The 72,089-nt window shown below is 37.9% G+C and overlaps 1 pseudogene; it reads left to right on the plus strand.

Annotated features, from left to right (window-relative positions):
- The first annotated feature begins 39,172 nt into the window (after positions 1–39,172).
- Positions 39,173–52,797, plus strand: LOC109445560 (regulator of nonsense transcripts 1-like; annotated as a pseudogene).
- The last annotated feature ends 19,292 nt before the right edge of the window (positions 52,798–72,089 follow it).

The following is a 72,089-nucleotide window of genomic DNA, read 5'->3' on the forward strand; positions in this document are numbered from 1 at the left end:
AATATAATTCAGGGTATTTCTCAGAAATTTTGCTATGGTTTCCATTGAAGGGCAAAAAGAAGCTGCTTTCCGAGAGGTGATCATTTCTGGCATTATTGTCAATACTGCTGAAAAGGGTTCCACAAAAATTTGCTTTGAGAGAATATATACTTGTTTGCCTCAATTGAGAGATATTCATAACTGTCTGCCTTTTTCTTTCCTTCCTTCCTTCCTTCCTTCCTTCCTTCCTTCCTTCCTTCCTTCCTTCCTTCCTCACTCAATCATTCATCATGCATTTTTTTCACTTATGAAACACCAGGTGGGTGGCTATTATGTGCCAGGCATTGAGTTATGATAAAAAAAAATGACTAGAGTGTGCTCAATGTCCTCAGTAAGTACACAGGAAAGCAAAGAGGGGTGGGTACTAAAAACAAGTAAATGCAATAAAGCCTGAGTACTCAACGTGTGGCTCACCTGGGAGCTTGTTGAACATGTAGATGGCAGGTACCACCCCAGACCTACTGAATCACAATCTGCATTTAACAAAAGTGCATCTATCTGACACTGAAGTGTGAGAAGCCCTGCAATAAACTATTGTCATAAATGTGTAACCAGCCAGCATCATTATGGGGCACAAAGGTAGCAGAGGTCACGTCTCTGGGGTGTGAGTAGGATTTTTGGAAATGCTTCATAGGGGGTGATGCTTGAGCTAGGTCTTATGACATGTATTGATGTTTGCCAAGGAGACAAGAAGAAAAGGTAACGTAGGGAGAAGGGAAGCATGAGCTGTGACCTCGCTAGAAGCCTGAAACAACTCAGGGCTCTTGGGAACCACAGGAAAGTGAGGGTGGGTGAGGGAAATCCCAAGATAACACTGGAACACATGTGTGGATAAGTCTAGCCAACCACTAGGTCAGTTAAGGAACTGGGAGTCTATTCTATGGGCCAGTGGTTTAGTCCTGGCTGCAAATTAGAATCACTTTAGGAACTTAAAAAATACAGGTACCTAGGCTTCACCCTCAGAGATTCTAATTTAATGGGTCTGGGGTGAGACTTTTTAAAAAATTCCTGAGATAACTCAGATAAGCAGAGTGGGTTGAGATCACTGTTTAAGGCATTGGGAAGCCTTTGACAGGTTTTAAGTAGAAGAGAGTAGGGGCATCTGATCCCTTTGTTAGTGTCCAAAAATCAATTTAACAGACAGTTCAGTCACATAGGAGAGATGGTGTGGGTGTAAGCTGGGGGAACCTAATGACACAAGGTAGATGACGTAACTGCAGGTAGTGGGCAGGGGTCATTCAACAAGGAGCCATGGGGCCAGGGGCAACCTGGACAGCACATGCCCACCCGAATGCATTTGCATCCAATTTGTAAACTAAATTTGCCTATGAGCTGCATCTAGCCAGAGGATCACCAGTTTACAATCCCTGGCATAAGCAGGCTGTAAGGAAATTAAAATGTTAAGGAGGCAGTATCAGTGGGCTTTGAAATAAATTTGGTGTAGCACTGAGAGAAAGAAAATAAGTTACATGAATTCTGCTGCCATTCACAAAAATAGAGACCAAAATAAGAAGGGAAAGGTCTGGGAGAGAGAGAAAATTTCAGTGTATGTTATATTGTTTGAGGAGCTTGTGGGATATACAAGTAAAAATTTGAAATAATTAAATATCCTTTTTGTGTTTTGTTTGATATTTGGAGTTGGGATTAGGTTAAGAAATTGTCAGCATGTTGGCCGAAGGCAGAAGAATAGCTGAAAATATACTGAAGGAGCAGGTACACTGAACAGAGTGAAATACCAGCATTTCAGGGACTGACATATGAGGTGTGATCAAACAATATGGTGAATGTTTAAATAAAAAAAAATATTACAGTAAGACACATTGCCATTAATCCCCCTCAAAATACTCTCCTTTGCTTCGAACACACTTATCCCACCATCCTTGTCACTTTCTGAAGCAGTTCTGTGAGTCCTCTTTTGTGAGTATCTTTACTTCATCCTCCATCATGACAACACTCCGTGTCACACATCACTTCTGGTGTGTGACAGCAATTTCTGTCAAATAAAAACATTACAGTGCATCCTCACCCACCTTATTCACCAGATCTGGCACCATGTGACTTCTGGCTCTTCCCCAAAGTCAAAATGACCATGAAAGGAGAACATTTTGAATCAATTCAGGACATCGAGGCAGCGCAACTAAAGACACTCATGAAAGAGGACTTCCAGAACTGCTTCAGAAAGTGGCAAGAACGATGGAATAAGTGTGTTTGAAGTGAGGGGGATTAATGGTAATGTGTCTTCTACTGTAATATGTATATATATTAAATGTAAACATTCACCTCATAGGAAGGTCCATGGGTTGAAAAGCAGTGGAAGGCTATGATGGAAGATGGGCCAAAGAGGAAAAAGGAAAAAGGGTCCACTTTATTCACTTTTGCAAGTGTTTTCTTTGTTATATGCTTCTTAATATTGTTCTTAATGTGAAGATATAGACGAATTAGTTGATTATAATATCATCTGATTTGGAATACTCTAAGACCCATAGAATCTTACAGTAGGGAAGACCAGAGATTAATCTACCTTAAACTTTTCCAATCCACCCCCATACTGTCCCTAACAAGGATATCACATTCTGATTCAACATTACTGATGAGATGTTGCTTCCTTACAAGAGCTCTTTCCTATATTATGCAATAGTTACTGAACACTAACTCACATACTATACTCGACTCTGAGAATAGCAAACCTGATTCATTTCAACATTATTTAATAATTCCATGTACTGAGCACTGGGGATATAGACAGTAATAAAACTGGGTTCGAGGTCCTTAAAACAGATATAACCTAACAGTGAAGACAGATCTATCACCAGGTGCCTTCACTACAATGTGTCAAGGGTAGCCAATGTACGGTGTGATGAGAGTTGCATAGCCTTACCTGGCCTGACTTCACCTGTATCCAATGTACTTGTGTGATGAGAGTTGCATGGCCTTACCTAGCCAACTTCACCTGACCTCACCTTACCTGGCCTAGGGTTCTGGGAGTGGTAAACAGCAAGCTTTCTGGAAGACATTATACCTGAGTGAGGCGATGAAGGGGAGTAGGAATTAGGCAAAGAAATGAGGTAAGGGACTTCCAGGCAGTGGGAATGACAATGTGAAACTGCCTCTCTTGGGGGCTGTGTGTGGAATGACAGGCAGTTTGTATAACTGGGAGGCCCATTTGTTTGGCCAAGAGACTGGAGGACCATTTGGTATGCCAGCCTCAGAAGCTGGGATTATAAAGTGCCTTGATCTCAGCAACCTTTGTCCACACAAAAGCTAATGCAGAAACCCACTAAGTAAAACAAATATGGAGCTTTCGAGTAATCGCAATCCATACTTGTATTTTATAATTTGCATTATAGTTCAGTGCTGAGGTGTCTGTGGAAGATGAACTTGAAGGGACAAGAACAGAAGCAGGGAAACCAGTTAGGAGGCTGCTGACATTTCCTTGGAGACAAATGACGAAGTACTTAACTAGAATGGTTATCATAAGAAGGAAAAGGGAGAGAGGAGGTGGCCAAATTAAAAAAAATAATAATAAAAAATGAGGAGGACTTTCTGGCTGATTGGAGAGAGGACCTGAGGAACAAGGAGGAGTCCAAAAGGACTTCCAACTTTGACTCAAGCGAATAGATATAATGTGAAACACTGCTACATTCTGCCCTAGAGAAGCTTCTAAGTCAAGTCAGCTCGATCGACATGCATAGAAATAACACAAGCAGGGTACCACAGGCGAGGGAGACAAAAGTGAGGAAGAGAATTATTTTCCTCCACGGAAAAAATAGAAATACTCTTTCATTTTCTCAGAGGGCCTGAATAAAAGCAAAAAAAAAAAAAAAAAAAAAAAAAATCTCTGACACAGAGCTCTGTAGTGTTGTTTCACAATTATGCAGTTATCAAACTCTACACTCTAATGAAGAGGGTGAAATAGGTTCAAATACTGAGACTGTTGGCTTGAAACTGTCATATGAAAACTTTCATTTTGATTAATATAATTGAAGTGTTAAATGTGTAACTGCTAAATTGCAATCAAATCAGTAAAATGTTATTCATTTTTTTGATGAATCTGTCAGAAGTTCTATGGGTATTCTGCCAACAGTGAGTTGGATTTGCATGGCTTCACTGCAGATATTATTCTTTCACAAACGGGTAAACTGAGACATTGAAAGTTCAATCCCTTGATGAAGCAGAGTCAATAGTTGACTGGCAAACAGATCACCAGTCTCCCTAATAAACCAAACTGATGTTGTCCCTCGTGACTCCTTTGCAACATGGGACAGATTTAATTAAGGATCTAAATCAACGTATTGAGAGGCACCTAGGTAGGTAATGAAAAATTCACCAACTTCATTCGATCCTGATTCACTGCACAGATACCAACTCAAAAAATCTTGAGACTCTCTGTGGGATTCATTCTGCAGAGTATAAAACATGGTTTCCAGCACAGCAAATCAATTAGTAAATAATTCATGCACACGTCTCTATTTTTCTAAGCTAGACATGTCAGTATTAGTTGTCCTCACCCCCTTCTCCAATTGCTGCTGCTGTAACTGCTCCTCTTCCTTCTCCCTATCCCGTCCCCATCTTCACCTCATCGTCAATCTCCTTGGCATCCAGTCTTTGAATGTCCTCACACTACAATATTTGAAGACAAGGGGAAATACTTTGACCTCTCGGAGAAAAAAGCATTTACAGAATTATTCAATAATAAACATCAATAAGTAGTCATTGGGTTTCTCCTACATGTCAGGAAGAGCCTTTGTGTGTCCCTGCCTTTGTGGAGCTTACAATCTAGTGAGGGTAAAAAACAATCACAGTAAATGTAATATGCGCTATGAAAGGGGAAGTGCAGGGTCCTAGGACTTATAGCTAACCCAGTCCATGGGGAGGGGAGTGAGTGTGCAGGGAGGGCAGGTGAAAGAGACAGGTTTCCTTCAATTATCTGTGGAGCAAGTGACATAAAAGAGACTCATCAGTTACAAATACACATGGCAGTGGATTCCAACCCTGGCTGCACACTAGAAACTCCTGAAGAACTTGTAGATTTCAAAATGTCCAGGTCCCATACCATTTACCTCAGAATCCCTGGGGGTAGTGCTCAGGCATGAGGATTCTTCAAAAGGTACGACTCTACCTTGCAACCAAGGTTGAGAGCTACAGCAGATCAATACCCAGAGATCAATGCAGAAGGAAATAAGAAGTTCTAAATGAAGTAATGTCACTCAGTCACTCTTGATATTCATTTTCCTCTTCAAAATGCTGCTAGAGTTCTCTAAAATGTCTAAATTCTTCAGATATTTAAAATACACACAGATACACACCAGAACCAAAAGAGAGACAGAGACAGAGAAACATAAGCCAATGATTCCACCCTATGTTGAGCAACATAATAAAGTGCACAAAGAATAGAATATTGTTTTATTGCTACACTGCATCTTTTCTTCACTACTCACAGAAATGTTTTACTCCATTGTGGTAACCACTTTATATTTCTAATGGAAGAGAGTAATAATACCATCAAACCTGAAGATTTTCTGTACAAATTTGATGACACCCATAAGAGAGGTCTGGGGTTGTGTTTTGCAATAATATTTTTTAAAAAATTAAAGCCTCTTCCCAACAGAACCACAGTTTGAGGTATAAGTAAAATTATTGAGGAGTTCGTTTGTTCCATCGGGTGACAGAAAAAAGAAACATCTAAAGAGCACCTAGTATGTGACAGAAACTGTAAAGGATAATTTTTAAAAATACATTATTTAAGTCAGTCCTCAAAACTCTATGAAGTATATATTATTATCCCCATTTACAGATAAAGAAACCAAGGAAGAGAATGGAGTGAGTTGTCCTGTGCCACATAGGAAATTGGTCACAAGGCTGCTCGTTAACCAAAGCCCACGCTGTTTACGTTGGTCCTAATGAGCATGAACGTGTGCCCTTCTAGTGGAAATAGTTACAACACCCTATTTCCGTGGTAAGTCAGGTGGAATTTAGATTAAATTACAACCTTCACAAAAAACAATTGTGCTTCTTTTTAGTCAAGTAACTTTTCCAGACGTTACTATAACTTTTAACTGATAGCTCCTTAAATACAATGCAACAAATGTCTAAAACTTGACAACTGTCATCTTTAAGTTATGGGGTTCTGAGGAGAAGAAACACTGTGTTAATCTATTAGATTCTCCAAACCCCAAAGAAATCTAATAAAACAGAACTGAATGTCTGTGTCACATGAAAGAACACTGGAACACCAAATTTTAATTCATAATTTTTAAAGCTGTTTCCAGGGACTAACATTAAATCATCAAACAGTTTAGACAGCTAAAGATTACAGGGCTGGAAAATGCTCAGACAATGTGGAGTGCTGGTAATTATTAGATATCTAGTTGTAAGGGAAAAGAAAACAAATTGCCCAGTCTATTTAAGGAAACACCTGTTACCTAAGTCTTCAAATTGATTTTGATATATATATATATATATATATATATATATATCACTATGCTTTGTTCTCTAAGAGCAACTTGTAAAACTTATGGCTCACTTCTAGTAAATATAAGATTTCTTGGCACATAATTTGTGTCCCGATTTCGTGCCTGTGTGCATTTTTCCTTAACCTATTTTTTCTTATTTCAAATTAACTTTATTTTTATGGAGTGTTTGTATCTTTTCTGTTACAAGGGGAACATATAGAATAAAATAATTTTTACATAGAATATCTACTTGGGTGCCATAGTAAATAAGATACTGTTACCAACTGTTGGGTAATTGTTTTCTAACTAATCAATCTTCGAAAGAAAAATTATTTGCTATTAATGACATATTCTAATGTCTATGGAGACATCAAATAGAATCTCCCTATTACATCACCCCAAAATAAGAAAAGATGAAATAGTGCCATTTGTGACAACATAGATGGATCTTAAGCTTATTATGCTAAGCGAAATAAGTGAGACAGAAAAAGTCAAGAACCATATGATTTCACTGATATGTGGACTATAAAACTGAAAGCAACAAATGAACAAGAGAAACAAATAAAGAAACAAAAACTCATAGACACAGACAATAGTTTAGTGGTTCCCAAAGGGTAAGGGGGCGGGGGGAAGAGGGTGGTAGATGAGGGTAAACGGGATCAAATATATGGTGATAGAAGGAGAACTGACTCCGGGTAGTGAATACACAGTGTGATATATAGATGATATAATACAGAATTGTACACTTGAAACCTATGTAACATTAGTGACCATTGTCACCCTGATAAACTTTAATCAAAAAATAATTATAAAATAAAATAGAATCCCCTAAAAAAAAAAAATGTGTGGCTTTCAGTGGGAAAAACACAGAAGTTTCTTGCTCATAGTTCTTGAAAGAGGGGAGGGGAGAGAGGCAGAGAGGAATAACTTTCTTTTTTGGAAATCCATCCCTGTGACTGGCACAAAAAGACGGCCTTCTTCTGTCTCCTTCTCTTGGGTCTTCCTCCTACTCCCCAAAGACTTACAATGCCAGGTCTGGGCCCCACAGAAAGGAGGCATAAAGCAGGCAGTTTAGGCCTATCTTCAGTTAAATAATTATCAGTCAGAATTCTTGGTCACAAATTCACAAACTTAAAAGATCTGGTTATCTTAAAAGCAAAGGGATTTATTGAGAAAGTGTCAGGAGTTTACAGAGTAGATGGGAAGGGAGAAGTAGGCTTGGAAAATGGCAGGAACTAAGGCAGCTGTGGAGAATGAAGAGGCAGGAGGCACTGAAATGATTTTTTCAACAAGAATAGTTTGGCCAGGACAGACAGACTTTGGACCTGGTAGAATGGCTGCAAGATCACTGTTTAAAACTGGACACTGTCCCCACTGGACACTGATGCTACTGCTTGGATGAATTCAAAGCAGCCCACTACATTGTTTTTATCATTCACTCAAAACAGAAAGGCAGGAAGATCCAGATGGTTGACCAGTCATGTACTCACTTTCCAGTTGCCTCATGTGGGAGAAATGGGGAGCCCCTCCCCCAAGACTGGACTCTTACCTGTAAACACTGTGGTGCAGCATACAGCCAGGGTTTCCTGCATTGTGCTCTATCAGGTGGTTAGTATTTTAAATATTACCCCAGAATTCTAGCTCCCTTTTGCTGGGGCAGAGTTCTGGATTCAATTAAAACTCACACATTATGACATTCTCTCAAATAGGAAGACGGTGGGCAGTCAGAAGTTGACAAATATCACTGCAAGACTTGAATGAGATAAGCCAAACAGTCCTGTTAGCTCATATATAATCCAGCCTAACTCAGCAGGATAGACTACACACACGCACACACACACATGAGATCTGGCAATTAACATTAGATATTAGAGGGGTTATTCATTATAAATTTGTACCAACTGGGCAAATAGTTAACCAAGGTTACTATTTGGAAGTGCTGAAAAGGCTGCATGAAAATGATAGACGACCTGAACTTTCCTCCAACAATTAATTCATGGCTCTTCCATTACGACAATACACCAGTTCACACAGCGCTGTCTGTGAGGGAGTTTTTATCTAGTAAACAAATAACTGTATTGGAACACTCTCCCTACTCACCTGATCTGGCCCCCAATGACTTCTTTCTTTACCCAAAGATCAAGGAAATATTGAAAGGAAGACATTTTAATGACATTCAGGACATCAAGGTAATATAATGACAGCTCTGATGGCCATTCCAGAAAAAGAATTCCAAAATTGCTTTCAAGAGTGGACTAGGTGCTGGCATCGGTGCATAGCTTCCCAAGGGGAGTACTTTGAAGGTGACCATAGTGATATTCAGCAATGAGGTATGTAGCACTTTTCTTAGGATGAGTTCGCAAACTTAATTGTCATACCTCGTATACATGTATGTATATATGTGTACATATGTACAGAGGGTGCCAAAAAAAATGTATACACATTTTAAGAAAGGAAAACAGTATTAAAATGGTAATGCTCAATATATACCAATAACAAAAGATAAATACAAGTCACATTTGACTTCTGCAGTTACAAGAGGTGCTCAAAGTGGTTACCATCAGCGTCCAGACACTTCTGATTATGGTGAACTGCTGTTTAAGTAACATTGACCAAAGTGTTCACTTGTATACATTTTTTGGCACCCCCAGTATATGTATGCATAAATAACTGGGGGTAGCTGATCTAATTTGGGGAATAAAAATGCACCTCTCCTAGACAGGAATGGAGGATTTAGAGGGCGGTTGGCTAAGATTTAATCGAATGCTTAACAGTAATTTCAAAAGCTTTGACAGGGTCCTTATGTATTTGAAGGAGGGGTCATTCATGGGTAGATGGCTTAGCAGTGGGGCCCTTTCTTATGCTTGGAAAACCTTTAGTGGAACAATTTGAAAATTTGGGAAGGAAAGAAAAGAAACAATATTGCTCCCCATAATTAATTATGCAAAATCCTGACTCCAATATGTGGAGAATCACTTTATCCATTGAAAGCGTTCAGGTTGCAGTGACTCTGAGAATTAACATTTGTCTTTGGGGGCTCTAACTGTGTGTGTGTGTGTGTGTGTGTGTGTGTGTGTGTGTGTGTGTGTATGTGTATAATTCAATTGTCCTAACACTTGCTGATATGACAGTAGCAGAGATATCTAAGCAAAAGCACAGGCCTCTAGCAGAGATCTCTCCAGAAGAACTGTCATTTCCCAAGGTGTCTTCAACAAATGTATTCTTAACAAAAGGTTCCCATACAGGGGTGCTACTGGCAGATGTTTTCAGGAAACAGGAGTATCTGCAGTAAAATCTTTCCTAGTAGCGGTGCTCTAGCAGTGCCATCGTGGTACACCCTATGAATTAATCAAAAGCTATTCATGACTCCCTCTTCCTTTGCCTTCCTCTACTGAGCATGCTCAAGGATTGACATAAATACCTTCCCCAGACCCCTGACAGCTAGGGGTGGCCATGAGTCACAGTCTTGACCAATAAGTACCTGCATGAGCCTTGGGGTGGATGTTCCTTATCAAAGAAAAAGGAAATCAATTCATTGCTGCATGATACAACTTTTCCTCTCACCCTTTCTCTTTCTTCCTGCCTGGAACAAGGACTCAATGCCTGTAAGTATAGCAGCCATGTTCCATCTAGGAGGACGAAAGTCACAAGCTGAGAATGAAAGAGTACAAAGTTAGAAGCCTAGGAGATTGCACCATTGGGCCACCGACCCACTCCTGGACTACTTACTCTCTCCCATGTCGTGTTGCATGAAGCCTCTCAACCCTGACATGCTTAAGCTTCTGAGTAGGGGATTTTGTTACTTGCAGCATTGCAATCCTAGTTGTGCAGTGTCTCTAGCAGGGATTTTTCTAATATGGGTGACTCCTATGACAGTAATGTCCCTGTCAGTGCTCAATAGCATTGTCTTGATAGATTCCAGGATCCTGGTCTTACCATGATAATGACCCTTGAACTCATGCATTTAGTAAATGCTGTGGTATGGACTATAAGAATCTTCTGTGATACTTATGTTATTTGTGTTTTTCTTTTACTTTTCTGCCTAACCACTTGAATTTGTGTTGTAAATAGAATCTCAAGTTCATTACCATTCACTGTTCACTGCTGTTGTTATGTTTTTGTTCTCATTACTATGTTATTTTATTTTGTTTTACTTGCCTTGGGTTGAGCTGCCCCCAATTGTGAACTTGAAAATAAGGAGTGAGAAAGTAAGAAATAAGAAATAACATTTTTTTTCAGTTTTGTGTATTCATACAAAATTATACAAGTTATATTTAATTATACAAATTATACAATTGTAAAAAAAACATATTGGGAGTAAATTTAGTTCTGTTAATGGTGAACAGATTTTAAATTGCTTTTCTTCTTAATGGTAATCATATTTTTGATTCCAACACATAATTATAAATTAACAATATCATTCTTTTCATATTATACTCTCTTAAAACTTCATTTTTTACCTTAACTTGGAAGAAGCTATGGTCAAAACTACTGTAGAAATCAGGTTTCACTTTGAAAAATATATATTTTTTGCAACAGCTGAGATTCAGGAAATATGAATTAAGCTTTGTCATTTTGAAAAATAATACATTAAAAAATTTAACTTTTTCAATTCCTGTATTTCTAGTTTCATTTGATCAAATTTTTTCCCTTAAACACCATATAAAGGAAAGTTTGAATGCCTCTTCTTATGATGAAACGTGTTGGTAGTTGCTTTTAAATGGGTAAATTCCATGGTCTTCTCTTAGCACCACAAAGGGCTGCAGAGTTTCAGTGTGAGGACATAAAAGCAAAATGGCTTCTATATTGGGAGGTTGCTCTCCAATACTGAGTAATAGCTTGGGACATAAGAGCAGAATAGCTTCCATGTCAGAAGGTGGCTGTCCAATAGTGAGTAATAGTGTACATGGGCAAGCATTAAAGGAAATAACTGTCTTTGGTTTTTTTGTTGTTGTTTTCTAATGATATGTACTTGTCATTGTTGATCAACTCATTTCATTAAATAGTGACAGAAATTCACAATTTTGAGTATACACATACTCATCATAACTTACAAACAATAAAGGACAGCTCCAACATGGATGCATTAGGAGATATGTATAATTTGCACATAAGTTGTAGTCTCTTTGACACTCACTGCAAAGAAGACCAGAACCACTATTTGGAAGTTGGATTTGGCATAAGTCCTGTGATTATTTGCAAGAAACAAAGGCCCACTGATAAGCATTAAATTTAGAAGGGTCATCTTGGATGTCTATCTCCAACTGTGTATTCTTTTTGTCAACATACAAATCATTCATTCAATAGTGCTTTAATTATTTCATTTAGGAAAAGAGAAAACATGAAATCAACCCTACTTCAACTATTTCAGGGCTTTGGATTCAGAAAGGATTTCCGAGTTTTGTAAAAATAGCTCCACATTATTAATGCCTCCTTAATTGCACAGGACATAAAACCTTCCCATGCTTAGGCTACACCGAGGAAATAAGGGAAAGAAACACACCTAGGCTAACAGCATCATATGAATAGGATAGATGCACCTGGCAGACCAGGTGCAACAAATATAGCTGAAAATGCTGGTGACGAATTGGTTCCCAGTGATGATTCTGGCTTTCAACTTCCAAAAATAAAATTTTAAAAATCTTCCAAGATAGTTCAGCTATAGGGATTTTGTGAGGGAAGAAATCCATTTACCAATTCTAAAACAGTAATAAGAAATGCGCAATTGTGGTTGGTTTTGACTTTCCAGCTTATCTACATACTTATCATCTATAATAAAAAACGAATTAAGAAAGGAATATCATAAAAAACTATGAGTGTGTTCATAAGGACATGAATGGTCATAAAATAGAAGAAAGCATTAAGAACAGAAGCCTTGAAGTCAAAACTCCTGGACCCAAATTTAGTCTAGTATAACGGTCCTCAACCATAGTCCAGATCAAGAGCATTAGCCAGCCCTGGAAATTTGCTTAAAATGCAGATTCTTAGGCCTGACCCCAAACCTACTGAATTAGAGACTCTGGTAATGGTGCCCAGCAATCTGTTTTTTTGTTTTGTTTTTTTAAAGATTTTATTGGGGAAGGGGAACAGTACTTTATTGAGGAATAGTGTGTACTTACAGGCCTTTTTTCCAAGTCAAGTTGTTGTCCTTTCAATTTTAGTTGTGGAGGGTGCCATTCAGCTTCAAGTTGTTGTCCTTTCAATCTTAGTTGTGGAGGGTGCTGTTCAGCCCCAAGTCGTTGTCCCTTCAGTCTTAGTTGTGGAGGGCGCAGCTCAGCTCCAGGTCCAGTTGCCGTCTCTAGTCACAGGGGGCACAGCCCACCACCCCCTGCGGAAGTCAAACCAGCAACCTTGTGGTTGAGAGGACGCACTCCAACCAACTGAGCCATCCGTGCCGTGTTCGATTTTAGTTGCAGGGGGCGCTGCCCACCATCCCTTGCAGGACTCAAGGAACCGAACTGGCAACTTTGTGGTTGAGAGTCCACTGGCCCATATGGGAATTGAACCGACAGCCTTCGGAGTTAGGAGCATGGAGCTCCAACCGCCTGAGCCACCGGGCCGGCCCCAGCAATCTGTTTTAACAAACACTCCAGGTGATCTTGGTGCTTGAGAAAATTTAAGAAGTACTGATCTAGCATTTACCACCTGTATGACCTCGACCATGATAATAATTTTGAGGCTTGGTTTTCTCATCTGTAAAATTGGGGTCTGGGGGAGGGAATAACAGTCTCTCTCTCTCTCTCTCTCTCTCTCTCTCTCTCTCTCTCTCTCTCTCTCTCTCTCTCAAAGAGTTTTTGAGAAAAGAAGCAATTCGAATCCATGGAAAGCCCTCAGAAGAGTACTGCATAGAGTAAATGGTCAACGATTTTAGGTCTAGGTAAGCCTCACTGGGTTTAAGGTGACAATGCTGTTAAATGATTAGCTACTTTGTGTGGTTTAGCGTGATGACATAGTCCTTTTCTTGTACTTGGAAAGTGATTTCACATACATTGTGTCATTTTATTTCACAGAAAGCCCTTGAGATAAGAGGGACAGGACTTATAATCCTCTTTCTACCTATATCCAATAAATATTTATCAATTACCTAGCTACCATGTCCTCAGCCTTGTGCTAGATGCTGGGACAGGATGTGAACAAGATTAAAAAGGCTGCCACACTCCAGAGCTGCCATTCTCATTTAATTCAACTCAACCATGGAGACATATGGTTCCTCATAAAATATAAAATAGCAGTGAGAGGGCTTATTGAAAACACAGATTTTGGGGCAAAACTTCCTAAGAATTTGATTCATTAGCATTGGGTTGGAGCCCTGAAATCTGATTTTTGATAAGCTTCCCTGGTGATACAGATATAGGTGGTCCAGGAAAAACATGGAGAAAAGCCAACCAAGACCACGTATGTGTCCTTACAAAACAGTCCTTACAAAACAGTATGAATTTCCTGATAAGAGGAGCTCAGAATGGTAAGGGAGAATGGGACCATTCCTAGACTAAGGGGTCTCCATTAGGCGGAGCTCCAAGGATTAGCTTTCAGGGGTTTAAAAATAACAAAGATTTGTTTCCTGCTCCTGCTGTATATGCATCATGGGTCACAGAAAGTGGTTTTTGATTAGTTACTCAGGGTCCCAGATTTATAAAGCAGCCACCATCTTGAATGCTGCCAGTGCTGTGAGAGAAGGAAGAGAAAGCTTTGAGGGCTTTGAACCAACAATTAAATGTGTGGGTGGGAAACAATGCATGCCCCTTTTCTTCATGATTCATTGTTCAGAATTAGTCACATGACTCCACTGAACTATACAGGGTTAATAAATCCAATTGTACCCACTGAATTAAAGAAGAATTGGGAAATCAGTGAACAGCAACAATCATTATCTTGAGATCATTTTATAGATGATGAAACTGAACTTTAGCAATAAATAACTTCTTCAAAATAACAGAATCAGTAAGTAGTCCAAGAAAGATTCATCCTCCAGTTTTTCCTGTGGCATCCATTACAAATGAGACTAAAACTCCACCCCCCATCTCCAAGTGCTCTTTTAGGAGCCTGAACTAATTCAATACATTTGCTTTTGGTGAGCCCTATTTTAGGGGCTGAGGGTTCAAAGATGAATAAGACATCAATCCTGTCTCCAAAGAGCTCCTGTTCCACTCACGGGAAGAGAAAGTCACGGCACAATGAATATAAGACATCTCAAACTATGATAAGTAGTGGACCAGAGGGATGAACATATGAACTAAGTGATATTCAACTGCAGAAGGGGAAATTAATCTGCAGAGTCAGTAAGGAAAGGTTCACAGAAGGGGCAATGTTTGAGGTGAACACGGAAGAATAAGCTAGTTAAAAATAATGAGCAGAAGCACACTCCAGGCAGAGCTGACAGAATGGACACACAGCTAAGGGCTGTATCTGAGAGGAGTCCAGGACAGTTTGTCCCTAAGGGTTCCTAACATCAAGGGTGTCAGAAACTTTCAAAGCACTTTGGAATTTGAGCGTGAAGGGACTAGAAGGGCATGCCAAAGGGATTTCCATTTTCTTTTTCAAAGTTGAGATACTGATTAAAGTTTTTGAGTAGAGTAATAATACTTGGGTTAGACAGAAAATTGAGGCAATATGGAAAGAATGGGGCCAGGAAGAATAAAGAAAGATGTTTCCAGGCTAGATCAACTGATCAGAGCAAAGAATGGTGCTTATGGTTATCTTGGCCAGTCATCCTAAATTCACAATTGATCTTCTACAATGGAAATTATTATCAACCAAAAAGACCATGAACATAATTAGTTAGGGACATAATGGGACAATTCAGCTACCAGCTGCACTAATGTCTGAGGACAAAGATGATTAGACATGAGCATAAAGAGGACATGTAGGATGGTCTACATATCCGTGAGCCCATTAGAATGTTCCAAACATTCTCCATATTTGAGTCCTTGAATTAGATAACATCCAGACGGGAAGGGTCTTTAGAGATCCTTTGAACAAAACCCATCACTTGACAGATGAAAATACAAGTGCAGAAATGATGTATGAGGACCCAATTCACACTTTTTAGCAGAACCAGTTCTAAAATCGAGGTCCAATAGTAATTGTATCATAGATTGGTTTTGCTTTACGTAATGGTGATCACGAAAGCACTCCTTATACGATAGTTCTTTTGATGCCGTTAGCCTCCACTCATAAAGAATCAGCTGTCGGGGACCAATGAGGCTTTCTCTATTTGCTTCTGCGAAAAGTAGTTTACAGGATCCTCACAGGACCTCTTCCCTTCGTGTGAGTATGAGAAGAGTGCACATATTGGAAAGCTCAATGAATAAGAGTTTAGAAAGGTAATGATATATAAAATCCTTAATATTTGCTTATATAGTCACCTCTTGTTTATCCTGTAACAGATTATCTAATTTTTAGATTATCCACGCTCTCTGTTTCTGTTCTAAAAAGAAGGTTTCAGCAGAGACGAAAGGAGATATACTTTTTTTGTAGTTAATTCTTCAATTTGTCAGCAGTTGTCATATTGTATAAAACAGAATCCTTGCATATACTAGTGTCTAAATCCCTCATTTAAAAGGTCTAATGGCAGCAGTGGCATCTGTATGCTTTCTCTTCTTCATTGAAATGGGAGACCAAAGTATAAAAATGAATTTTCATAAAATATATAAAAAATTTGATGCTTTTTATAACATACAGATAAGCCCATTAAGCTAGCATCACGTGGTGCCAATAACTGGAATAAATGGTAAAAGTCAACATGGAAACATTATATCTAGCCGATGCAAGGACCAGTACATTTAAATAGGTTAAAAGTTGGGTTAAACATTGTCGGGTTAAAAGTTGTCGGTATTAAGCTCTAAGAGAAGCCTCTCTCTTACCACGCTAGTCTCTTTCCTTTTGCAATTTCATCCACCGCCACGACTTCAATTACTACCTACATACAAGTTATTTAAAATTTTATGTCTCCTTTGAGCTCCTGACCTGATTTGCTTGTTGTGGGAAACATAAGACCAGATTTAGAATTTAAATCTAAATTTAAATTAAGGTCGACCTTCACCAGCACAAAATCCTATGACTATCACACCTCAGCTTCTTCAAAATGACAAGCTCTCTTTTTATCAGGTAAATCCAATACTCCCAGAAAAATGCTTGAGGCAAGCAAGAGAAGACAGAGGATGAGAAACTCAAGTTGAGGAGAGGAGTCTGATAAAACACAGCAGGGAGGGAAACGATGGACTCAGACAACAGCAAACTTCATAAGAGCTGTTTGAGAGGGGAGCTGATATGCATTTGAAAACATCCAAACTACGGGTCAAATATTAAGCCTTTTGTCTTTTGGAGAATTTTTCTTTATCTGTTTAGCAGGTTACATGTTGTGTAGTTCTGTCTGTTATGGGATTGATAGGCTTCATTATTTTCCGATTCCCCCTTGGCATCTCCACTTGGATACTTTAAAGCCATCTATCATACCCAAACCCAACGTCAACATCTTTCTTTGAAAGCCTACTTCCTGTTTTCTATTGTATCACATAAAGACATCATACATATAGCTAATCAAACAGTAATCTGAGCATTTTTCCCTGAGATCTTGCTCTCTTTTTCATCCGCATATTCAATCCATCACCAAGTCCTATCAGTATAAGTGCCTTCTTCCCAGCCTAAGCTTGAAATCTTTTCAGTCCTTTCCCACTGCTATTAAATGTCCAGATTGGACTTTGCAAGACCTCAGCATGGCCTATTGCTCAAGTCTCACCTTTCCTCACTCTGTCTAGACCCTCTATACCACACTGCTTCCTTTCAATCCTTCCAACATACCATGCTACTCACTTCCCTCCAGTCTTGCACACAAGCTCTTCACTCTCTTAAAATACTTCTATACAGGGATGGATCTTGCAATCTATAGCAATACCTAGAATGCGCCTCCAACTCAGAACTTTTTAAAGATAGTATCATTAATTGATGATTACTTAATTATATCTTGAAAAGAGAGCAAACTATATCAGCTTCACAGATATTTAATATAAGAATTAACATAGTACATAGCATTATATGCCACAGCTACCAATAATATGCAGTAATTGTCCATCCCGTCAAGTGTTGCGACTTGTGGTTTTGAGATAATGTAGCCTTACTTTCATATCAAAATTTTTCAACATGCAATTTGTCATCCTATTCACAAACACATTAAGAAGTAGTTTAGCCTAAAATATAAAAGGTGAGAGGGCTGATAGAACAGTGCCTCACAGTTCCTGAACAGCTGAAGGAGAATGGAAGATTCACAAGGCTCTAAAGCTGTTTGACTTTAGAATTGGATGCTTTCCAGGACGTTTACGTTTTTGTTTTTCCCTTAATCTACTCATTCTCTAAGAGACCTTGATCTTGTCAAGGTGATTTTGCCAAGCAGAATACTTTTCAGGGCTAGAACTCCTTAGGCAGAAGTATAGTTGGAGAGGCTGGGACACCTTTTCCAAGTGTAACAGCATTTTTTCCAAAACAAAACACAAATACACGGATGTGATGTTAATCTACAATAAAAAAAAAAAAAAAAAAATTCCATGACGCAGAATGAAATACACCATTGACAGCTCAAATCTAAAGGCAATACAAAGGATGGTGTGTGTTTTTAACATGCTGGCTCCTCCATAAATGTCAAGCAAACAAGAACGGCCATCATCCCTGATAGCCCTGTCACCCTATTGCCCCAGTGCCCAGTCTTACTTCTTTTGATATTAAGACCAAGCTAAGTTCCTGCTCTGGTTGGCAAGGAATTTTGGGAACACCTTCTCCTTATGGAAAGGACTCTTCCCTGCTGTGACTAAGAGATACCTCTCTCCCATCCCAGGGCTGTCCCTCATGCCATCATCAGATTCTGGCCCACACCATCTGCCTTCCGCGAACATGCTCTGAACTGGGAAAACTCTGATTGCAAAGAATTCTGTCTCTCCACATGCACTCACTGTTCTAAATTAATTCAAGGCCACAGTCTCAGGGATGATGCTTTTAAGTGATGGTGTCTGCAGCTACCATTTCTGCAATGATAACAGTCAAAAAGCTGAGTGTCATTTAGAATGTCCGTTAAAATTCTGGCTGAGAATCCATGAACAGGGAAATGTCCCTCTCTCTAGTTTCATGATTTCTGGGCTCAGTAGCTCTGAGTGACACAGGATTGATGAAAGAATTATATATTGAACTCTGGCTTTTGGATAGGGGCATAACTTCCTAACTGTGTATCCTGACTAAAACTCACCAATTTCCCAGATTTGTAACCTTTATAATACTTTGTTTCTAACATATTTAAACTGCATTTTGTTTTCTACTTTTATTCCCCAACCATGATAACTTAGAGTTTTGATTTGGGTTGTTTTGTTTTTTTTTCAAGCATTCATGACCAGATAGGAACACGGACATGTATATGTCACTGAAATAACTGGAATTTATGATATTTATAAGTCTATCACTTACCCTGAAGCTGTGCTTCCATCTAAAGCAATGGGAATTCATAACACTGCAGTGGTGAATATCCCTGTCTCCTTGGTTGCACAGATGGCTAATTAACCCAGAATTTCTGAGTGGAAAGATAGTTTTGTGCTGTCTGTGAATTTTGTTTACCCTATCCCAGCTCTGCTTCTTAGCATGGATTTCTCAAACTTAGCATTCTTTCCTTATGCGAGAGGGAATATCTGATATGGTGGTGATAAAGAAGGCAGTGGAAAAAAATGTCAACATGCTCGCTCTCCCCCTAAGCCATTTACTCACATTAAAGTTTAAGATGTATAAGGTCATGTTAAAAGGTACATAGCTTTTTTCCATCAGAGGGTTGTGAAAATAGCATAAAAAACTTATTGCTCTTTATCTGTAATTTGTATTAGCAAATGATCCCACCACTTTTTAAAAATGAAACCTGTTTGTGATAAGGTTCTATGCCAATGTGAATGGACAATGTCCTAAACGAAATAAAAGCTTTGTAACAGAAAATCAGGGAGATTCTTAAAATTAGCCCAAGGATTAAGTCTGTGCTAAATGTGGTCCCAGATGCTAATAATCAACTTTCCTCTGTAGTCAGTATGACTGAGTCTTGCAACTGACACTATTAGTCCAAGTCCCAGATTATCTGTCGGAAGATAATAAAAGGATGATCCGGTTGGAAGTTTGTGTCATTCTGCATGAGACCCTGTGTGAATTTTCTTGGAATCGCAAGTCGGGGGGAAAACAGACACCACCACTTCAAGGCTTATTTAGCTTGAACAGTCACAAAGGACTTTTTGTACTCTGTCTTCTAACAGGCTTTGCTCTGAAAATCTTCCACCATTACAGTGCCAAATCCTGGCTCATGCCATATGTCACGCCCAGCAACTACGTTAGGTAATAAACTCTGAATTCCCGTGATGTGCCCTCCCCCACCCCTCGTCAGTGGCACTGCCCCTAGAGAATGTCGAGGCTCTTCTATTTGTAGAAAGACCCTCTGTTCAGAAAGCAGATGAGTCATTTAATTCCAGCAACTGGCTATTGCAGCTATATAAACACATCCCTCTGGGCTTCCCAAATAAGCATGGCCCTCATTTACCACTTCCCATTTTTTTCCAGGAGAGAGAAGGCTAATTCTAAAAAACAGAAGAGAAACGCTCAAGACTTCATATGAATAAAGAAATAGATGTAATAGAAAATAGGCATATATGCATACATATCTGTGTGTATATATGTATATATATACATATGCACATATATACATTCATATATATATATATATATATATATATATATATATATATATATATGCCCACACACACATATATACTCAGAACTACATAACAGAAATAGTATCCCTCTCCCTTGAGATGGTGGGAATATAAAGAAATTGGAAACAACTGAAAATAGCTGGGAAAGCTGGTGGGCAGGGAGAGTTCATGCATGAAACTGCTGGTCCAAGGTGGCGATGCATTCATGGAGCTGGAGGTCCCACCACCCTCATCAGGTGTCTCGGGCCCCTGCACTTCCCACATGGCAGCTCTCCCTGTGACCAGGGCCTGCCTCGCAGCAGACTGCTATGCAAAGTGTCTTATGGATTCTGCGTTCCCCTGAGTTGATTCAGGTGTAAGTATAAAGCTGATGGCAGTTGGAGAAGGTCAGCATTACATATTCATTTTACTTTAAATAATTGATGATGTTTCCTGTCTCTGCTTACATTAATTGCTCTCAGGTGTTAGAAAATGGCTCAGTGAGTTGCCTTTTAATGTGTTTCTCTGGAAAGACAGTGTGGCTGCTCTTTGGAATACTAAAAGCAGCATGTACTGTGCAGGACTTTCTAACTGGAGGTTAATAAAGGGGAACTGAACATATGCACTGATGCTTTCTGCCATGTGGAAAAGGATGTTTCAAACTCTGCAGCCCAGGATATGAACAACGACTTTATCCAATCTCAGAATAAGACTTACATTTACCCAGATTCTTCTGCTAGGATGTGGCAGTAGAAACCAATTTGATATTTTCTGAGGTAGTGACACTAATAATGGAGCATGAAATACAAAGTCATTTTTCACAATCAGTCCGCAGGGAGATTATTTTCTCTCAAGTACAACCCACGAGTATTTTTTTCAAAGAATGCAAAGCCTTCCCAAGGAATGAAATGTTATCTTTTTAAAAAATCTGATCATACATATGGAGGAGCCAGTTGCTCAGAACAATGTTTTTAAAAATATGAATTGCCTCACTTATAGCCATATATAAAAAGGTCTGTTCTTTTTGTTTTAAACATTATTTTTAAGGAGAAGTTGGGCAAACAGCACAGCTGATTCCAAGGCACTGCTCCATTTGTACATTCTGCATCTGTGATTCAAAGAAGTATGTTTGCAATGCTTTGTTACTTAGAGGAGATCAAGACACTTTTAAGAAAGTTTTCTGTGATGTATGCTTCTAGAGTGGGCCACCATTGTAATCCAAATTGAATCTACTGAGAGTCAAGCTGAATCTTGGAAGCAAGACAATTGGCTTTTGAGAAAGGGCTGGTGGTGTTGGGTAATATCTTGAGGGGGAAGCAGACTGTACTTGGGGTGTCGTGGCCCATCATTCTGTGTCTGACTGGCAGGGTCTGTCCCTAGCAATCCCAGATCCCATTGTGAAGGAAGGACTTTGAGGACATACATCTTCCCCTTGGCTCTTTTCAGTTTGTGTGGTATATAGAAGGAAGACCAGGAAAGTCCTAAGGTTTAGGATCTACACTTTTTATGTTTCAGTTAAGACAGTCACAGCAACTAAAAGAGCTTTGTTCTCAGTCAAGATTTTGATAGACTAGGAAGCAGATGTTCTAGGCATTGTAAGCCATAACCTGACCATTAACCTAATCATCCCATTAACTTTGCCAAGTAAATATACAGTACCTTATATCATGTTAACCTACACGTGTGCATAAAATATGTGTGTAACATTCAGAGGTACTGCTAGGTGTGTGACCACACACACACACACACACACACACACACACACACACACACAGAGCACATCAATACAACAGCTGTTCAGTATTATTTACAATATATTGGCATCACTGCTGACCTAAAGAGCTGAAGAAAATAACAGGCCATATTTTCAGCTTAATAAAACCCTGCAGTAGGGAGCCCTTTATGAACAATTATAAGCATTTGCTGGAAATACATTTGCTGATTTAACAAACTGGATAGGACAAATGTTTAACATGCTGTCGTAATGATGCTCAGATGCTTTTCTTAGTATTCGTTGATCTGAGATAATGCGTTCTTGCCCAATCGTGCTACAAAGAAGCAGCTGAAATAAATAAATAAATAAATAGATGTAATGTGATGCGCTCTCACAAAAGCAGAGCTGCTGACTGCCCCTGACAGATGGGGGGAAAAAAAAAAGTCAATATGATGTCTGAGACAGCCCAGGCTCGGCACTGCAGAATAAATTACATGATTCGCTGAATGCCTGGGCTTCGCTCAGACATACAAAAAAATTGGAAAGATAAAAGCTTGCATTGGCTTCAGATGATATTTACTGCTTGATGGATTTACTAGCAGCCCCAGTACAGTCATACTGTATTGAATTATTGGCCTCTATTTAGCTGTGTGTCCGTCAGAGCTTGAGTGTCCATTTAAGCGTAAGTGAGCTGGAGGCCTGCCAAGCGTCTCAGAGGCTCTGGGTACAGAGGAAGATGTGAGCTAATGGCCACCAGCTTCAACAGGGAGCTTGAGGACACTGGGGGAGGCAACAAAGCCCAGCGACAAAGTACTTTCTTATCAATATTAATGCCAAAATAAATATTAATGGAGGTTGGCTGGCACACCATTTTTGAATGCGCCTTGTTTTCTTTGTATTTGAACACAAATGGCTGGAAATGACTGTGTGATTTTTCTGTCTTTCTTTCTCGCTCTGAATTGAAGGAGGAATTTGGAAAAGACCATTAGCTTTACTACTACCCGTTGTCACAGCAGCAGGGTTTCTATAAGGCAAAGGAGGCAAATAAAATGCTGGCTTTAAGAGGTATATGGCTGCCAATAAAATATATGATTAGAATAGTAATGTACAGTTCAACAGCTATTGTTATGGATTCTTTATTGCACTGTGCTTTGGTGGTTCAATTGAGAAGTAGCATTTCATGTATAAGGAGCCCATAAGGAAAGTTGCATTGTTATCTTAGCTTCAAAAAAAAGGTGGTATGTGGGGACAAAAGGTATAGGGGAACTCTCTGTACTTCCAGCTCAATTTTGCTGTGAACTTAAAACTGCCCTTAAAAAATAAAGTTTATTAATTAAATGAGCACACACACACACACACACACACACACACACACAGAAGGTGCAGGTGTGTTGGGTGTGGTGGGGGAACAAAGAGAGCTAAACACATAGGCCATTGGATCGAGCTATGCAGAGTCTAATGCGAGTGAGTTGGAATTTTGCACAATGTGTGTGTGAGATGGGGAAGAGAGTAACTGGGGGAAATGGAGCAGTTAAAGAGAAGGTCCAGGTCTGGCGATTATGCCCAGGTTAATTGCTATTGACAGGCGAGATCAGAGGGAGGTTATTGTGCAGAGCTCCAGAGCAAGACCCACAGTGAGAGGTCTCAGACCTGTGTGCATGGGAACTGCTACCATTAGCAGCACGAAGCGGCCACAGGCCCTGGGAAGACGCACACGGGCCTGCCAGATGACTGACTAAGCAAGGTCAGCTTCAGAGGATCTGCCTGCTCTGGTGAGAGCACACACAGCCTCCAAGGTCAGAAAATAGGCTAAAGTTGAACCAGCCCTGCCTTTAACTCACCATGGAACACCGAACAAATCACTTAATTTCTCTTAGCCCCTATTTCCTACCATGTAAAATGACTGATTACATCATAATAATAATAGACTACTTCACAAGATATTTAGTGGATCAGGTAAAGGAGAACAATGAAACGAAGTGTGTCATTACAGCAACTTAGACTTTACAGAGCTTTCACACTTACTATTTCATTTATTCTCTTCACAACAGTGATGTGGACCTTGCTATACCCATTTTACAGAGAAGAAAAGTGAGACACAGCTCCTTACCCCAGGTTACACAGCTCAATCATAGAAATGCTGATCATGAACTCCATACCTTCCCTTTTGTACACTTTCTAGGCTATAAAACGTGAACAATGATCATCACCCCCTCTTTGGGCAGCAGAATTAAGCTTGGACCCTGCAGACTCCGAAGGGCATCACGAAGCTGACTTGCTGTGGAGGCTTTATCAGATCCCCAAAGTCCCCCGCCCCTCATCGCAGCCCAGACCCACTTCTGCTAGGGGTCTCCTGAGACCACCGTGTTTCGAGAAATTAGCTAAGGGAGCCTGAGGCCCCAAATGTCCAGGATGAAATCCCTCACTTGCTGTAGGCAGAGTGGGCTCTGCAGAGCTGGAGGGATGGTAGCTGCCAGAGTGGGCCCCACCTGCTTTCTGCGGGGTGCTTTTCCAACTCCAAAATTGGCTCACAACAAACAGGACCACCATGTATTCCAATCTGACCAATCACGGCACCAGCACACTTAAATCCTCCCTTTGCATAGCTTTCTAAGCACAAAAGGATCCATAAGGCAAATGGGAATCACTGAAGCTCTAGACTTAGAAGAATCGAGAGTAATTGTTATTTTCATATGGATGCTCGACACACATGATCTCATCTCACTACTCCTGCAGAAAAGTGTCACAAAGTGGCTGAAATTGTTTCCAGCTTCCACAGGTAAGTAAATGGAGGTTCTCCCAAGAGGCGAAATCCTTGCTCAGCATCACACAACTGGAAAGCGCAGCTTCAAAGCCCCAGCGGATATGATGCTGATGCTCTCCCTGGGGGCAACCCTGAGAAGTCTCTGTTCAATGATGCAAGAGAGTGTATGACACATTTAGAACAATTTCTGTGAAATGGTTATTTTTCTAATGACACATTTAAAAAGGACCAAAATAAATACAACTTGTAACTCATCTACTCTCACAGAGATTTTTTTAAAAACGTCCCATGTAGTTTGGTGGAGTCAAGGACCCACCGACATTAGGATCAAACTGGCTAGAATTCCAGTTCCAACCCCACAGAGGGCTAACATTCAGACTTTGGACAAGTGATTAAGCATTCCTGTGCCTCCCTGGACCCAACTTCAAGTAACGGGAATAACAATACTTTGCTTAAGCTTGTTAGAAAGATTGCAATAATGTATAGAAGAACTTAGCCCCTGATGCTTATTATATTATCAACATAATAACAAACACTATTGACTTTATAACAGTGTAACTACAGGGCTCAGACAGCTAGTGCTATGAAATGAGCAGATCAGGACAGAGAGAATGCTTTATCACTCACTCCTAGAATTACCAGAGATGATATTGTTAGTAGCTACGTGGAATAATTTGTAACCCATAAAGAGCCACGAGCACACATGGGGCAAGGGTCTCCCTTCCAAGTGAGAGAGAAAGGCAAGAGTGATTTTGAATTTGGCAGTCTCTGGCATCTGCCTGGGGAGGTGATCCTAAGAGACCCTTAGTTTCTTGGCCAGGGAGACACGGTTTGTGATTTCCACCTCTTATTACACCAGGGTTCAGCAAGCAGGAGCCTTTCTGTAGGGGAAAAACATGGCACTGCCATGACAGAAACCCAACTGTGCTATCTGGTGACAACATAATTTCATGTGATGGCAGAAATGCATATGTTATTTCTGGAATTGATGAGGACAAGCAGTTTTAAATGTTTTTTTTATTAATATACACATTTGGCCAGTCTGTAAGTTTGTGTTACTAATGCTAGGGTGTATGGCTTCTTAAAAAACAAATTGAACCACTTTATTAAACACTTTTAAAAAGTAAAGTATTATATGTAAGTCCCACATTCTGACTTACCAAAAATATCAACAACAAATGCTTTAATTTCATGTTCGTATATCACTGTCATTCATATCTATTTTGAATCCATTAGCTTAGAACCTGTAACTTGTTATCAGTAGTTATGTGAACGTTGAGTGAGGATGAGTCCTCAGCATGTATGATGTAGGCCAAATTAAATATACTACCATTTACTAGCAGTCACTCCTAGACAGTAGAGTTCAGTTGAAATCTATCACTAATTAGAGTTAACACTAAATGTGTTCGAGTTAACACGAGACCCAAGTTAATGGATGTGCTAATTATTCTTCTCTGTGACAGACCCTGGCACTCGGTTGCTTTCTAGTTGGGACAAAGATAGATCATAGCATATTAGAGTGAGGAGGTCACCCAGGCTGACCCTCTCTTCATTATACTCAGGTACAGTTTCATAAGATCCATGCAAATTGTGAAAGTGCTGGACAACTGTTGATAAGAAATACTACAAATACAGTAAAAATACACTATTATAGCGTGAATATTTAAAATCTGCACATAAAATAAAGAGTGGTTAATGGGAAGAACACAAAGACTAAGAGAAATGGCTAACCTTGGGGCTGACGTGATTAATAGGAAAGCTCCCTCGGGATCAATCAATACCAGGGCCACTATTCTCCAATATATTTATTAACAACCTAGAAGATGGATGTGGTGAGAAGTGGCTGAATTTGTCGATGACAAAGCTGAAAGATTACAGAAGATAGTGAACTATTGTAGAAAAATATCTAAGGAAACCACGTACTAAACTAAAATGAACAAGCCAAAAAAAAAAAAAAAATCGTTTGGATGCATTGGAGTCTCTCAGAAAAAAAAAGAATGAGAGAAACTATGCATTATTCAAGAAGAGTCTTTTCTGAATATTCAAGAGCAGACTAAATTTGATTAAGGACTCAGATAATTGTGGTGAATAATTTTATTAATAAGTAAGCCCAAACTGAACTCGTAGACATTCTGTACAAGATTAAAGTAAATCACCTCCAGCCATGTTGTCTTTTCTTTTTCAGTGCCCTTTTGTCTCTAGCCTTTGAGAACTCTTCCTTAACTTGTCCATCATGTCAGACTTCTCTGCAACTATTATTTGACCCCTCCAGCTTTGCTAATCTGTGCCTAAATGTGACACCCAGAACCAAACACAGCTGAAAATCTCCAAAGGGGTGCCCCCAGCTATGCCCTTCACATGCAAGCCACTTCAAAGAAATTATAACCAAGAGAATGGACCCCCTGCTTTCTGAATGATCAAGATAGCAAAGAAAGCATGAACTGTTTGGTGCACTGAATGTACACATGCCTTTCATTTTCAAATTTTTCTTAGAAGCTTTAAGTTGTGAGTGAACGTGCAGTCTCCTTAAATTGCTCACAGACACAGCAGTAGAATTTGCTAGCAGGGGTGGAAATCTTTCTTTTTTAACCCTGGTGACCATTGGTTCTGAAAGCGATATTTCCCTCTTTGCCCCACTGTTATCACCGGTAACCATGACCCCAAGGATGGCTCCTAACACAGCAAGGTGGGCTCTGAGAGTTCTCTTAATATTTTAAGACAATATGAAAGCATGGGAAGAGAGAGATAGTAATAGGGGTCATTCAGGAGTGAGTGAGAATTTCCCCATGTGACTTGTCCTGATTTGCAGGGAACCTTTGGGCCTTGTGAGAGACTCATTTGATTGTGCCCCACCTCCACTGCTTCTTCAGGTTTGATGAGCTAGTGTTCCCTACTGATGTGCTGGTGCAGGGTTTCCACATTTTCTGGAAAACACCCATCATTTCTTTGGATGGGAGCCCAAAAGATTAAAGTTCATTAAGAAGGAGTCAGAGGACAACAGAGTTTTATTACCCTCAACTGCTAATCTTCTGGCTATTACAAATATATACATATATACATATGTGTGTATATGTGTATTTGTGTGTGTGTGCGTGAATTTCTACAGGAAGTCAGACCACTCTGATGAGTAAGAAGGAAGCTTCTATAAATGCAGAGCAATCACATAAACTTAGTTCTGCTAAATCTCATCATAGAAAGTAACTAGAGTTAGAGTCTAAATTATTACAACAATAATTGAGCTTTTGGGAAAAATAGTGAACCCTGAATGACACCCTGTAGTCTCACAGCTAAGTTTCAGAACTTACCGTGTTTCCCCGAAAATAAGACCTAGCCAGACAATCAGCTCTAATGCGACTCTTGGATCAAAAATTAATATAAGATCCAGTCTCATTTTACTGTAAGACCGGGTCTTATGCAATATAATATAATATAATATAATATAATATAATATAATACAATATAATATCGAGTCTTATATGAATTTTTGCTCCAAAAGACACATTAGAGCTGATTGTCTGTCTAGGTCTTATTTTCTGGGAAACAGGGTGAAGCCATGTGACAAACCTGTTCCTGTTATGCATGATGTTCAGTTACGGGACACTGGTGTCAACCCTTCTACTAAACTATGTGATATTCATTATGGACAAGATGTGGAAGCAACCCAAGTGCCCATAAACAGACAATTGAATAAAGAAGATGTGGTACATATATATAATGGCATATTACTTGGCCATAGAAAAAGAATGAAACTTTACCATGTGCAATAACATGGATGAACCTAGAGGGTATTATGCTAAGTGAAATAAGTTATACAGACAAAGACAAATACCATATGATCTCACTTATATGTGGAATCTAAAGAACAAAATAAATGAACCAACGAATAGAAACAGATTCATAGATACAGAGAACAAACTGACAGGGAGGGAGATTGGGGAGCTGGGTGAAAAAGGCGAAGGGATTAAGAAATACGAATTGGTAGTTATAAAACAATCACAGGATGTAAAGTACAGCGTAGAGAATATAGTCAATAATGTTGCAACAATTATGTATAGTGCCAGGTGGGTACCTAACTAACTGGGGGGACCACTGCATAAATTATGTAAGTGTCTAAACACCATGCTGTGCTGTGCATCTGAAAGTAATATAAAATAATATTGAATGTCAACTGTAACTGAAAAAAAAATTTTTTTTAAAGTTACTAAAAAAAATTTACACACATACTAGAAGACTCTACAAATTCACCATATCATGGTGCCCATAGCAGTAATATGCACATACATGTCTGTTATTTTAAAAGAAAATGAAGTATCTTCACACCTCAGATGAATGTTTCCTGATATTATGGTTCTAATTGGATTCCTCCAGATAAAGTTAGAATTATCTAGAGTGGCTTCATCACCTACCATGTTTCCCTGAAAATAAGACCGGGTCTTATATTTAGGTTTGCTCCAAAAGACTCATTAGGGCTTATGCTCAGGGGATGTCATCCTGAAAAATCATGCTAGGGCTTATTTTCTGGTGAGGTCTTAATTTCGGGGAAACATGGTAACAGCTTCTTAACGTAATTCTTCCTATCTAACTTGAAGTTTCCACCTCTGTTAGATAGGAAGAATTACTTCACAAGGTTACTATGAGAAGAAAATAAGAATAAGTATACACACACAAATACTTTATAAATGATAATATCCTACATATACATATAAATACTATTTCTATATCCTTGTTAACATTCTAGGTCCAACAGTGGAAATTCAGTATAAGTATTGCATCCTACTGAGAAAATTTTATCTTAAGAACTAAAGGGATTTTGTTAGGTGAGGAAACCCTGAGTGGGAGATCTCCACCTTGTAAGAATCTCAAGAGTAACACTATAATTGTGAGGCTCCAATGTAAAAGCGAGATGTACGGGCATGTGCAAGGTACACATATATTTTAAATGGGATATTGTAAAGAGAGAAATCTTCCCCAGTAGAATCATTCATACTTAAGGAACTAATGAGATCATCCGCCAAAGATAATGAATCCATTAGTTGAAAAAGAAATCAAATTGTAAATCTATATCCTATATTTACACTCTTATATATAAATATTGAATGAAATATGAACAAAAAATAGACCTCATCTTATCACCCATGTGTCCAACTGAGTCATTTCCAAAGTAAATAAAAAATCTCATTGAAATTGTTTCTAGCTTTCATGATCTCACTGGGAAGAGAAAGGATTTTCTTCAATAGTCTGTTGTAACTCTGTCATTATGCTGCAGTGAGGTAATTTGCTAAAACAGCTGCCTCTAATGAGTAAACCTTTCCATCTGGCACATCCAATATAGACACAAACAACCTCATCAGTTAAAAAAAAAAAAAAAAAAAAAGCTAAGAAGAACTCCATTTCATGAAGAATGCTATTTTAGGAAGTGTCTCTTAGAACTTACAAAAGCTAAGATGCATTTTGAGGGGATGACCATCTCTGTTTCTCTTGGAGTCATTCTGTCTGTTCCCAGGCTAAGCGCATACAAACTCAGCCCAAACTTTCACCATGTTGATAATATGTTGCCTCTAGATGGATTATAAAATAATTTAGTACATATTTATAATAGACACATCCAACCCAAAAAACTAGACAAAAAGGATGCTGTTATAATATATTAACTCTGGAAAGTGGAAGGAGTAGATAAACAAGTTTTTTATAGCTATATTTTCTAACTTCCTTTTTATTCTGAGAAATTGTTATTAGTCTCTCAGTGTAAAGTGTCATGGTCCATTCAGAAATCCTTAACACCTCACACTGTACTTTTTACTAACAGATATTCAAAGAAAGTTTGTTATGTGAATAATTAGTGGAAAACTGTCTTATGCGACAATCTCCTTAACAGCTAATTATTTTGGCTCAGTTCTTGTAAAATATTAACTATTTTCCTTTTACCATGTATGTGCCACTATTTTTCGGAAAATATCTAGGCTTATATTTGAGTGTCTAAATTGCCTATTTTACTTCATTTTAACTACAGACATTTTGATCGGTGAATCAATGAAGCACAGGATACTCAATTTTTCTATTTCATGAAGTTGATTTGTTTAGTCTTAGTCTTAGAAATCCAGTCATTGCTATTTCTCAGTCTCCCAATACTGTATACTTCCTAGGTTAAACTTAAATCTAGAAAGATGAGGAATTATGTTTGAAAACATGGTAGAATTTAGGTTAGAATCAGATTTCATAGCTCCGATCTTGCTGAAATGTTTTCTAACCAAAGGCTAAATAAATGCTCATTAAAATGGGAGTCAGTGAGATGAATGTGTTAGGGATTTTCAGTCCAAGTGCTGGCATCCTGGTTAATAGATCATAATGAGATGGACGAGTTAGGCACAGACTTGGCATGCCTCAGCCTCCTGCCAGAAGGTTATCAGCCTTTTCAGGGAGATAATAACAGGAGCTTTAATTTTCTCCCTGACTCCTGGGTATAATGCAAAATTAATGTGCCTCATGTCAAGGTTATGGCAAGGCATTGTTGTCTGGAATAGAAAACGGTTTGCTCCCCGCCCTCCAAACACTTCCTCATACTGCGATAATGCATTATTGAAAAGCAAATTTCTTTGTCATTGTCAATAACGGCAAGCTGGTAAAAGATATTTTCTAGCACTAATTATGCAGGAGGAAGTTAACAGACCTCGAAAACTCAGTCTGAAAGCAAAGAAAGTTGTTTATTCATAAAACAAAAATAGCTCCACCTTACCTAACATTAATGCACTAAAAAGAAATTCAAACAAAAACATTTGTTCAGCAACTCTCATGTGCATAACATTGTTCCCAGTATTGAGGAGCTGGCAGGAACAGTGAAGAATTGCCACCTGCCTTCCCAGCGTTTGAGTTTTAAATCAGTGATTCTTGGACTCTTACCTGATTCAGCAGGCTTCTGATGAGCCCACAAGTCTATATGTTTATCAAGCATCCCCTAGATAATTATAAAATAAACAGTTACAGTTTACTTTATAGTTCTACCTAAAAAAGACAATTACAGTTCTACCTAAAAAACATAAAGAAAGCTTAACACCAATAACATATCACATATGCCATCACCATCCAACCCCTCTGACAGGTCTAACCTAATATACAAACCCACAGGAGGAGAGAAGCCCTAGTATTTGTATGATAAGGTGATGCATTCTTTGGGGATAGAAATAGGGTTAACATTTCCCTAACGTAAGAGATCTAAAAAGGTTTTTTTTTTTTTTTTCCCTAAGAAGGATAGAAAGGAGGGACCAAAAGGAAATAAATGTTGAATACATTTTGAAAGAACAGAATTAAATGAAAGAAAGTGGGTTGTAAAGATAAAATTATGGAAAAAGAGTTGATAAAATAAAAAGCTGGCATCTAAACTAAAGTTTTCTTAGCAGAGATGAAGACCAAGGGTTCAATATGTCCTGTTATCTGATTTAAAATGTTTCAAGATGAATATGCATCTCTTTCCCCTAACATATTAAATACAAATCCAAATAGTTCTCCAAAGGTAACCTGATTTTTAACTGTGTCCACATTTTCTCTGCTGCTCTCTTTACTCACTAATAACGCGTAGCATTATGTGTGGATCAGGCATAATACCAGAGCTTTGTGCAGAAGTTAGACCTCTAGGAATAAGACATGTAAGAGCCTGCTTGATGTTTATGTAGTTTTTTGGGAAAACTAGAATAAAAGGAGACATGAAATGAAGCTTAAAAATAATTAGTGCAATGTAGTACTAATGAAAAGTCAGGAAAAATTTAAGAGCAACCTCAGCTTGCCACATTTCTATGTGCTAGCTGCTCAGGCAACAGATATTTTGGAGAATCCCTTTCAGAGTCATTCTATCTTGCCTCCATATGGTAGCAGAGCATATTAGTCTCCTCAGGCTGCCATAACAAAACACCACAGAACGGTTGCCTTAATCAACAAATACTTATTTTCATAGAGCACTAGATGCTAGAAGTCCGTGATCAAAAAGTCCAGGTTTCTGGTGAGAAGTCTCATCCTGACTGGTAGATAAGTACTTTCTCACTATGTCTTCACATGGCCTTTCCTCTGTGTGTGTTCAGAGTGAAAGCAATTTCTGATGTCTCTTCTTCTTCTTGTAAGGACATCTGTTCTATCATAACAGAGTCCCACCCTTATGACTTCATTTGACCTTAATCACCGCCATAATGACCCTATCTACAAGTGCAGTCACATTGGGGATTGAGACTTCAACATAGGAATTTTGAGGGGGACCCAACTCAGCCCTTAACAGGGTCACGGAACCCTTGGGGCAGGACCACCTGTAGCCCAGGGGCCACTTGTGCATGCACTAGGACACGGCATCCCTTTATCTCAGCAGATGCAGCCCTAATGTGGTACATACAGGATTTGTGGAACGGGACACAGACTCAATTCCAGCCCCAATCACACTCTTAGCCATGAGTTCTCTCAGGGCACAACTTGTACAAAAAATGGATTTGAAGAGTCTAGAGGGCCTGGGGCACTTTGGGACATCAGTAATAACCAACAGGCCTTCAGCAAGGACAATCAGAATCCAACTTTGAAATATGGACACAATGCAAACCATCGTAAAATATCTAATGTCCATGTTAAACAACTACTAGGCAACCTGGCATGCTAAACATAGAACTCAGATGACATCAGACTCAGGTTCAAATCAGAACAAGCCCCCAAGCACCTGTTGTATACCTGAAGGAAATGTAGGCACTTCCATACTGTAGGTGAGAGTCTACCTAGGTTCCAAGCCAAGTACATACATATCCTCAGATCATGGTAGTACGAAGAGTGCCTCCAAATGAAAAATAATCTCGTTCCCAAGAAGCCCTTTGCCATGAAAAGCAGTGGGGGTCAGGCTTGCCTTCCTGGGTTACCCTGGCTGGAGGATGCCTGAGGAGGGGCAGCAATGAACAGTGGATTGAGACTTCCAATGCTGAGGCCACGATATCCGGATTTGAACCTTGGATCTGCTTCTTGCTGGCTGTGTGACCTGAACAAGTCACTTACCTCGCTATGCTTCATTTGTAAAATGGTCGTAAGTGTATTGCCTATGTCAAAGGTTAATTGTGATAATTAAATAAATTAGCACATGTATATAATCCCTCATCCAAAATTCTCAAACCACATAGCTGAAAAACCTAAAGAACTGACAAACTTGTTTGGCAGTAAAACTTAACCTGAACTGAAATTAGGCTATCTACAATCCTTATTTATCCCACTGAGTGTTAATGTTCATATTTTTTGCCTCAGAAATGTATTTTTGCCTGTTTTGCCTGAATGTATTTGATTACACAGCACTGCCTCAAACTCAGTTATATTTGGTATACTGCCCTTTCTAAAATAGGGAAACACAAAATTGGCTCCGAGGGTTGCAGATAAGGGATTGTGAACTAAAAACAGTAACCAGCACTTACCAAGTCTATTTAAGTGTTTGTTTATAAAAGTCTGCCCTGTGACTAGGTGTTCCACATATAGAAAGGGAGACCAGTGGTCCCATCCGCTCCACAGACTTGAACTACAAATTATAGCATCATAGGATAATATAGCTAGAAGCAGGCTGAGAGATGATTTATTCCAGTCACACATTTTGCAGATGTCAAAAACAGATATTGAACTTCTGGCCATAAAGGGGTAGCAGGGACCAGATTTACCCTCTCACCTGAAATAACCAAAATTATATAAAACAACAGTTTTCAGTAGGACATTAGTCAATCAAAAACAGTGATCCCACAGAGGTGGGAAACAAACAAGATGGGCCCTATGCTTGCAACAGCTTATTGCCTAAGGACAGTGTCCAGGCTATGGTGCAACCTGGTTAGGTTAGGGGAAACCTAAGCAGAGCCCAGAAGATTCCTTGAGTTGTGGATTCCAAGGCAGCTAGAGTTTTCGCAAGTCAGTGTACCAGATAAAAGAGAGGTGCATAGAGACAGAACTTTGGAGATCAACAGAGGACCTCTGGAGTACTACGTGGAAAATTATCTATACTGCCCAAGGCTGAGGAAAGGAATACCCAAAAGAATAATAGGAAACAGTACCCAGCACTTACACATGACTGGAAATAGTTCCCATGAGCCAGAAGGGGAGAAAAAATAGTCAAGATTTATGGGACATTTGGTAGAGCACACAAAAGGGTCTTTCTTCAATATTGGGGAATAATTGGTCCTAAACTGAACACTGCTCTGTCCCTGTCTAAAATATCTTAAAAGCAAAATCCAAAAGACTGAAGCTGTTTCCAAGTAACTTAAATGAGTCCCATAACAAAGTTCAAGAATATCTATAAAAATAGGAGGTGTGAAAATTAAGTTCGCGAATTAGTTGCAATGATGTTGCTCACCTTTTTTTATATCAGAGGGATTATTTGTTATGAATTTGTACCAACTGGACAAACAGTTAACCAAGTTTACTATTTGGAAGTGCTAAAAAACTGCATGAAAAAGTTAAACGACCTGAACTTTCACCAACAATTCATTTCTCTTGCATCACGACAATGAACCAGCTCACATGGCACTGTCTGTGAGGGTGTTTTTAGCCAGTAAACAAATAACTATTGGAACCCCTCCCTATTCACCTGATCTGGCCCCCAATGACTTTTTTCTTTACCCAAAGATAAAGGAAATATTGAAAGGAAGACATATTGATGACATTCAGGACATCAAGGGTAATAGGACGAGAGCTCTGATGGCCATTCTAGAAAAAGAATTCCAAAATTACTTTGAAGGGTGGACTAGGTGTTGGCATTGGTGCATAGCTTCCCAAGGGGAGTGCTTCAAGGGTGACAATAGTGATATTCAGCAATGAGGTAGGTAGTACTTTTTCTAGGATGAGTTCACGAACTTAACTGCCAGACCTCATACAAAATATACAGCAACCAACAAAATGAAAATAACAATGTCTGGCATTCAATAAAAAAATCACCAGGTATACAAAGAAGCAGGAAAATATGACCCATAATAATTAAAAGAAAGCAATCAATCAAAACTGATCAAGACTTTTCCTTATTCCTTCCACTAAGTACAGCTAAAAAACTTGCACTTTGTATGAAACAAACATAAGGAGACTCTGAAAGGCAGAGAAAAGAAGGCAGACCAGCTAGTGAACTCAGGACCTAAGGAACAATATGGTGATAAGTTCCCTGGGTTTTCTTTTTGCCTCATGTATTCCAGACTTGGTGTGAACAAATGCACAAGCCAAAAATAACAACAACTGCAGACAAAAAAATTCCTCAAAGTCTCTTCTTTCTAGCCAAAAGAGCGTGAAATGGTCAGCCTAGAAAGACAGAAAACTTTGGCAACAACCTCTCTACTTCAGCCAGGCATCACAGATAAAAACTGCAGTTCCACCCTATCCATACCAGCAAAAGGCCAGTGTGGAGCCTAGGTTTCCACCCCTGTGAGGCCCTAATGGGGCACCATAACACCTCTGCTGGGTATCAGAGAAGGCCAGGAAGGAAGCCTGGCTTTCAGCCCCACCAACTATAATAGTAACAAGTCTCCCTTCCCCCAGGGTGTCACCAGAGACCAGAGAAGCTAAAATCCCAACCTTGTGAAGCAGCATTGCCCTTTCTCCTGCCTAAGTAGTGTCAAAGAAAGCTACCTAAAACCAAAAGTTTAAATAAGATCCAGAGTCTAATAACATAATACAAAAATATTGAGATTTCAATTGAAAATCTCCCATCATACTGAGAACCAGGAAAATCTCAAACTGAATTTAAAAAGATGGTCAAGAAATGCCAACACTGAGATTATAGAAATGATAAAATTACCTGGCAAAGATTTTAAAGCAGCCCTGATAAAAATGATTTTCTCTAAGAATAATTAAGAATACACTTGAAACAAATGAAGAAAAAAGCCTCATTTAAAAAAAAAAAAAAAAGTTTCAACAAAAAAATAGAAGATATAAAGAAAAATCAGTTAAAAATTTTAAAAGTAAAATTACAATAATTGAAATAAAAGTTCAGTAAATACGTTCAATAACAGAATGGAAGGGGACATAGAAAATAATCAGTAAACTGGATGATAGAATGATTGAAGTTACCCACTCTGAACAAGAGAGAGAAAATAGACTGAAAAATAAAGGAAGCTTCAGTGATTTGTGGGACTATAACAAATGATCTAACATTCTTGTCACTGAGTTCTAGAAGGAGGGAATAAAGAGGACAGGACTGAAAAAGTGCTCAAAGAAAATAAATAATAATGGCTGACAATAGTACAACACACAAACATACAGATTCAAGAACAACAGTGAACTCCAAACAGGATAAAACCACTCCATGCAAGGCATATCATAATTAAATTTCTGAAAACTAAAGATAAAAATTCTTGAAAGCAGCCAAAGAAAAAAGACATCTTATCTTATAGGGGAAAACTATTCAAATGACAGATTTTTCATCAGAAACCATGGAGGCCAGAAGGAAGTGACATAATATTTTTCAAATGCTGAAAGAAAATACCCATCAATCTAGAATCCTATACCCAGTAAAAATATACTATAGAAAATAAGGTAAAATCAAGACATTCCTGGATCTTTTTAAAAAACAAAACACTATTTTTTCACCAGCAGACCTACCCTAAAAGAATGACTAAAAGAAAGTCACTAAACAAAAAGAAATTATAAAAGAAGGAAGCTTAGAACATCAGAAAGAAGGAAAAAACACGGTAAGCAAAACTATAGGTAAATACAAGAGGTTTTTCTTCTCCTTGAGTTTTCTAGATTATGCTTAATGATTGAAGCAAAGTCATAACATTGCCTGATATGGTTCTAAATGTATATAGAGGAAATATTTAAGACAATTATATTATAAAAGGGAGAAGGTAGAGGGGAATAAAGGGAGGTGAGATTTCTATATCACTTTAAATGATAAAATGACAACACTAGTAGACTGCAACAAGATACATAGATAAATATAGATACAGACATAGATATAGATACATAGAACCACCACCAAAAAAGCCAGACAATGAGATGGACTCAAAAACAAAGAAGTCAAAAGAAAATTCTAAGAGCTTTTCAAGTTACCTACAAAAAGGCAAGGAAAAAAGCAGAGAAATGAAACAGAGAACCAACAAAATATAAAATGGCAGATTTAAGCCCTAACATATCAATCATTACATTAAATGATCTAAATGCATCAATTAAAAGACAGAGATTGGCATAGATTTTTAAAAATCACCCAACTACATGCTATCTATAAAAAACTCAGTACAAATATAATGACATAGTCAGATTGGAAACAAAAGGATATAAAAATATATCATACAAACATTAGTAAGAAATAATTCAAGAATGGCTATATTAATATCAAATAAAGTTCACTCAGAGAAAAGAAAATCACTAGCCCCGAAAAGGAACATTATACAATGATAAAAGGGTCAATCTACACTTTAGCAATCTTAAATGTGGATGCAGCAAACAACAGAGCTGCAAAAATAAATGAAACAGATAAAGGAGGAATAGACAAAGCCACAATGAATACTTCAACACCAGTCTCTCAACAATTGATAGAGCAGCTACACAGAAAAGAGGAATCACCAACAACAATAGAACTCAACAACAATAACTAACAGAATCTAATCAACATTTATAGAACACTACACCAACAAGAGCAGATTACTCATGCTTTTCAAGTGTCCATGGAATATATACCAAGATAAACCATACCCTGGTCCGTAAATGTAAAGGAATTAAAATCATGCAGAATACATTCTCTAACTGCAATGGAATAAAACTAGAACTCAATAACAGTTCTAGAGAACAGAAAAATCTTCAAACATTTAGAAACTAAACAATACACTACTAAATAATCCATGGATCAACAGGAAGACTCAAGGGAAATTTTAAAAATCTAGAAATGGGTAAGTTATACATTTTTCTTGTTATTTAAATCTCCAGCTGATAATTCCTTAAACAGAATTTTTTTAAAAAATGTAATGTGGGGTTTAGAACATGTAAAAGTAAACTGTATGACAAGAATTGCTGAGTAAAAGAAATCAGGCAAAAAAAAAAGTATGTATTGTATGATTCAATTTATATAAAATTTTAGGAACTATAAACTAAAGTGTAAGACAGAAAGCAAATTAGTGGTTGTTTCAGGATGAACAGAGAAATAGAGGACAAGGAAGAAGGAAAAAGATTACAAAAGAACACATGGAAATGATGGCTGAGTTCATACTGTAATAGCGGTGGTAGTGTCACGGTGTGCACATATGTCAAGACATAAAATTCTATATTCTAAATGTGTGCAGTTTATTGCATGTCAATTATACTACAATAAAAAAATAAGACTATGAAAAGGAAACACAGAAATCACTTGAGGTCACATCACTTTATAATTTTATAGGTATGTGCTTACTCACTTGCTACTTTTAAATTGGAGCAATTATAGCTTTTGTTCACTTCAGAATATTCCAGCATTTGCTTGGAAAGATTTTTGTTTTTATCCTTCTCTATAATTAGATTGTAATCTGTGTGACTCCTGTAAGGATGTCCAAAGGCTGCAGACATGATAATGGGCACAGCCAAGACAGAGTGTAAACAAACTAAATGCCGCCAGGCATCAACATCAGCTGCACATTCCTTAGCTGTTATTTTTAGGTAAGTGAAAATAATGCAAATACTGAAGTGTCTCTGTCTTTGAATGTGGATCTCCAATGTGGATGTGAAACTTTCATCCAGTGCCAAAGACTGAAGTGGGAAGGGGCCTCCCAAAGTTGTTTTTACTTGTACGAGTTCAAGTAGATATATTTCAATGGTTGTTAGCTATCAGCTTCTGGGCATTCTTCCATAATTTTAAGACAGCTTAGAAAAAAGATGCTTAAAGTGTGGTCTACAGCCTATTGGAAATCTTCAAAGAGATGCTGGGCTCATAAAGTCACTGAAAGGACAAATCACAGGGCGCTGTGGGCACTTACATGTTTTCTCAATTGCAGATTAAGGTACACATTACAAGTCACAAAAGCCAACAATGCCCTTCTCCTATAGCATTAATTTATTTAAAAAACTCAAACTGGATAGAAAGGGATGGAATGATTTTGAGGAGTCACTTTTGCAGTTTTTTCCTCAAAATGTTCTGCAAACCAACTGTACCAGAGCCATCTGGGGAAGTTGTGAAAAATTAAAATGCAGATTCCTGCTTGCTACCCAAATTCACACTGGATACGTTAGGGTGAGGCTAGGAATTTACATGCCTGACAGGTATCCTGATTCTTATGTACACCAAGATTTGAATGCTACGGTTTTCCCCATATGGACCTAGCCCCACCTGAGTTGCAAAATACATTTCAGGACGTTAAGAGCCTACTATGGCATTGTTTGACTATAGACTGCTTGTTGGCAGCAACAGCTTTTGTTCTTCTGTTTATCTTTGTCTGCAGAGAACTGAGCTATAAGCAGAATTGTAAGGTCAAATTCAAATATGACCAAGAAAACTGAGAAACTTCTGGGAAGTGGTGTGAAGGATGAATGAGGAAGCATCCAGGTGTATGTTTTGTGAATTTTAAAGAACTGAAGTATTATTGATTTTTTTTGGATGGCAGTAACAAAGTTCACTTCTAATGATAAAAATAATTTTTATTAAAGCATTACAGAGGGAAAAATGTAATAATTATATGAAACCCCCTATTTTGCAACTGAAATAATTGTTTTAATAATGTAATGTTTATTTATGTGAGAAATTTAAAACCATAATTCTATCAGAACAGGTTGTACAGAAAAATTCCCAAAGATTACTGAGCCTTTATGGATCTAAAACGGAGGATTAAAGGGCCAGGGAGGTGACAGAGACCAAGATCGAAGAATCTGGCTGCATCTGGCCAACTCTCTAAAAATTATTTCAATTTTTAAACCCAGACTTTCTCATTCATGAGAAATTCAATTAAATTAGTACTGTGATAACCCAATGGGTATTTTACAGTTGTAGGTTAATAGCTGTAGGTTAAATAGAAATGTTGGACTCCTTGGGCTAAGTCAGAGATGGTTTAGATGCTACAACCAGACAAAGGCCATGTTTCAAAAACAGCTGAATTAAAATATACTGCAAAGGGAGTGCATCTCCAGCACAAGCAGAAGGTGGATAGGGTCAAACGTGTCTTTTCAGTGTCAAAGTGGGTTCTTCCTCCAACACATCTTCGTCTACTGACACACTAGTATACCACATCCAGTTAAGGGAGAAGAGTTGAGGAGTTTGAAGAGAATAGGTCTTGATTTGGAAGTTTCATGTGGACTGTATTCAGCTCAGGTCTCAAGGTGTGAGGGCCTCAAGTTGAGAGACTGCAATTCTAGCCACGCCCGTGGTGCTAACAACTAAACTAAAAACTGTCCCTGCCTTATTGAATCACGTCTACACGGAATGGCAAGCCAGCCCTTATCAGGAGAGTAAAGCCTAGACTGTGGGGGTGATACTAAGTGCTTCACCTCCGTTTTTTATTTCAGAAGAGGAGGCTTGAGAGACATTACTAAGCCAAGTAAAATCAAGTCTATTTACTGTGATTTAAAGAAATCATAGGAAGAAGCCAAATAGTAGATGTTGGAATTAAGGACACACAAATAGAAGTTGCTGGTATATGGGCCCCTTACATTAGTCCGAACTCTCATTAATCTGTACAGTATGTGCCCCTTCCTCATCTCTAGAAGACTTTTGGACTTCAGACAGAAAGATAGCACATTCAGGGGAAGTCTTCACTGCCACCTCTTCCCATGTCAAAATCTTTGTCTGCCTCAGATGTTGCTTCTTCCCTGAAGGCACCCTGTCTTCACTCAATCAGAAGAATTACTCTCTGCCTCTTCTTGGTTCCTAATAGACTTTGCACATATACATTTCATGATTAGGTTTTTGCCTATCTGTTGATTAAACTCCTAAAGATAAGATCCATGTCCGGTTATCTTGGTGTCTTCACAGTACAAAGCACACTGTCTTACACAGAATTAGCATTTTACAATGTTTAGTCAACTGAATTTAAAGGAGTTATAAAAAGGATCATGGAATTTTCAGAGTATATATAGTTAGCCAGATAAAATAATGTGTATTTAGTCTGATTTTTAAAGTCATAGACATATCCCCCAAACTGGATGTTAGAGTCATCCCAATTTCAGCTTGGATCTACCGAGATTGAAAGCTCAACGAATGTTGACTATAGACCACTGTCGGTATATTTAAAGGTTTTTGAAAAGCATGATTCAAGAGCATCATTCTCTCCATCATGAGATTTCAGAATGTATTATTTTCTATTTGTATAGAGTGGGCATAACATCTTTTTACAATCACTATCTTTTTTTTTTTTTTTTGCAGTTCTTTCATTTTGACTCATAGCTAAAAAGTGTTTGATGGAATAATGTGAGTTTAGATAAACAGTCTTAATTGATGTTTAATCTCCAAATGATCAGAGACCTATTCAAAAGCCTACTGTTCTACCACATTTCAGTGGTAGGAATGCATAATTAAACATCTGTCCCAAAATAGATAAATTACATAAATAAAATGGAAATAAATAAAAATATTTTGGAAACTTGATAAAACTCTATTTATATAGGGAAACACTTGAATAATACCATTATTGTAATCAACTTTACAATGGTAAAATCTTTTGATCCTTTTCTTCAAAGTTAGCTAAATACACAGACTTATATTCCAATATATCCATCAAAACACATTGCAGTTGCTTTTCATTCTACAGCAATCTATGTCTTAAATGTATACACAAGTGTAAAAAGTATACTGCCCTGTATATAATCTACCTCTGGGGAAGTCATATTTATTATTTTTCTCAAACGTAACGATCAACTAGACAACTCAGAGGTCAATTGTGAGGAGTTGGTAATTTAAGAATGAGTAACAGTGTCTTCAGCTATAATTTCAAAATCTAAAAACTGCTAGAATCTAGGGAGCGATTTTATTGGCCATTAAAATGTTCTTAAGCTGTACAATAACATATAAAGTCTCTACTGATGAGCAGAGCTATAAGTGGTCAGCTTAATTTTAAACAAATTTAAATATATTAATTTTTCTAATAAATATTTAACTATGTACGCTGATGACGGTAAAGTAATTCTGCAGACAGGAGTTATCATAAGGTAATCAAAGCCTCAGGAGAACGGAGGACTTCTGACTGTGGCTACTTCTTATAACCTGGGGGTGAAATTTATTTTTCATAATGCCAAAGGCCTGTTTTCTTGCTAGTTAAACCACATGGTAAGTTCTCCAATTTCAGTACAGTTCAACAAATACTTATTAGACACCTTCCACAAGAGGAAACAGCATAACACAGGTTAACAGTGTGGCCTCAGGAGCTAATCACCTCGTCAAATCCTTGCTTTATCACTTCCCACCTGGGTGACTGCTAAAGTTACTTATCAGCTCTGTGCCTCAGTTTCCTCATCTGTAAAATGGGGGTGATAATAATAGTACCCATCTCTAAGACAAAATAAGTTTAAACAAAATAACGTGCATGAAGTTCTTTTTAAAGTCCTGAATGAAGAGGTGCTTAATAAATTACATTAGTCAGGTTTCTTCAGAGAAACAGAAACAATAGTCTATATGGATATATAGAGACATATCTCACTATACATGGATATATGTATGTATATGTAGATATCTATAGATATCTGCGATATATAGATGTATATAGACTTATCACTCTATATATATATATGGAGATACATGCATATATAGAGATATCTCTATATAAATATACGAGTGTGGAGATTTATTATGAGAAATCTGCTCATAAGGCAGAGCTGGAAAAACCAATGCTCTGTCATCTGCAAGCTCGAGAAACCCAGTGGTGTAATTCAGTACAAGTCCAAAGGCTTGAGCACCAGAGGGGCCAAAGGTATAAATCCCACTCCAAGGGCAGGAGGAGATGAGATGAGATGAGATGTCCAGCTCAAGAAGGCAGGCAGGGAAAAGGGGTGAATTCCTCCTTCCTCTGCCATTTGTTCTGTTCAGTCCCTGAACAGATTAGATGATGCTCACCCACATTGGGGAGGCCATCTCCTTTACTGAGTCCACCAATTCAAATGCGAATTTCATCTGAAAACACATTCACAGACACATCCAGAAATAATGTTTAATCTGGGCACCCTGTGGCTAGTCAAGTTGACATGTAAAATTAAGCACCACATAAATGTTAGCTGCTGTGGCGTGCAAAGTACTGTGTTTGATGCTGGGATAAGGCATCAATACCACACAATCCCCTCCCATGAAACAAGGCAGTTCTGCAAAGCTCAGACAAAGAGTCATTATTTTGGCCTTCTCCATAATCCCAGTTTGGAGCATTCTGGTTGACTAAGAGGAAACAATGAGAAATGTTCATTTCATACTCCCAACATATCTCATTTGCATGGTGATAGAGTTATTTAAAAAATAGGGAAAGTTTGGTCTTGAAGAAAGAGCTCATTTGAATAAAAGCCTGAGGAAAAATAACTTCCCTTCTATTGGTGTCCACCAGCCCTCCAGAGAAAGACACTCCCCGAGAATTGCCATTTTGTAGTCTGTTGTCGTCGGTTTCCACGTGTCGTTGATCCCTCTCACCAGAAAGTGGCTGGGAAACATTAATTCATTTTTAGTCCTTTTACACTTGAGATCAAATTAAAATTGAGAAGTTCAAATTTAAAAGATCAGTACGTATTTCCAGGCCAGCATTTCAAAAAGGCTTTTTGTAAGAATTAGGTGGCTTAGCTGAGAGGACCCTATCATTTTTGCAGGGCTAATTAGGATTTGAATATGGCCCTCAGGGTCTACAGCAGGCGGAGATAGAGCAGGGGCATCCAGCATTACTTGGGAATTTCTGGAACTTCTGCTTCTTCCATCACTCAATACCTTTTCTTCTCTCAGTGAGAGAATCCAAATGCAGTTGGCTTAAACACATAAAAGGTACTGGCTCACATTACAGCAAAAAACAAAACAGCCTCAGGTAAATGGAATTCAGGGGCAGCTGGACCAGAACTTGGTAAATATCATTTAGAGCTCCACCTTTGCATGTGATGGGCATGGTGTTCCCCATCAGCCCATATGCCCCATCCTGCCCGTTGCATAACTCTGTGGGAAGATACAATGTGCACCTCTCTACCTGAACCGTCTCCCTCCTTTTGAGCCACATGCCCAGTCCTGCGTCCAGGGGCCTGGGTTACAGGTCACCTGCCCACACTGAGAGAAGCACTAGAATATACTAGAAAAGAGCAGAAGTCTGGAGACCCACTACCCAGGTTTGGATCTCAGTACCACCACATACTAGCTGTGTGACATTAAGCACATAGTTTAGCCAACCTGTGCCTCAGTTTCCTAATCTGAAGAATGGAAGCAATAAATTGTACCTATCTCATCATTTTGTTGCACAAGAACACTGCCCAATACCTGGTAACCAGTCAGCATTGTCAGCAGTGCTACCAACTGGGAGGAAGATGAGGAGAAAGAGAGGAAGGAGGAAAATCAGCTAATGAAGCCCCCACCAGAATCACATGGAGTAGAAGAATAGTCTTGCAAGGAATTGGTTCAAGGCAATCAATCAATCAATCAACCAATCAATCAATCAACCAACCAATCGACAACAAACAAAAAGTCTTCCAAACTAGCAGGTACTTGTTTCTAGCCCTATATCAAACTGTTATCCTCTGCTTTGTTCCCTAATAGACCCCCACATGGTTTGGGTGCTAGAAAGATAACATCTAGACTATAGTTAAGTGAATCTCTGGGGATGTCCTGCTTGGTGACATAAATATAAATGTGTTGTTTCTACGCTTTTAAAAATGAAGCACTTTGGCATGGTAAAGGTATGGTTTAAGGCTCCTCCAAGCAATTTTCAATTTGTAAATCCTGTCGATATGTATATGACTAAAGCAATGATGCTGTGCATGACTGTGTTTCAGGGTAGAAAAAAATACCCATGTCATACTTATCTTTATTAAAAATAATGTTACTCCCTGAAAACTTCTTTCCTACAGAAAATGGATTGCACCTTGTGGCGCAGGCGGGGAGAAAGGAGGTGGAAGAGGCGAGGGAGCAAGAAAAGGAGAGGGGAGTCAAAAGAAACCCACTCCTGTGCAGAGCATTGGAAATGTGGCACTAAAGAGATTTCCTGTTCCGCGTAGAATTAAGTGCTGGCAGAGGCGGCGTGCAGGGCTGTGGGTGTACTCAGCTGTGCAGAGCTGATTATAGAAGATGAAAGGGCTTGGCAATTTATTTCATCTCACACTGAAGCACTGCTGACAACTGAAAGTGAGGACAGAAGGATTCATTTGTTCAACTTCTGTTTTAAAAAGCAGACTTCAAATGATACCACAGAGAAAAAGGAGGAAATGCTGTGGTGTGATAAAATGTCTATTTAAAAAAAAAAAAAAAAAAACACACTAGCTGCAGGATTTGTGTTTTGTAGATGGGTTTGGAAGGCTAAGAGGATGGTTTTGTGTAGTCGTTATCAAATTCCAGGGAATGACATGTATGTGTACAGGATCAATTACTAATCAGATAGGCCAAGTTCACCTAACCTGACCAAAGCACTCATGTCCATTCATCCCTGAATCCAAAGATCAGGCAGAATGAAAAAAACCTCACCCTGCAGTGTTTAAATACTGCTTAGAAAATTGAAAATGGAAATGATTTTTGTGCATGATCTTTATACTAAAAGTGAATAAATATATCCTAAGTGATAGAAAATATATTTTAAAATATTTTAAATTTTATAATCTGGTCTTTTTAAATTTTAGTTCCCATATCCAGATTTTCTTCACTTGTTGTGTTTGCTTGAAATTTTGGGGGAAAAAAGCATTCTATTTCCTTTTAAATAAAATGTGATATTAGTTTTCATCAACACATTTAGTGTTTGAAAATGAGGAATATTTTTCAGTTCAAAAACTTATATAAATTATTATGAGTTCTAATCTATCTAGCGAAGTGGTCTTATCCCAAAAGATTTATAAAGATGGATAATATCCCATACTGGTAGCACATTAGTTATTTATGATTAATACACAAATATAGATCTAAATGTTAATGCAAAGATAAAGAAATACATTCTGCCTGTAATCATTAATGTTAAAGTATCAGTCACGAGCACATCATTTTTAAGTAATTTTTTTCTTTAGCAATTCAGCTAAATGACTAAATGTTTTCTTTGTAATTTATATTAGAAATTTGGTTATTTTCACTCTTTTCAATTTAGGGTTTTTTTCGGCAAAAAAATCAGCACAGCAATGACAATGGGAAAGATTATGGCTAAAATAAATTCATTAGCTCCCTTAGCTTTTCAAAACCATTAAGTCCAAGAGTTCGTTTTTTCAACAAATATTTTTGGAACACCTGCTGTGTGCCAAGCACTATTTTAAGGACTAGGAATAACAGCATTTACAACAGCCCTGGGGTTGTGCAGTGCACAGCCCTGCTTCCAGTTCAATAAAAAGAAACAGAAAATGTACAAGTAAACTAAAAGGCAAAGTAGGTAAATATAATATAACAAATATAATAACACAGGTAACATTATAAACACTGACTGGGGGTAGGAAGAGGGAATTGCTTATGGGAAAGGTCTCACCAAAAAAAAAAAAAAGAAGAAGAAGGAAAAAAAATGATACACTGCCATCGGCAACAGTATGGATGAACCTGTAATATGTTATGCTCAGGGAAATAAGCCAGACTCGGAAAGACAAGTATTGTATGATCTCACTTATATGTGGAATCTAAAAAAGTCAAACTCATAAAAGCAGAGAGTAGCATTGTGGTTGCCAAAGGCTCTGAGGTGAGGGAAATGTTGGTTAGAGTACAAACTTTCAGTTATGTAGGATGAGTAAGCCCTGGAGACCTAATGTGCAGCATGGTGGTCATAGCTAAAATACTCTATTGTACACTTGAAATTTGCTAAGAGTAGATCTTAAGTGTTCTCACCACACACACACACAAATGGTAACTACATAAGGTAATGGATATGTTAATTTAGCCTGATTGTGATATTTGTTTCACAATGTATATGTATAGCAAAACATCACGTTGTACACCTTAAATATTAATTTTGAGTTGTCAATTATATTTCAATAAAGATGAGGATAAAAAAATAAAAAGACGTAGCATTTGAGCTGCGACTGAATGAGAAATACCCAGCCTTGGAAAAATCTGAAGAAGGTTCTAAACACTCTAACACAAAAGCAGCATGAGACTAGCTCAGTATTGAGGCTCCTGGTCCCGAAAAAAGCTCAATAAAGTTTAAAATCATAACTCTCATCATAAATCAATTTGCTGGAGAAGAAATGTTCACTTTGCAAGTCACACTGAGGTTTTCTATTCAATAAGTAATTAGGCTTTCATATTTTTTTTTTATTTGAAAAATGTTTGACTGTGTTGTTCTCCAAATATTTTTTCTCTAGTGCAATTTTTTTCTCCTCCTCCTATGATTCTAATTCCACTTACTTGTATGTTCCATGTCTTGGTATTGTCCCACAATAAAGAGGTCAATACAGCTCCGTGTCTTTTTGTTTTTTGTTTTTTTTCACTCTGAACTTTGGTTTGGCTTATTTGTGTTGCTTTTTCTGCGAGTTCACTGATCTTTTCTATTGTCCAATCTGCTGTTATGACCTCGAGTGAATTTTTCATCTTGCTTCTCAAATTCCCATGTGACTTTTTTAGTTACCATTTCTCTACTGTGAACCCCTATCTGTTCATATATTATATTCATATTTACTCTAAATATTTGAAAACGTTTATAATATTATCTTAAATCATTTTTAGCCCCACGGCTCTAGTTAAATTTTCTTTTCATTCCAATTACAAAACAATTGTGAATACATGCAATTTTAGTCTAAGTAAATGACTCTTTCATTTAATGTTTTATGTGGTTTTGATGTACTATACTCAAAGCACAAACACTGTAAACCCACAAACCCTATCCACCCAATTTATCCAATATTTTGGACACTGGTCCTAAAATTAAAAGTTCTGTAAGAACCACTATCATTGGAAGAAGAAATTCACTGCTCTACTAAATTTTTCAATGTGGTTTCAATCATCTATACAGTTATATGTTATTAATTGATCCACTAACATATGATAGCAAAAAGATAGCTCTACCTTTAGAATTTTTTTTACAAGTTCCATGTACCTATTATTTTCTCTTATAAAGACATAAAGTAATGTCTTAATCCAAATTTGTTTTTTTTGTTTGTTTTGTTTTGAAGTGATGCTGCACTTGAAACTTTTCTTGAGGTATAAGTCACATAAAATACAATGCATGTATCTTAATTGTACTGTACAATTCTATGATCTTAACAATTGTATACCTCAGTGTAATGACCACCCAAATTAATATAGAGAACATTTTCATCACCCCCAAAATTGCCCTCATTCCTCCTTTCCAGTTAGTTTGCTTTTCCCTAGAGGCAACCAGTTTCTGATTTTCATTAACATGGCATAGATTTGCTTGTTCTTGGAACTCATGTAAAATGAAGTTATATATAAGTACCCTTTTGTATCTAGATTCATTCACAAAAATAATTTTGAGATTGATTCATGTTATTGCATCAATCAAAAGTTCATTATTTTTTATTGTTAAGTAGTATTCCATTGTATAAATATATCACAATTTTTTTACCTATTTTCATATTGATGGACATTCGGATTATTTTCAAATTTTGGCTATTATGAATAAAGTCTGCCATGAACATTCATGTATACATATTTCTATGGGCATATGTGTTCATATCTCTTGGCTTAATACCTAGAAATGGAATTGCTAAGTCAGAGGATAGATTTATACTTCATTTTATCACCACTTTACTTATGCTTAGTGTTTTTGTAGTATACCTTTCTTCACTCTTTCACATTTAACGTCTCTGTGTTTTTAGATATCACATAATGCAGATGGTTCTTGCTTTTTATCCAGTCTTATAATTTCTTTCTTTCTAATGGAGTATTTAGTCCATTTACATTTAGTGTAATTATGGTTTTCTTGAGATCAGTTTAATTCTACTACCGTGGTATTTCTTTTCTATCTGTCCCACCTGTTATTTATTCCATTGTTCATTTATTTCTATTGTCTTTGGGTTTACAGACTTTTTATTATTAAATAGTATCTACTTTATTGACTTGTTAGTAATACTTGTGTGTGTGTGTATATATCAGTCTGTCTGCTTGTGAATGTTTTAGTGGTACCCTAAAGACTGCAATGTGCATACTTTGTCAATTCAAATAATATAATACTACTTAAGAAACAATCCAAGAACTATATAATGCTATAATTTCACTTAATCCCCACTCGAGTCTTTCTATTCTAGCCACATAATTTAATTCATCTCGTTCTATAAATCCCACAATCCATTATTCTTGTTTTTGCTTTAAACAGTCAATATAATCTTTTAAAGAACTTCAGCAATCTCATGGGTCTGGGAAGACTAAAATTAGAGTTCAAGGGCATCAACATAGCCAGGACTTAAGCTAGAGAGAAGAGTTCAAAGAATTGAGTCCAACAGTTTGAGCATTTTTTTCCCCCTTGAGCTATTTGCTAATTTGTAAGTAGTGTAGGCCAAGAAGGATAGAGGCAGCAGAAAGCAGCTGTTATGAGTTTGGGAGACTATGCAGGATTTTTATCGGTTTTATGGTTCTGGAGAGATTTTAAAAAATGGAATTAAAGGACCAAAAGGATGGGGTTATGATAAAACCCCCAAGTATTGAATTGGACACCAGAAGGGCTACAGTGTAAGAGGGAGGTTAAGCTAGAAAGAGATGGGCCTTACAAAGACTGAAACCCAGCTCTGAATCAGCTCAGTCTGCTTGGATGAAAGTAATCCATGCATACTCTAACTGCCTGCCAGAAGCTAAAGAAATCCTCTCTAGAGAAATATAACATTTTCCAGGATTTCTATAATTTTTATACATAATTTCCGTAATTCAATTAAAAAAAATTTTACGAGGTATACAAAAGATAAGAAATAAAAGCAATACAAATGGATGCACAGGTGATCCGGATATTGGTTTTCAGATATAGACTGAAATTACCATGATTAATAAAAATAATAGATGACATGATGGAGAAATTAACTAGAAAATAGGAATTCATATCAAAATGAAATTGTAATTCTAAAAAATAGTGTTTGAAATTGAAAAATGCAATAGAGGCTACCTCATATCCACCAGAATAAGTAAAATTAAAACTACTTACAACAGGTGGCAGCGGCGCGGGTTGTGGTTCCTGCAGAGGGATGTCCCAAAACGAGCGGCGGAGGATCCCCAGGCAGTGGCAGCGTCTGGGTGTGCCTGAGGCTCGCTCGGAGTGCAAGGCTCTCCGCCTGGCAGCCAAAGCCTCAGTGATGAGCCGGCTGGGAGCTCCATACGGTGGCACCAACAGAATGAAGGCTTAGGAGGCTGAGCTGCTCATGCTCTGGGTTCGAGTTCACTGACTTCATTCACCCTCCCCAGCCAGACGCTGACACCCCCGCGGCTCTGGCAGGGGTTGGGCCAGAGGTCCCTGCTGCACAGGCGCTCTGACCTGACAGCTTATGCCGCGCAGGTCCGGAGGCCCAGGTGGATGACATTATGGTCAAGACCAGCTGGTTGTTGGCTGAGTTGAATTTCGAAGAAGATGGAGGTAGGTGCCTATTACGTGAAGAAGCTCTCCGTACATACCTATATTGTTAAAGCGGAATGCATGACTCTGTTTTTGAGGTTTGCTGGCATAATACCAGCAAGAAGTGATTCTGTATCCAACATGGACACACTTCGGTCAGCCACATTGTAAATCACCTTCATGAGGGCAAAATGCACAAGGATGGGTCCCGGGGTATAGATGGTTATGGAGTGTTACAACTATGGCTGCCCAAACAGTCTTCCTCCTTGGCTGCATTCCTGTCAGGGTCAACTCGGTCATGGTGCTGCTGTGCAGGTTGGCCTGCTCCAGTCAGAGCAGTCTCAAGGACATCAACTGGGGCAGCTTGTAGTGGACGCCTCTGATCCAGGACCAATGCATCTTATGCTGGCTGGTCAAGATCCCTTCAAGTAGGAGCAGATGGAGCTAGCAGATCAACAAGCTGGAGGGGTCCAGAAAAGAAAATCCTTCCACTACCTGAAGGACCTGGAGAAGTGGGGTGAGGGTGGAGGAGGAGCCGCAGCTGGTCCTTCTGCAGTTTCAGGACGCTTACCAGTACCAGAACATATTTGGCCCTCAGGTCAAGCTGGAGGCCGACTACAATTAGAAACTGAAAGAGTCCCAGACTCGAGAGAACATCACAGTCAGAAGAGAATCACCTATTTCACTTTGCCCCAAAACTGATTTTGGTAATGAGAATTTAGCCATAATTTGGTTTAGAGACATGCAGCTCAAGCAGGGGGATGATATATGCCTGTGTTACAAAGGTCACCAGGAGCCCCTATGGAAAGGGATCGCCTGCGTCATCTAGGTCCCTGATAATTATGCCGATGAGATGGCCATTGAGCTGCAGAGCAGTGTGTGTGTACCTGTGGCGGTGACTCATAACTTCCAGGTAGATTTCCTATGGAAGTCAACCTCATTCGACAGGATGCTAAGTGTGTTGAAAACGTTTGGTGCGAATGAAACCTCCATGTGGGGCTACATCTACCACAAATTGCTTGGCCATGAGGTGGAGGATGTGACCATCAGGTGCCAGCTGCCTAAATACGTCAGGGCACAAGGTCTCCCCAATCTTAACCACTCTCAGCTTTACACCGTGAAACCTATGCTGCAGAGACTGCTGAGCATGAGCCAGAGACCAGTGGGCACAGGGACGACAGTGACCTCGACTACCGTCATCTACCACCTGGCTCAGCAAGGCAACGGGCCTGTGCTCATCTGCGCTCCGAGTTACAGAGCCCTGAATCAGCTGACCGAGAAGATCCACCAGACCCATCTGAAAGTCGCTAGGCCATCAACTTCCCAGTATCATTCCCAGGCCTGCACAGCCACCAGGAACATGGATAGTATGCCAGGGTTCCAAAAACTGCAGCAGCTGAAGGGTGAGACCAGGGAGCTGTTGTCTTTGGAAAAGAGCAGTAGTGGGCCCTGAAGCACATCACGGAGTGGGAGCTGCCAATGAAAGCAAGTGTCATCTGATGCACATGTGTGGGTACCAGGCATCCCTAGGCTCCTCAAGAGGCAGTTCTCCATTTTAATCGGCCAAAGCACCCATGCCGGTGTTTGAAGAGTATTTTCAGAAAAATACTCTTGGGGCTTTTTTTATTGTTTTTTTAAAGATTCCTTCAAAGGAATACTGAAAAATATTCTTTCTAGAGTTTGTCTCTCAAATCTTAATTAAGAGTGGACCTGGGAGATGGGAGAAGCCTCCAGAAACAAAGGTTAAACAAGCCAACACAACTTGAGATAAAGATCAACACTTTTAAAGCAACTGCAAGGATTTGTTTTCAGTGTTCACTTCCAGCTGCTTCTCCCTACCCGACAGGGCAGCGAGGGAGCATTGTTTAGGCCAGGCGGCTTCATGCTCTTCTCTGGAGTCTGAGGATCAAAGTACTTCCTACCAGAGGGGTAGGGAACTGTAGCCTCCCTACCCCACAGCTCCCCAGGGACCTCAGGCAGGATTGGCCATGAGGCAAGAGGGCAGGAAGATGGCTCTTCCCAAGGATTTGGTGGCAGGCAAAACCCAGCGGGGCCAGAGAGGCTCCCACAGTCCCTGTGGCTGGTTAGACACTCAGAGCACCCAGCACCCTTTGTTCTCCACCCTCCTCCAAGTTTGGAGCCCTCTAATTTGTGGGCATAGCTTCAATGAAATGATTGTTTCTGCCTTTTGAGGGAAAATAAATAAATTTCAGACTAAGTATTTTCTGTGTAGAAGGAGCTTGGAGGAGTTTGTCACATCACCTGGTAGGGGGGCATCCTCCAGGGTTATTGTGGCTGGGAAAGCAAGCCCTTCACACAACCATGTTGGGGTGTTAGTCTCCCTGGCCACCACCTAGTTGGGGACTGTCCCCTGCCTACCCAGGCCCCGATGACACTGAACCCCCATGCACCTGACAGTGGCCTTTATCCCAAAGCCTCCAGATTCCAGCTTGTACACAGAGAGATGGGGATACACAGGCCACCTTCCTTCTGGCAAGGACTCATGGCCGTTGCATTACCACTTGGTTATCTCTTCTTTTAGTAGAACAGGTAGAGGCCTCAGCTTTGTGCTGTTTGCTTGTTCTCTACCTTTGTAGCAGCAGTTATCTGAGTTTTTCAAACTGAGGAGCATATAGACCAAGGCAATGTAACTTTTGAGTTTTGGTCAATTTGTTCTAAGCTCCTTTGTCACCAATAATATCATAATAAACAAACAAAAATACTACTTACAATAACAATGTTATAAGTGACAGTGTAAAAGTAGAGCGACCAAAATTCTTACACATTGTTAGTGGGTGTACAAAATGGTAAAACCACTTTGGGAAAAATTTGACCATTTCTAAAATGTATTATAAAATTAAATAATGCATTTTTCCTATGATCCAGTAATTCCACTCCTAAATATTTAACTAAGAGAAACGGACATACAAGCACAAAATGACTTGTACAAGGATATTAATAGCAGCTTTGTCATAGTAGCTCAAAATTAGAATGTGTTCAGTTGTCCATCAACAAAATAGTTTAAAATAAACTGAAATATTTATACTATGGAATATTTCTCAGCAATAAAAAGAAATAACCTGTTGTTACAGGTTGAATTATATCTCCCCAAAATATATGGTGAAGTCCAAACCCGCTGGTATCCCAAAATATGACCTTACTTGAAAATGGGTTTTTTACAGAATTAATCAAGTTACAGAAAAGTTATTGGGGTGGTCCCTAATCCACTATGGGTGGTGACCTTGTGAAAATGGGAAATTTGGATACAGAGACAGATTAGCATAAGGGAAGATGATGTTAAGACACACAGGGAGAAGATGGTCATGTGACAGTAGTAAAGCATCTACAAGCCAAGGAATGCCAAAGGTGGCTGGCAAACACCAAAACCAGAAGAAGCAAGGAAGAATTTTCCAACAAAGTCATCAAAGAGAGTATGGCTCTGCCAATGACTTAATTTCAGATTTCTAGTCTCTAGAGCTGTGAGACAATACATTTCTGTTGTTTTGAGTCACTCAATTTTTGGTTCGTTTTTACAGCCATCTTAGGAAATTAATACAACTAATATAGTTAGCAACATAGATGAACTTCAAAAGCCTTCGGTTGTGTAAAAAAGCCTTACATGAAAGATACAAACTGTATGATTCACTTTATATGACATTCTAGAATAGGCAAAATTAATCTATGGTGGAAAAAATAAGAACAATGCTTGCTTATGGATGTGGAAGTTGGGATTGACTGGGAAGAGAGAGGCATGAGGAAACTTTCTGGGGTGATGATAATGTTCTATGTCTTGACAGGGAGTTGGGTTATAGAAGTATTCACAGATTTTCCCAGTCAAGGTGGTAGAGTAGGTAAATCCTGTGCTTGCATACTCTCATGATCACATCAAAATTACAGCTAAACTGCAGAACAACCATCATTGAGAATCACCTGTAGTCTATCTGAATAGAAGTTCTATAACTAAGAACATGCAGAAGAAGCCATGTTAAGACTGGTAGGGGGGCAGATGCAGAACCAGCTGGCCCCACACCTGTGTATGGCAGTTTAAAATTGGGGGGTTAAATCAGCCGTGGAGGACACCACTGAGGAGTGAGGAGTTGCAGGCCCACACTAGGCTCCCCAGTCCAGGGTTTCAGTGCCAGGAAAAGAAGTCCCATCAACTTCTGGCTGTGAAAACTAGCAGAGATTGTGGCTGAGTGAGACAAAGGGCATCGGGAGACCCAGGCACTCCTCTTAAAAGGCCCATGCATGGACTTAGTCACTGACGACAGACTCACTTGCTCTGAGCTCTAGTTCTGGGGCAGCAGCTGGAAAGGCACCAGGAGCATATGGGGAGGAACTGAATTGCCTAGCTTCAAGGCTACCACTGGAGGGTCAGCTTTCTCCAAGGCAGAAGTGTTGGCCAGATCCATTGTTTCTTTGTTAAGCCCTAGCATGTAGACACAGGCAGCCACCATAGTTAAGTCTCCATCAGCCTGGCTAACACTGTTTGATCCACCCTGCTGAATCCCTGAGACTTTGCCCCACCCAACTTGAGGGCCCACCCAAGCTGCTTCCAGGGTACTTTCTATACAAATGGCCTGTCTTTCTTGGCTCCTGCTGTGGACTTTCCTAAAATCTCTTAGACATTCATAAAACCCAAACAAGCAGCATCTAGCCTTGGCATGTCCTGTACCTCTTGCTAAGCAGCCCCAACCCGGCACTAGTGGCAGCCAGAATCAGTTCACAGCTTAGCCTCTCCAAGGTACCTCCAACTCCAGCGCAGATGACAGCCATCTACGGATTGCTTTGTAGCTCATTCCAGGCAACCCTGGGTAGAGCACAGGCTGCAGCAGGGTCCCTCCAAGGAGGCCCCAGGGTCTGTACACTCAGAGGCTAGTTTCAGACCAAGCTGGAGCACCACCCAGCTGCTTCTGCAGATGACATACCCAAAAACAGATTGGGCAGGCACCAGAGACCTGCTAAAGCAAATTCTCCTCTGTAAGGTCAGCTCCTGCACAACAGCTCTTCTACTGTAGTCACAGCCAGTCCTCATAACCATAAGCCTGAGGGTCAGTTCCTCCCACTGATGTGCAAGCAGCAACGAAGACTCAATCACAACAGGAGGGCACATAACACCCACACAAGGGACACATTTGCAACACCCTGCTCAGGTGACCAGCAAGACTGCACCACTGGGTGTCACAGGACACCTACTACTAAGACCAGAAGACATAGCAGGTCAACCTAATACTTAGAAACAAACACAGGGAGGCAGCCAAAGTGAGGAGACAAAGAAACATGTCCCAAAAGAAAGAACAGAATAAAGCTCCAGAAAAAGAACTAAGCAAAATGGAGACAAGCAATCTACCACATGCAGAGTTCAAAACACTGGTTATAGCATGCTCAATGATCTCAGGGAGAATGTCAACAAAGAGACAGAAAACATAAAAAAGAATCAGTCAGAAAGGAAGAATATAATAACTGAAATAAAGAATATATTAGAGGGAATCAATAGTAGATTCGAAGAAGCAAAGGATCGAATCAGTGATTTGGAAGATAAAGTAGCAGAAAATACCCAATCAGAATAGCAAAAAGAAAAAATGAATCCCCCCAAAATGAGGATAGTCTAAGGAGCCTCTGGGACAACATCAAGCATATCAACATTTGCATTATAGGGGTACCTAAAGGACAAGAGAGAGAGCAAGGAATTGAAAACCTATTTGATGAAATAATGGCAGAAAACTTCCTTAACCTGGCGAAGGAAATAGACATACAAGTCCAGGAAGCACAGAGAGTGTCAAACAAGATGAACCCAAAGAGGCCCACAACACATATATCATAATTAAAATGCCAAAGGTTAAAGACAAAGAGAGACTTAAAAGCAGAAAAACCTGTTAATTACCTACAAGGGAGCTCCCATAAGATTGTCAACTGATTTCTCAACAGAAACTTTATAGGCTAGAATGGATTCACACAGAATATTCAAAATTATGAAAAGCAAGAATGTACAAACAAGATTACCCAACAAAGCTATCATTTGGAATCTAAGGACACATAAAGAGCTTACCAGACAAGAAGAAGCTAAAGGAATTCATCAACATCAAACCAGTATTATAAGGAATGTGAGAGAGACTTCTTTAAGAAGAAAAGATCAAAATTATGAATAATAAAATGACAATAACTACATATCTATCAATGATTACTTTAAATGTAAATGGATTAAATGCTCCAAACTAAAGAAATAAAATGGCTGAATGGATAAGAAAACAAAACCCTTACATATGCTACCCACAAGAGATACACTTCATATTGAAAGACACACATAGACTGAAAGTAAAGGGATGCAAAAAGATAGTTCATGAAAATGGAAGCAAACAAACAGAAAAGATGGGGTAGCAATATTTATACAAGACAAAATAGACTTTACAACAAAGACTATAACAAGAGACAAAAAATAACCCAGTAATCCCACTTCTGGGTATTTATCCAATGAAACCCAAAACACTACTTAGAAGGGACATGTGCATCCCTGTGTTATTTGCAGCATTATTTACAATAGCTGAGACATGGATGAAAACTGGAGGTCCATCAATGGATAAATGGATAAAGAAAAGGTGTACATATATACAACGGAATATTACTCAGCCATTAAAAGAATGAAATCTTGCCATCTGCAACATGGATAGACTTGGAGGGTATTATGCTGAGTGGAATAAGTCAGACAGACAAAGACAAATGCCATGTAATTCCACTTATAGGTGGAATATATAGAACAAAATACACAAACAAAACAGAAACAAACTCATAGTTACAGAGAACATTTTGAGGGTTGCCAGATGGGAGGGAGTTTGGGGGGATGGGTGAAAAATGTGAAGGAGTACAAATTAGCGGTTACAAAATAGTCATGGGTATGTAAAGTATAGCATAAGGAATACAGTCAATAATATTGTAATAACTATGTATGGTGTCAGATGGGTACTAGATTTATTGAGGTGATCACTTTTTAAGTTATATAATGTCTAATCACTATGTTGTACACCTGAAACTAATATAATAGTATATGTCAACTGTAATTGAAAAGTAATACATTAAAAAAAAAATATTTGTTACCTGAAACTTCAACCAAAATCTAAAATAAAAGCTTTAAAAAATAAAATCTTTGGGAAATGCAGAAATTAATAAAAATAAGTAAAATCAGTCATAACTGTCCCCCCAAAAAAGTATTCACATTTATGAAAATTCAGCAAATCAATATTTATTATATGTACAATTCATATGTAAATTCTACTTCAAACAAAATAAAAACTATAAACAAATACTGAACTCTAGTAATGCTATACATAGTGAGGTACTTAGAAGAAAGTGTACTCATGTCTGCATTTTAATTTGAAATGAATTAAAGAGTAAGATGGATTGATAAATGGATAGAAAGAAGGATAGGTAGATATGAGATAATGCAAGTATAATATTAATAGTAGAATCTAGTTGGAACACATATGGGTGGGTTCAGTGTAAAATTATTTTAACTCTTCTGTGTTTTTGAATACTTTTATAATAAGTTATTATGTAAAAAATAATGTGATATAGGAGTTTACCTGCAAATTAGACATAGCTGAAAAGAGGTTTAGTGAGGCTAAAGCATATAAGTTTAAAAACAATTGAAAATATAGAAAGTGACATAAGTAATACTAAACTCAGTGATAAAGACTAAAATAGGTATAATTGGAGTTCTAAAGGCAAAGGAGAAAGAGAATGTGCTAGAAGTAATTTTTTAAAAAGATGACAATTTTTGAGAATTAAAAAAATTCTTTTTATTATTAGTTTCAGGTGTACAAAACAATGTAATAGACATTTCACCCCTCACAAAGTGATAACCCCCTCCCCCAATCTATTGCCTCTCTGACATCATATATATCTATTACAATTCCATTGACTCTATTCCCTATGCTGTACTCCATATCCCGTGACTATATATATATATATATATATATATATATATATATATATATATATATAAAATTATAGTTGACATACAATATTGTTCAGCTTCAGTGCAGTGGTCAAACATCTACACCATCCATGAAGTGGTCTCCCTAATAAGACATGTGCCCATCTGACACCCTACAAAATCTTTACAACATTATTCATTATATTCCCCAAACTGTCTTTCATATCCCTATGGCAATATTGTAGTTACCAACTTATGCTGTCTAATCCCTTCCCCTTCTTCCTCATCCCCACCCAGAAATTTTTAAAGCAAATGAAAAACTTCAAGCCCGATATTCAGTTAATGCAATAAATGCAAACATATCCTTTGAATACAAAGGAAAATACCACTAGATACATCTAGTTAAACTGTTGGAAAACAAAATCTCTTAAACCTCTTAATGCATTCAGAGAAGCAACAATCATATTGGGAACTGACTTCTCAGTAGAATGGCATCTTTAAAATGAGGCCCATGAATAGAACTAGCATTTATTAGGCTTCTATTATGTGCCAGGCTCTAGGCTGAACCCTTTACTAACATTATCCCCGTTTAGTCCTGACACCGTCTCAATCAAGTGGAATTAATACCTCCATTTTAATTAAAGGAAATTATGGCTTGGGAAAGTTAATTATTTGCATAAAGTCACATTGCTAACCAGTGATACAGATTTCAATTTATTTGTGGCAGACTCCAAGCATCTTATGTATTATGCTTTCTCCTGTATTATAAATGTTCTGTTATTTCCCCTCCATTCCCGTGTATCTACCTAGGCTCTAGGTCTCAATATTCCCGGATTTGGCAACCCCACTGCCAAGTCCTGTAGTAGTGATGACATTAAGCTTGGGATTGATATTTAAAAAGGAGGGGGGTAGAGAGAGAGAAAGAGAGAGAGAGAGAGAAACTGAAGTGGTGGAACACTAGTATCTAATATTGGATAACAAGGATACAGATCACATTGTGTGGTATTGGAGCACCCACTGTAGAGAGTACATTTAATTGGCATCTATTCTTTGAAAGCAGTTTATTTAGTCTCCATTTTGACACTATAGTAGATGACTGAAATGCTACCTTGTGTCTTGTTAGCATCTTATTGTAAAATGTATATTATTATAGAAAATTGACAAGGTGATGAGCTGTCACTTTAGCTAAGAGAATATCCTATTTTTAATGAATATTATTTCATAAGGAAATGTGCTGATGACAGCTTATTTCAGTGGAAACTGTTGATGCATAACCTCTTTGCTAGACAACATTATATCAGTAGTGACTATACCATTTTTTTAAAAAAAAAACCTGTATTAGATGCTAAAAATGTGTTTGCAAAAAAATTTTTTGAGAAATGAGTACATAAAAGTAAGCAAAAATAATTTACTATAATTTTCATATACTGTATCAGTGTATATATTATAAAAGATTTTATGGAGTTATATATTTTTATAAGATAGTAATTTATGTCCCAATAATATTTTGTTTATATATTTTTTCTTTAAGTCTGTGATAAGATGTAAGAATATGTCTTCAGAATAAGTTTACATGTGTAGATGAATGCACAAACTTGTATAGGTATATACGGGTATGCATATAAAAATTCTAAAGTCAGTACTTATATCAATACATCCAATCTGGCATGTAAGCACTGATCCACCACTGATTACTGGAATTATGAGAGCTAAATTCAAGTCCTGATTCTATCACTTCATTCTATAATCTTGGAAAAGTCCCTTAATCTCTTATTTAAGATGATTTTACTTGTCAGTTAAAGTGAGAAAATAGTATTGCTCTGCATACTTCACAGAGTGGTCAGGAGGCCTGTCAAAGAGATAATGTGTGTGAAAGAAACTTGGTATTGCAAAAAGATAATACAACTATGTATGTAATTATACTGGGGGTGCCAAAAACTGTATACGCATGACTTGCATTCATTTTTTGTGATCGGTATATATTGAGTATTACCATTTTAATACAGTTTTTTTTTTCCTTTCTTAAAATGTCTATACATGTTTTGGCACCCTCTATATATTATTATATTAGAAATATATAATATAGATTAAATCTAACTATGTGTATAAATACAAGTGTTATGCTATATCCTGAACTTTTCTAGGAGTCACAAACCTACGTGTGTAAATAAGGTCATGTTAACAATAATAAATTAATTTTACCATTCCATTGCCCACCCGCTACTGAAACCACCTCAAAATCTGAACCAAGTTGTTTTAGGAGAGTGAAGGAGAGTGGAGTTCTGGGAGTTCATGGAGGATCCTCTCACGTTCCCTGTTCTCCCACTCTCTAACACTCCCATGAAGCTAGCCAACGGTCTGTGTCTCCACTTCACATCCCACCCACCCCTGGAAAAGTGACATCTGCATCCAGGTGCCATCCTCCAACACCCCAAACTGGTCCAGTCCCAAGAGCCAGAGTGCTGCTGTGCTCCAGTTCTGCACACAGAGCGAGAGAACGCCTCACTGGCACAACTTCTAACTCATTCTTCATTATGCTGGCAACAGGCTATATTTCTAAGTGCCGTCTGTTTTCTCCTGCAACCCTCTCTGTCCACAGGACCCTTTCAGGAGTCCAGGTTTACAGCCAAAAGTCTGGGGCAGGCTGTTCTTTTTTGTTTGTTTGTTTGTTTGTTTGTTTGTTTGTTTGTTTGGGGGGGGGTGCACTGTTCCATTCTTTCCAGTTTCTCCCTGTGCTTTCTCCATATATTGTCTCTTTTTCTTTTAACTGAAGAGTATTTTATAAATGGCATCCTGTCAGGCATATTTTACCAGTTTCCAAGACTTGACTGGAGATGTCTGAAACTAGGTTGGGAACACTTACTGTTCCAGTTATTCACTGCTGTGTAACCTACTGCACCAAAATGTATGACCGAAAACAATAATGATGTTGTGTTTTTCACAGTCTGTATGTTGGCTGGTGGTTCTTTTGCTGATCTTTCTGAGCTTACTGATGTAACTGAATTCAGCTGACTTGACAGGGAGCTGGGATCAGCTAGGACACTGGAACAGCTGGGGCCCTCTTTCCTCAGTCTCTCATCATTCAGTAGACTAAGGTAGGATCTCTTTAACAGCAAAAGAGTATATCCAATAAACAAAGACAGAAGCTTCCAGGCCTCTTCAAGCCCAGGTTCTCGAACACATGGCACAATTTCCATAGCATTCTGTTTATCAAAGGAAGGCAAAAAGCCAGCCCAGATTCAACAAGAAACGGACTGTACTTCTTGACGGAAGGCAAGCAAATAGACTATAGGAATTGTTAGAGGGTCATCTTTGAAGACAAACAACTGTAGTTCAGCTTCTGGCCCCAATAACGCATATCCCTTGCACATGCAAAATATACTATCTTCTGCTCAAGACCCAAAGTCTCATTCAATTACAGTATTCATTCAAAGACCAGATTTCATCATTAAATCAGTTCCAGATGTGGACAAGGCTCCTCAGGTTGTTACTCAGATGCAGCTGTTTGGACAAAGTTCTTCTTGATTTGTGGGCTAAAATGACAAGTTATCTCACCTCCCCACCTCAGCGCCACACATGCATCCAAAATGCAATATTGACAAAAGGATAGGATAACTATAATAGACTCTTCTGTTCAGGAAAGGGGAACATGTAAGGTGGATAGAGCCAGTGACCCATAGCAATTCTGAAATCTGGTCAGACAGATATTTTCAGGGCCCCCTTCCCTCAGAATAGGAAGTATTACCTGATTAATGAACAGCTCTGCCCTCTGGAAATAATTTGCTGATTCATTGTTCTCTTGGCTCTTGGCTTTGCTCTCTGAGTCATTACTTGCTCTCAACACAAATGAAGAAATGGCCACCATTTCACAATTAGTATGCCATTTTTGGTTTCTAACAATGCACTCTGTGTGTCAACCGATGACCAGGACTTATTAAAATTTAATATTGAGGTGTGTAACCTTTCCATTTGTATAAATATATTCGACTGAGTGTGTGGAAGCGCTTAAGTCATTTGTATAAACTCATCAGTATAATTATATAATGAATACATGAATAATCTATATAATTTATGTACTGAATTAAACTGTCTTCTAATGCAATTAAGCTGTGAAGAAGTAGTTCTTGTGACCTAAAAAATGAAATATTAATGTAATGTCTCTTAAATCTGCTCTTTTACTTAGTTTTAGAAAGGGAAGGGAGGTATGGCTTTATCCAGAGACACAAAGGGAACTAGGTGGTATTATTGACTTCCAGAAGTGTGACAAAAGAAGAAACAAGAAATATATGCCAGAACTCTATTATTTCTTAGATATCTGCAGTAGAGAAGAGTGAAACCTTCCAATTGGACATAGTATAGTCCACTTTGAGAATAATACTAACACTACTTCAGTTCTCCAATACTTCTTGGAAGCTTTCTCATGAAAGTTTTATGTGAGAAATCTAGAAACTGAGAAACTCTGTGCGTATCTAAAATATTACTTTTACCTGTGTAGTGAACCTGTATTAACCACTTGTCAACTGCTGAATAGAATTCCAATGTTTTCCCCTGGTATTTGTTTATTATTTAGACATATTTTTCTTATGTAAAGTGGGGTCATCAGAGGCAACATTTTAATACAAACATGATAAAAATTGAGTTCTTTTTTTTATCAGGTTTCTTCTATATTTTTTAATTTCCCCCCTAGTTTCCTAGGAATTCCCAGTTGTGCATTTATTGACTTTTCTTTATCTGTCTTTTGCATATTTTTTTTCTAATTATTAGTCTTTGTTCTTTCTCATTTTATTTTGCTATACTTTTCAATCCATTTCTTTATGTCTCTAATTGTGTTTGTTATATATCCATTTCACATTTCATTGCTTCTACTATGTTTTTCCCTGTGATTGTGTTATGTCTCTTTCATTTTTTGCCAGCTCTCTTTCTATGTCTTCCTTTTGAATAGGATACACTGTATCTATTCTTTTAACTGTTGTTTCAAAAAGTTTATAATTTAATGTCTAATATTATAATAAAGAAATGTTTGATTCATATGTTCAATTTTCTACCATAATTTTTCTTCCAACGCGTAATTTCATTTATCATTTTCTATTTTCTGTTGCATTTCTTGCCTCCTTTTTTTTTTCCCTAGTAGTATTGCTGATGGCTCCTTTCTTATTATCACTCATATTTTAGCAGGTGCCTTTTGCTCCAGGTGAGCTACTAGTTATGCAACAGAATAGTAAGGTGCCGGCAAAGTGACTGGGCTACGTGAAATGCCGATTCAGATGTGCTGCCCCGATATTCCTGGTCAACAAGTCTGTTGCACACTCTATCATGAGGGTACATTTCACAAAGACTCTGGTCATGCTAGTGTGATCCTTGGCATTTATTTCTTTCTCTTCGGCCATCATGATCAGCAGCTGTAAAGCGGATGCACACACACTTTTGTTGAAGGTGCACCTTTGTTAAAAGGAGATTTGGGAGAGGATGAACACACTCTCATGTAAGGCAGCTCCTCCCACCCCATAGCTGGGTGAAATGGGATTGGGGACACTCCTGCTAACAAACCTGTCCACAACTGCGATCCCAAATAAGGGACTGTTATCTGAGCTTTTCAAAGACATGCCCCCTACTTCTGGATACATCCTATACACTGCCCCAAATCTGTAATGCTATGAGATCTCCCTTACTACCTTCTCTAGACTGGATATAAATACCATATTCAGCAGCTGTTCTTCATAGTTTGAGGTAGAATTTAAGACAATATTTTTATTTTTATTGAAGATAAAGTTATGGAGTTTCCTCCCCGTTTTTCATTCTTTTTAAAAATCATTTTCATACAACAAAAGTGAAGCTGGAATTGTTTTACACTATTTTTCTTTCCGAATTTCCATTTCTGAGTGCTATAGTTTAAAAATAATGATTTGTGAAGACCAATAAAATGTACCAGTCTCACTCAGATTATATATTAAAAAATAAAAGGTATGGCTGTCCTCCATTCATAGTGATTGATATCTTTCAAGTTGAAATAAACTTTAAGATCACTACACAATTTGCATCTCCTTAAATTAATCGTGACTTATTTAGCCAATATCTTTAGACAAGTAATATGAGTCATATGTGAAACTGCTGTATTTCACAATTCTGTATAAAAAATTGTGAAAATTTTCTTTAAAAATCACGACAGCATGTCAGGATTTCTCCCCTCCCTTCCTCCATCAGTCTCCTTTCTTCTCTATTTTTCCCTTCCTCCCTTTCTTCTCTTCCCTTTTTCCTTCTTTCTTCCTTCCTCCTTTCCTTCCTTCCTTCCTTCCTTCCTTCCTTCCTTCCTTCCTTCCTTCCTTCCTTCCTTCCTTCTTACTTGATTTGATGTATCGTATCAACATCCTAAAATATTACTCAAACCTCTGCTTGAATTTTCTATCCCTATGCCTTGGTTTAAACTCTTACCCTCTTTCTAGAAAGCATCTTTCTTCTTCTGTGGTCTGCCAAATTCTCCATATCTTTCAGAAGCAGTTTAAGTTCCATTGTTTAGTGAAACTTTTCTAAACTGTGCTGGCTTCTCATGTGAAAGTGTAAAAATATTTTTTTTACAATTCCTTTGGCAATTGATAGATTGTCTCACCACCTCAACTCTAAGTGGTTATTTGCTCCTACATATATTGTTAATTTTCCCCACATCTAGATTTTAAGATCCTTGAGGTCAGGGACCATAAATACTTTTCAATTTCCCACAACTTTGGGTCCAGTGATTTATACACAGGAGCTTAATAAATTTTGGCTGATTGTGTGTAACAGGAACCAAAATGAGATATGCAGAAGGTGAAAGCTTTTCAAAGTTTATATTAAAAGTATAAAAGACATTATACGATTTAGTTATATTAAACATGAAGAATATAGAAATCAAAGAAAAATTTGAGAACCTATAACTATATGTCAGCTCTGACATGCTTTTATTACTGTAGATACAAAATTTCTGGGACAAACGGTTGTCCATTATGAAGCTACTGAACAAAAACGTGTAAAACTTGAACTTTTTCGAAAACATGTAAAGAAAGAAAAAAATTGATTTTTTTCTCAGGAAAACCGTTTTACTAGTCAAAATTTATGTATGCAATTTCTCCAAAATCAGGAGTAATTTAACTTAATTTTCTTCATAATTTAAACAGAAGTAAATCTAATTTAAGTTCTTAGAGTCAAGCATCAGCAATAAAAAGACGTTATTAGTTTTTTGCAATCCTGACCAAGACTGAGAGATCAAAGCTAACTGGAGAAGAATTATCTCAGAAAGAATAATGTAGAAATTATTCATTTGAGGGTAGGAACAAGGGAAATACACAAATATAGCAGGTGGAAATGTGTCGAAGATAAAATAAGAGTTCGATACTTGTACCTCTGAGACAACACATATTTAAATGAAGCTATATTTCCTATCCAAAAGAGAGAGAGAGAGAGAGAGAGAGAGAGAGAGAGAGAGAGAGATCTGGAAATAATCTAAGTGATAAATGTGCTATAATATAATATTATGCATTTATTATATAAATTTATTTGTTGACATAGTAAGATACCCAACATATATTGTTAAAGCTTTAAAAAGCAATTAAAATAATGCTCATTATGTAATTCTACTATGTACATAATATAATATATACCGGGGGTGACCAAAAAAACTGTATACACATGACCTGTATTCATTTTTTGTTATCAGTATATATTGAGTATTACAATTTCAAAACAGTTTTTTCCTTTCTTAAAATGTGTATGCATTTTTTTGGCACACTGTATTTATTTAAATCCGAAAGGACAGTGTAGTGAATGATTTATGAGTCCCTTCGATATCTACCACTTTTACTGGGCCAGTGCATCCATATCCAGGCTGCTATGAGCATAGTCTGTTGACACCTCACCACTGACACTTTCTCTGAAAAATTGGCCTTCACAGCCTTGCCCAGACTTACAACTCCCTCCTCCATGGGCATCCTGCCATCAATGACTGAATTACACAGAGTACAACTGCCTGGCCCCATTGCCTCAAGTCGTGACCAACACAGGGGTGCAGTCCGTGCTCTGAGTTCCCCACGAGATCAGCAACTTGAGACTTGAGCTGATTCCATAAACTTCCTCAACTCTATCCCTGTCTTATGCTATTACTTCTCTTGTCCTGTAAGCACTCTCTCAATTAATCATGCATATCTGATTCTATTGCTGGTGTGACTTCTGGGGAACCAGACCTCAGAGAGATATAAAAATAAAATGTTAAAAATAGTTCCAAGTGTACAATTCTGTAATACATCATCTATAGATCAGATTGTGTGCTCACCACCCAGAGTCAGTTCTCCTTCCATCACCATAAATTTGATCCTGTTTACACTTGAAACCTATGTAACTTTACTAACCATTGTCACCCCAATAAACTTTAATTGAAAAAAAGTTCCACAGGTACTGGGATTAAATAGCATTTTACTTTATCGTCATGCTTTTCTCTAATTAAGATATATTGCTTGTATAGTAAAAAAAAATAAACTATAAAAAGTTTCAAAGTACTAATGTTTCTAAATTGTGTTTTTTAGGTTCTTGTTTAGCAGAAACTGGAAGTTAAATTTTAAAATGTAGAAAAAAGAAAGTTTAAAGAAAACATTTAACATAATTTGTTTTAATAAAATAATATCTGTTTATTTAAATAACACTAAAATTATTTTGTATTCTTCAAGTAAAATAATTTTGAATATGGCTCTTTGTAAATTTCCAAATTACTAATAACAAATTATTTCCTGACACTGGTTCAGGTCTTTCATTAGAACTAATTCTAGAATTTACACTAGATGAAATATAAATATTAATTGAAATATTATAGATCCTTTTCACTGTTCTTCCTACAATTGTTTAAATAAGCATATATTCACTTCTAGCTAGACTTGAAAGGACATATAATAATATAAAGCAAGGATTTCATTTTCTTTGGCATTTTTTCCTGTTTAATCCCACAAATCTACACAAAGGAAGGTTTGAAAATTTGTGGAAGTTTTTGGTGTTATCTATGTAATACTTGAAAAATCATTCATTTTCAACATTATATTTATTTTTCAATTATATACATGTATAGTATTTATCCTAGCCAATATGCTAGGCATCTTACACTAGTTTTTCACTTGATCCTCACAGGACCCCTTCAACACATTATTATTCATAATTGAGCTCAGAGATACTAAGTACCTTCTGTAAGGTCTAATGCCTGAGGGTGCCATATCAAGCACACTTCAGAGCTATAACGTTGTACCACTCCTCCCTTACCTTACAGTGTACTAGTCAGATTTGCTACTTTCTCTTATAGCATGTTTTATACCTTTCTCCACTATGTCTAATCACCAAAACTGATTGTTTTCTCTAAATAAAATGGTAAGTCCTTATCTAAAATAACCAAAATTCAAATGACTTGTAGAGGAAAGCTTAATAAAGTCTAACTTATTATTTTAAGGGCATCCTTTAGAGCTATAATGATAAATGAAATTATATTACATTTCTCAATAAAGAAGAAACTGTGTTATCCAAAGCACATAAAATTAGTTCCGAAATTAAAAATTCAGAAGTTAGACTTAAATGAATGCCATCAATTAATTTTTATAAAAGAACTAGAATCATTTTTTTAAAAGTTCAATTGTCTCCTAAATGAAAATTACATAAATAACGTCATTTTATTGAGAAAAATTATTACGATCTGAGAGATAGAAGTAGCCAGATTTTTAGCCTTCAATTGAAAATGTCAGTCCTCCAGTGTAGTCCCCCGAAATCATTCATCCACAAATGAGCAGAACTGAAAGAGGATTTCATCTAGAGAGTAAAGGAGCAGCAGTTCACAGAGATGTTTTTTCATATGAAATTCCAATAATAATGAGATTAAAAAAATAGTACCCTAACAATGATCAAATAAATACTTAAATTCTTAAAAGCTCCAGGCAATGTCTTGTAATTTGTACCCTACAATCTGATAAACTCTTAAAACAATGAACATATTTTGCACATATTTTAGGCTTTTTTAGATTTCAGTGCAATCTTATAGCTGCTTGAAAAGTCTCTGCCTGTTCAATTCTTCATAAAGTGAATAAAGAATGAAAAGAACTTCTCCCTTTATGTTTTTGGCAAGAGACCCACCCATCAAGATATTGTGTGGGTTCTTAATCACTCAATGAGAATCTGACCAGTAATTTGGAAAGACCCAGAATTTCAGCCTTTTTACAGTTCCATGTTTTCATTGTCACTATTTTTTTTGAAGTACATATAAGAAAGGAAACAATAATAATTCCGTGTCCCTGGTCATCCTGTTCCTTGACCCTGTTTTTTCGCTACCAAAAAAGCATTTGTCAGTGTGTTGAACTAATTTAAGAAACTGGAAACAACTACGAACTCTAGAAAATTTTGTGACAGAGTTTACAGTGACCAAGCCATTTGTTACCATCTTCGAAATATCACAAATGGCCTAAATCTGAAATATTATAATCTAACTGAAACAAGATAAAAATGGACCATTTTCTATATAATATCGCTTTTTTCTTTTCTTTTTTTGAAGCATGGAAGCATTTGCTGAAATGTGATATCTGTTATAAACCACAGGGAAAAAAGAAGCAAAACATCCTTACACAGTGATGGTATACTCTTGCATTTAGCCTACCCACACAAATTGGTCCCAGCAGTTTTCTCTTTAATTCAGGATTTATGGAAACATCTGAGATTATAAAATTAACCAAACAAAAACAGATGCTATAATTGTGAGAGGCCCAATTCTTGGATGAATACCAGAGCTGAACATTAGTATACGGAGTGGAAACATTTTAACTTAAGTTCTTATATACCGGTTTACAAGCTGATGTGGCTATTCCACAAGAAAATAACTATCTTAAACAGCTTGGAGAAATGAAGTTATGTTCACAAGTGGCTCGTTTTTCTCCTGTTCAAAAGGAAAACAAGGGCTATTAAAATGATAATTTCCTCAAGTTTCTTAATTAATAATATGAAATCCCACCTATGGTTACAATTCCTAAGAAAGTCTGGGGGAGGGTCATGTCTTAGATGTAGCTTTCACATTGTGCTTTTATATTACTCTGAGGTGATACATAGTAACTCTATTGTCATCTAGTTTGCATATTTATTGTGAAAAACCAGTTTGGGGCAGTACTTAGCATTTGGTCAGAGGTAACTTCTAACCAAAAGGAAAAAGAACATCTTTACATTTGAAGTAAAAGTAACTATATTTAAAGGTAGAAAATACCCTTCTAGACTAAGCTACACTTAGACCTTTGTAAGAGATGTGGAAATTATCCTTTGGAAAAACACACACACACACACACACACACACAAAATTGAACTTTGCTAGTCATATTTCCATTTATGGACTGGATGTGGTGGTAGCAACTAACTCCTTGGTGGCTATACACCTTTGCCCAGACTGTTTTTGAGGTAAAAATATGAAGGAAATTAGAAACTTAAAATCAATCCAAAAAAAGTCTTCTTTTCAGGAATGAAGGGCGTTTAAGTGATCTAAGATGCTTTTTCTATAAAGTAGTGAGTTTTAAAAACACATGGCAAAAGCTATGGTTCTAAGACTGGGTAAAAGGGCTTTGTAAACACACTTAGAGAAATGTCAGGAAAATACCTCCAAGGGACCTTGGCCAAGACTTGTTTATTGGATTTACACAATTGAACCAATCATGATTAAATTGCCTGGGGGCAAAAGTTCAAAGGCATAACAATCAGAATGCATAAAAATGTAAAGCAACAACTGGCATATATTAAACTAAGTAAGATGTCAATTATAAAGAGACGTGTCTTTCAGTTCCTTAAATTTCCGCTTGCAGAAGGTCATTAGAGAAGTTTTGAACCAAACTATGGTGAATAAAGAATCCCACAAACAAGAGCCTTCACAGAAATTGAATTTCTTCTTGAGTTCTTTATGGATGAAATGTGGTAACAGTTAACTGGAGCCCTCCAACTGATTTATATTTCTATGAAGTTGAATAAGCAGTTTTTTCCCCACAGGGAACACAAAACTCACGGAATGTTAATAAGTGTTAGCCAGACGCTCTCCTTTCCTACCAAGGTGAATCATATAAGAAGCATGGATTTAAATCTGGTGTACCAAATAGTCCATTTTCCTAGAATCCAGGTTTCAAAAACTTATTTGACTTCAGAGTCCCTTTATCTGAAGCAAATCTTGCAGGAATTGGTTCCTTTGGAATAATACACTTTGGGGAATCCAATCTAAGTTAATTAATGTACAAAATCTGTACGCAGTCCTAGGCCCAAAGGAGAAGGAAGTGTATTGGCTGGCCCATGCTGGCCCCTAAGTCCCAGCCAGCCCCATTTTTCTTCCATAATAAGCAGTGTTCCTTCCCGCTTAAGAGCTTAGCCCTTTCATACTCTTCTCTATCAAATATTGATCTGACTCTCCTTAAAATAAGGTTAACATGCTTGATAATAGCTGGAATGTTTTCTTTTAGACATATGTTTGCATGCAACAGAATAGAAACTTGACATAAAAGAATGTAATTCTTACCCAGGCATTTTAGACAAACAAGTGAGAGCAATGTCTGGAGAATAAATGGTCTTTACAGAATTCTTGAGTCCATATGCCAGAGATAGATAATCATACTCGCAGCGACCCAGCCCAAGTTATTGAGGGTTTGGGAACCTGAAGTTAGCATTTTTGAACCAGCCCTAAAAGTTTCTGAAACGTTTGTTTCTCAAATTCTCTGTATCTGAGCAATTCCATGAGTCATCTCATAACAGAGTCACCATGACTTCCATATTTAAGTTTCTAAATGTCCAATTGAGAAGACAGCAGCATGCCTGATGTTGAATAATTCTCTTTCCATAGAGTAGCCCTTAAAAATCATATATGATAGAAATTTTTCCAGAATAGGCTTTTGATAGTTTCCCTATATGTCCTACTTATCAGCGTTCATTCAAAATTTATTGTG

This window comes from Rhinolophus sinicus, chromosome 3 (assembly GCF_057876585.1).
Source record: "Rhinolophus sinicus isolate RSI-liver-muscle chromosome 3, RSI-T2T, whole genome shotgun sequence".
Taxonomy (NCBI): domain Eukaryota; kingdom Metazoa; phylum Chordata; class Mammalia; order Chiroptera; family Rhinolophidae; genus Rhinolophus; species Rhinolophus sinicus.